The sequence below is a fragment of the Rhinolophus ferrumequinum genome, chromosome 16 (genome assembly GCF_004115265.2).
Source record: "Rhinolophus ferrumequinum isolate MPI-CBG mRhiFer1 chromosome 16, mRhiFer1_v1.p, whole genome shotgun sequence".
NCBI lineage: Eukaryota > Metazoa > Chordata > Mammalia > Chiroptera > Rhinolophidae > Rhinolophus > Rhinolophus ferrumequinum.
Genome location: NC_046299.1, coordinates 124,992 through 193,140, shown reverse-complemented (window position 1 = coordinate 193,140; position 68,149 = coordinate 124,992). Strand labels below are relative to the sequence as shown.

General features: G+C 55.1%; 5 protein-coding genes across 11 annotated transcripts in view; 2 read left to right on the top strand and 3 right to left on the bottom strand.

The window, feature by feature from the left end:
- CALY (calcyon neuron specific vesicular protein) overlaps positions 1-3,207 on the bottom strand; it is a 10,179-nt gene extending 6,972 nt beyond the window's left edge. Inside the window, exon 1 of one of the 5 annotated variants that reach the window (XM_033130870.1) lies at positions 3,066-3,207. The gene's annotated coding sequence lies outside the window, so the exon portion shown is untranslated. Of the gene's footprint in view, positions 1-2,796; positions 3,008-3,065 lie in introns of those variants that run through there. The other 4 variants (XM_033130869.1, XM_033130865.1, XM_033130866.1 and 1 more) reach the window with 4 other exon arrangements.
- A 9,309-nt stretch (positions 3,208-12,516) lies between these two features.
- Positions 12,517-18,481, bottom strand: ECHS1 (enoyl-CoA hydratase, short chain 1). The gene is made up of 8 exons (XM_033131112.1): positions 18,289-18,481; positions 16,913-17,110; positions 16,217-16,344; positions 15,414-15,513; positions 14,241-14,345; positions 13,686-13,805; positions 13,491-13,558; positions 12,517-12,672 (listed from the first exon to the last, which is right to left on the bottom strand). The coding sequence occupies exons 1-8, from the start codon at positions 18,374-18,376 to the stop codon at positions 12,607-12,609; spliced, it is 873 nt and encodes a 290-aa protein (XP_032987003.1). The 5' UTR covers positions 18,377-18,481; the 3' UTR covers positions 12,517-12,606.
- Positions 18,482-23,117: 4,636 nt separating this feature from the next.
- Positions 23,118-32,946, top strand: PAOX (polyamine oxidase). Of its 3 annotated transcripts, XM_033131401.1 has the most exons (7): positions 23,118-23,399; positions 23,926-24,412; positions 25,190-25,389; positions 26,915-27,167; positions 29,307-29,419; positions 29,940-30,097; positions 32,551-32,943. In XM_033131401.1, the coding sequence occupies exons 1-7, from the start codon at positions 23,216-23,218 to the stop codon at positions 32,677-32,679; spliced, it is 1,524 nt and encodes a 507-aa protein (XP_032987292.1). In that variant the 5' UTR covers positions 23,118-23,215; the 3' UTR covers positions 32,680-32,943. The 3 variants fall into 3 exon arrangements, with proteins under 3 accessions (XP_032987292.1, XP_032987293.1, XP_032987294.1); XM_033131402.1 differs by lacking the exon at positions 29,940-30,097 and having other exon boundaries at positions 32,551-32,946; XM_033131403.1 differs by lacking the exons at positions 26,915-27,167; positions 29,940-30,097; positions 32,551-32,943 and having other exon boundaries at positions 29,307-29,414.
- Positions 32,947-34,506: 1,560 nt separating this feature from the next.
- Positions 34,507-46,569, top strand: MTG1 (mitochondrial ribosome associated GTPase 1). Its single transcript, XM_033130211.1, has 11 exons — positions 34,507-34,740; positions 35,863-35,927; positions 38,201-38,305; positions 39,235-39,315; positions 39,790-39,846; positions 40,044-40,134; positions 41,375-41,436; positions 41,892-41,988; positions 42,174-42,255; positions 45,682-45,794; positions 46,109-46,569. Exons 1-11 carry the CDS (start codon positions 34,629-34,631, stop codon positions 46,234-46,236), a joined length of 993 nt encoding a protein of 330 aa, XP_032986102.1. The 5' UTR covers positions 34,507-34,628; the 3' UTR covers positions 46,237-46,569.
- Positions 46,570-46,651: 82 nt separating this feature from the next.
- On the bottom strand, positions 46,652-50,340 carry SPRN (shadow of prion protein). The gene is made up of 2 exons (XM_033130212.1): positions 50,098-50,340; positions 46,652-49,372 (listed from the first exon to the last, which is right to left on the bottom strand). Exon 2 carries the CDS (start codon positions 49,354-49,356, stop codon positions 48,910-48,912), a length of 447 nt encoding a protein of 148 aa, XP_032986103.1. The 5' UTR covers positions 49,357-49,372; positions 50,098-50,340; the 3' UTR covers positions 46,652-48,909.
- Between the last annotated feature and the right edge of the window lie 17,809 nt (positions 50,341-68,149).

Sequence of the window (68,149 nt, the reverse complement as noted above, 5' to 3'; positions counted from 1 at the left end):
ATTGTGGCCTTGGGGGAGGGGCGGCTTTGGGGCAGGATTTCTAGTCTTCAGCCTGGGATCCACATCTGACAAATCGTTAGTCTGCATGTTTATGTCCCGTTCTGAATATTCATTATATTTCACAACAAAGAAAGGTTAAAACCAAGTGAAAGCAACAAAGGATAGCAGGCTGGTGGCAAAGACACGGCCAGCCCATGCCTTCACCCAGGACTGGACCTGGATGTTCACGTTGGGCTGAACAGAGGGGTCAGTCACTTGGCATCTGTGAGGACCGTTGGGGGTGGGAGGGTGAAGGGTAGACCCCAGGAGCTGTGCTTCCTGCCCTGGCATCTGAACATGGCCTCTCCCTGCCACTGCCTGCACCCCACTGCAGACTGCCATGCCTCTAAACCCCCAAGCTGTTGTTCTAAGCTGACTTCACCTCAAACACTTCTCCCTGTACCAGCCCCACCAGGGGCGGTGCCCACAGGACCCTCATGTGACTGGCTCTCTCAGGTCCCAGGGGGTTCCAGGTGTGGGCAGGCCGGATGGGAACAGAGGAGCTCTTAACCAGGCAGAGAGGCAGATCTATGTACTGCGAAGAGTGCAGAAGGCACTGGGCAGAAGGGCCAGGGCTGTGCAGGGTGTGTGTGGGGTGTGTGTGTGTGTGTGGGGGGGGGATGTGTACGGGGGTGGGGGGGCAGGAAGCAGCAGGCTGGGCGGAGAGAAGGGCCACCCCTATCGTGGACGCCCGGGGCCCCAGTCCCGGGTCCTTTTAGGGCCCTCCTTGGATGTGGGCTTCTGGCCCCCAGCCTTTATAGACCTGCAAAGCGCCACCACTCCCCGCCCCAGGCTGGGAGCGGGGCCTAGCAGGGCACAGCCTCGGGAGGACTCGCGGGCACCTCGGCACCTGGCCCAGCCGTGCAGACCGCTCCGTGAGCCGGAGGTGGTCAAGGAGCCACCAGAATATAAATATAAAGAGGTCAGCTGACCCAGTGAGAGGAAGAAAACAGAGCTCAAAGCGCCAAGAAGGGGCCGCGGAGTAAGGTCGGCGGGAGGTGGGGGCAGCAAATGCCCAAGGCTTGAGGAGAGGTTGGGGGGTGGATGGAGGGGTGCGCCACCCAGGAGAAAGCTTCAAAACCCGGGCTCAAACACAGAACCGTGCGCGGAGGGAAAGAGGGGGCGCAGCCCCCACCCCCGCAGACCGGTCAATCTCAGGTGGAAGGCCGTGCCCGCTGGAAGGCGGAGGGCAGGCATCTCCCCACGCCCCCTCCCTAAAGGAGCGCCGCCTCTGGGGTCCGTCCCCTTTGAGCCAAACGTAAGCTCCAACTCCTCTGACACAGCGTGACGTCCATGTTACATCATCGTGGGTTTCCACGGCAACGGCGATAGGCCCGGGATGACACATCTTCACGAAGAGACGTTTTTTGGGGCCCTCTGGATCCCCCACATCTGGTTCCAGGCCCAGTGCCCGGGGCAGAATGCTGGCGGAGGGGCTGGGCTGCATGTGGGCCCCCGCCATCGCCCAACATGCCTTTTCTTCGCTGAATCATGGGGACCCGCTGGGCTCGTTCACATGACAGACACAGAGCGCAGTGGGATGGGGAAAAGGGGCGTTCGAACTCCTCAGACCCGACCCTCCCACCACCCTGCGCTGTAATAGTGTTTTCCTCAGCGGGTCACCTGCTCCCCACCCGCTGTGGGCTCCTGTGGCTGAGCGGGTGGGGGGAGTCGTGGTGCAGACCTCCTCTCCGAGGCCTGGGGAGGGGGCACAGGGTGACTGACAAGGCTGTGATGATGGATGGATAGATGGGGGGGGCACGGAACCTTTGCTGAAAGCCCACGAAGCTCCAATGCAGGTCACGTCACTCGCTTTCGCACACACCCCACCCTGGGTGCTGCGTCAGGAGGAGAGGTGCGCGCCAGTGCTAACGGGCACGAGCGTCCAGCGCGCGTCGGGCGTGCGTGTGACTGCGGAGCACAGGGTTCTGCGCGATTTGCTAAAACCCAGCAGAGCGCCCACCCGCCCCTGCCGCAGACCCCACCTAGTTGCCCTCCCGCCCCTTACCCTGCAGGTCCTGCGTGGGTTTGGCTCCTGGTTCAAGGGCAAGTGGACCGGCTGGCACCCCTGCCCTGAGAGGCCCAGGAGAGGGGAACAAGTGGGGGAGGCCCAGGGCTGCACCCAGCTTCGGCTTCCCACGTACCAGCCACCTGTGGCCCGGCATCCAGAGGCTGCGCGCGGCAGGTGGTTCTGCGAAAATGCCCCTCTCCCTGCCTCCTGGCCGCCTCCAGCCTGCCACGCAGCCGCCCCCACCCCACTCCAGTTGCCGGCATCGTGTCTCCGTGCTCTGGTGCGTCCGACGCCCCTTCTGCCAACCCCTTTTCCCATCACCCTACGCCCCCCTCACAGAGTGGGGGTCCTAGAACTGGCTCCCTCTCCCCATCTCGGGACGCCCACCTCCCGTGGCTCTCTCAGATCTGCAGGGGTGGAGCTGGCTCATGGGAGGGGGCTGGTCACCGTGGCGGGGGCTATGTCCAGCAGTCCTACCCCACCCGAGCTGCCCCGCTCTGCTGAGGACGGGGCATCGGGGCAGCACGTCAGGTCTGCGTAAGACTGCACTCCGCGGCCGGTCTGGAGGGTCCAGATAGCGGCTCGCCCTTCGGAGGCCCCCAATCGTCTGGGAGGCCTGGGGACAATACCCCGGCTCCAAGGGAGGGTTCGGCCTGGCCGCCATCGGGTCAGCCGCAGCGCCCCTCTCCCGTACACTCTCCCACCCCTACACTCACACCCGCACCCCCTGCACACACTCGACTCCCCTCACCCACTCCACAGGGAGAAATGTGGAGACGGCTCACGCGCGGCTCCAACCGGCAGCTGCGGCAGGATGCGGTCTCCCGACCAGGATGCGGAGGAAGGATGCGGTTCCAGACGCTTCGCAGCCGCAGCCGGGGCGGGGCGGGGGAGGGGCTGAGCCCCAGACCGAGGCTGCTGTTGCCGGGGAGACTCAGGCTGGGGGAAGGGAGCCCGGGACCTGTCACCTGCCAGCACCCCTCCCACTCGCTGCGCCGGGGTCCCACAGCCTCACCCCCACTCTCTCCCGGACGCTCACACCACCTCACTGCAGGCGGCGGACACCCGGGCCGGCAGAACCCGGGGGCACCTCGGCCGGAGGATATCCAAGCTCTCAGGCAGGACCTCCGTCACACTGGGACTGTCCCTCGTGCCTTGTTTGGGCAACCGAGTTGAGGCACCGCTGGGTTTGGCCCCCACCCACCCAGAGGAGGGCCTCCTTCTTGAGTTTCAGTGTCTAAAGCACCTGGGCTGTCAGTTTTCCTTGGGCAAACCTGTCATTCTTAGTCACCACAGTGCCTGGCATAGATAAGGCGCTCATGACATCTCACCTGTCACCTCCCAGATTCCCCAGACCAGGCCCTGCCCCCTGTCCTCCTGCCTTTGGTGCTGAAGGAATGGCCCTAGTCCCCTCTTCCAGGGCTACCTCAGTGTCTGCAGGGGGGAGGGACTAGTGCAGAAGCCCCCGCCCCACTCAGGAGCTCCTAGGCAGCTGCTGCACTCACCTCTAGGCCTCCTGCAATTTGCAGGGTCACCACAGCCCCCCACCCCAGCCCAGGCCCTCTGTGGGGTCTCCCCACGAGAGGGTCCCTACCTGTGTGAGCTCTTGTCCCAGACCCAGGCACTTGCTGAGTCAGGAGGCCCAAACCTACTGGGAGGTGGAGGCCTCACTTCCCACCTGAGGACTCACCCAGGTCAGGTGGGGGCTGCCCTCTGGGGAGCCAGCAGCCTCCTTGGGGCACAAGCCTTTGTGAGAATGGAGCTATTGTTTAAAGCCTCGGACTGTTGACAAGTCACCATTCTTCACCATTTTCACAGATGGGGGTTGCCAGCCCCAGTTAGTAGGCCCCCGCCAGGTTTCTTCAGCCCCCCCCCGAGCCCTCCCCCCGAGTCCTGTGTGCTTCTGGGCGCGGGGCAGGGCCTGTTGGCATTGTGGGGCTCAGGGTCCTGATTCTTTACCTAGAACTGGGCTTTGGGGGCCACCACCCCCTTCTTGAGGATGAAGTTTCTATAGAGGGCCGTCTCCTGGCATAAGGAGCTGAACTGAGCACCGAGTGGGACCACCACCCTGTCCACCTTCGTCCCACTGATGGGCAGGTCCAGGGACCAGCCCTCAGGCAAATCCCTCTGCTCTCCCATTCCCTGTGGCACATCAAGTCTCAGTGGGGCAGGGGCTGAGTGGAGGGGAGCTCTGGAGTGGGGAGGGAGGAGGGCCCCACACTCAGCCCACACCGGGACCCATCAACCTACCAGGACCCAGTGGGCCCAGCCAGGACTCACCCCATTGCTACAACAGCAAAAGCTTCCTGGCCCACTCATAAAACTCAAACTCTCTATCTTCCTCAGGAGGCCCTGGAGGGACCTTGCCCAGAAACTTTGATGGGCCCAGCAAAGTGGCAGGGGCATCAGGAAGTGTGGCTTCTCTGAGCTTCATTTCTCTGGTTCTCCGGGTCTCAAGGATGCTTGGCCTCCTGCCTGCAAGGATGGCCAGGCCAGGCCCTGCGGGGCTGCAGTGGTGAAGTACCTGCTGTGCTTGGTGGCTGTCTGTCTGAGGCTCCTGTGTCTGTCTCTCTGAGCTGCTCCACTGGGTTGGGTACGGGAGCCGCTGTCCAAGGTGGGAGGCCCAGGTATCCTTTCCTCATGTGGGTCCTGCCCAAGACCTGCTAGTGTGAGTGGTCCCAGGACGGGCTCCTTGCAGGGTGAGGGTGGAGTGGGATGCGGGGGTGACATACAGAATTGGGCCAGGCCTCTGACCACAAGATGAGGGCCTGGGTTACCCTGTTTCTCCCTGGCTCCACTTGGACAGGCTGGGATGGGTGAGGGCCCCCAGGCAGAAAGGTCAGGATCCTGGGAGGAGGTGGGAGGCTGGGCCGGGGTGGCCACACCCCAAGGTCACTCTTCCACTGAGGGTGAGTATGCACTCACACAACTGTGCAGTGGAGTTTGGGGCCCATCTTTCCTCAACCCAGGCCTCCAAGCAGATGCAGAGGTCCCAACACCGTTTCGGTGGGGGCTGTAGGCTCACCGAGCAGCCAGCCTTGAAGACACCGGGGTCTGAAGTCCCCTCTCCCTGTCGCTGGGCACCAGCTGCATGACAGCAACCTGGGTACTGAGGGGTCAGCTCTGCAGCCCACCCACCCAAGCAGCTCTGGGCACCTCCAGGCCCCCTTTGTTGGGTGACAGTTTAGGGCTCCTCTGATCAGGTTCACCGCCCTTTGGGGACACATGTCCTCTTCCGCAAAGCAGGTGGAACCTCTGAGGTCTCGAAAAAGGGAAATGTAGGGCCAGAAGAGCAAGGGGCAGTGTGGCAACATGGCCCTCACCAGGCTCTCCCATAGGTGTCCAGTGGCAGCAGCTTCAGTATGGCCTCCAGCAGCTGTGGGATGCCCAGGCCTTGGGGACACAGTACTGACCTCAGACTCCCGCCCTCTCCTACCCAGCCACCGACAGCACCACCTGGTGGCATGGCCTGGCCACACCTTTCACACTGGGCCTCACTAAATCTGCCAGAAAGGACAGACTTGGGCCCAGGACAGATGAGGGGCTGCAGGCATCTGCTGCCCACCTGGTGACACTTACTGAGGTCACACTGGCGACTCCTCCACCTGGCCGAGGCACCTGTCACTGTGCCGGCACTGGGTCAGTCCTGCCCAACCCCTTCACTCTGCACCATGCAGGTTGTTGTTGGTGATCCCAAGCACCTACCCACCAGGAGGGCCACATCCTTGACCCCAGAAGGCCCCAAGATAACCCCCAGGGTTGCCACCTTGAAACTGGTCCCACTTGGCTCCCAGGACCCTGCAGGCTCATTGAACAAACTTGGAAACACAGAAGCCTATGGAGAGAAAGGACTGGCTGTAATCTTACTACGTAAAGGAGACCCTAAACCATCTGAGTTCATTTCCTTCTGCCCTTTTCCTGCGAGTCTACGTTAGAGCTTTCACATGTGCGACCTGAGTCCTAATTGCTCATTTTCCACTAATGAGCAGGGTGGATGTGTCACTGCATGTCCCTTGGTGGCTCCACTGTGATTTACTTAAACACTCCTATCTCCCAGTGCTCTGGCCTTTCCCACAGCCCACCTTGTCCCACCCCTCCTTGGGGAGGAGAGCACCTGGGGTCCCCTGGCTCAGGGTATAAACCAAGGCACGGCTCCCTGGGCGGGCCTGTGACCACTGGCCCGCTCTGTGCAGAGGGGCTGGTTTACTCATGTAAACCAGCTTTAGCTCTTTACAGAGTCCTGTTCCTGAGTCATAGCATCTCAAGGCGGGGGAGGGGTGGGTGGGGGGGTGGGGGGGGGAGTCGGGGGCAGCCAGGCATGGCCAGAGCCCAGCGCCAGCCCAGGCACAGAGCAGGATGCTGGTGCCCTACCCCACGGCCCAGTTACCCTCGGGACTGCAAACTCCGCCCCTCCAAGCCTCACTTCCTGTCTACCACTGAGGATCAAAGGGTCTTTCAGCGTGTGCACACCTGACGCCTGTGAGACCAGGTATGCACTAGTACTGGGATTTTTACCGCAGAGTAAAGGCTGTACACCTGGCCTGACCTGATCTGGCGCTAGGCCTCAGCTGCCCCATTGGCAAGAAGCCACCAAGTGGTGTCTGAAATGGAGCAGGAGGCCCAGGCTCACCTCTGGGAACTGGGAGCTGCAGGGGGCATCTTAAGGATCCTGACACCAGGATTTCCTGGGTCACTGGTGGATACTTGGGGAAAGGTGGGAGTGGTGGCAGAGCTGCAGCCCCTGAGGAGCTCAGAGCCAGGACCACGGCCCGCCCTCCCCAACTCCCATTCCAGAATCTCCTCCCGCCACACCTGCAGATGGAGGAGGTAGGGAAGTTCACTTCTGCAAGAACTGAATAGCCAGCTGGGTTAGACATCCCCGGTGGGTCCTCATGGGTGGACGCAGACCATGGGTCACGGATCCACGTGTTAGACCACGCCCACTGCTCTCCCCACCTCCTCACAACAGGGAGAGGGGGAAGGGTGGGAAATCCACTGCATGGGAGGAATGGGAATTACCAGGTGCAGGAGTTATCAGAAATTGTGCAGGTGTTAGCAGGCTCGGGGGTGGGGCTCTGGACCCACCTCTTCCACCTGAGTCCCACCCAGCGTCTGGCCACGCAGTCCCGCCTAAGACCCACGGCTCCAGGAAAAGAGAAACCATGGAAAACGTTAGAGACCAGCTCCAGACGCCTCCGGGACCATCTGGGGAGAGGTCTGGAGTTTGAGCAGCTCACAAGGCCTGAGGCCAGAGGGGGGACCTTGACTGTCCGGACTCCCCAACACTAGATCTGGGGAGGGGGGGCCTGACCTGCCCGGACATAGCCCCGCCCAGGCCAAGAGCCAACGTCCTCGTGACTACTTGGGGCTGACCAAGGCCTGGGCAGGTGCCTGGGTCGACCGCCCAGGCCTCAGTTTCCTAAAGAATGCGGTGGCAGGAGGAGTCCTATTCCGAGGCGGGATGGGGCGGCCAAAGCAATGTCGCCACCTCAAGACCCGGCTCTTCCTGGGCATGGGGAGTCGCCACGCGGCGGAGCGGGGATGGGGGTTGGGAGGGTTGGGGTGCGCATGTCTTGCCAGACTTCTGCCCAGGAGGTGGGGGTCCCCGAGGCTCTGTCCCCTACCGGCTCACCGATCTCGATTCGTTCCCCATCCGCGCCAGGGCATAGACCAGCTTCGGGGACAGCAGCGCAGGGACACCATGCTCGCGGGGATTTGAGGGACAGGCGGGGGTGATGCGGGGCTTTGAAGGGAGGGTGGGACCCCGGGAGAGGGAGGAGAGGGACGCGGGGTGGGCAGGGCCTATGGGTGCCGTAAGGAGGGTCCCGGAGACGCGCACCCAGGACTAACCACCGCGCAAGCTGAGTTGTGGGGTGGGGGGCACGCGACACCCAGCCTAGTCCCGCAAGCATCTTTCCGGGCCTCGCGTCCCTGTCCAGGTTCAAGACCAGAACGCCTATTTGTGGTCAGGGCTCCTCAGCGCCCCTCACCACTGCCCTTCCATGGCTGCCTCACCCCCCAGCCCACCGGGTGTGGTGGGGTGGATAGGGACAGGTGGCCAGACAACACGGACTTACTCGGAGGACCCGGAGGGCAGGCTGGCGCGATATCCGGGCTGTGTGCTGGGAGCCCCCACCCACTCCGGCCGGGCTCTCCCAGGCGTCAGGCTGCTGAGACCTCTTGGGATCCTGGCTGAGGTACAGTGCCCTGCCCAGGAGAGCAGTGCCCTGACCTCTGACCCAGAGGCCCCAGGTGCCTGCATCTGCAGGACTGGGGTGGGGGTGTGGGAAATGAATCACAGCTTCTTCCCTTATAGAGAGCGAGTCCCCTCCCCCTTGACTGGTAGCCCCTCCGGATGCCTGGATTCTGGGCTCCCTGTTAAACCTGTCAGAGCTAAGACCACCATCCAGTTTTCCCCCTTCAGGATGCCACCACCTCCCAGGCACTGCCCACCTGGAGGCGATGCCCCCACTGCATTTAGGGCTGTGTCAGGATGGAGGTTCTCAGCCCTGATCCTGGTTGGGGTGTGTAGCCAATTGTCTTGTCAAAAAATGGCAACCCCATTCCATCTGCCATCCCACAGTTCTGTGGACACACCTCGGCTGAGAGGTGGGGTCTATCCCCTTCCCATGAACTAGGTGGACCTTTGTCACTGCCACCAGCAACAGAATATGCTGGAAATGGTGCTGCTGGCTTCTGGGGTGAGGTTAGGTCATGAAAGACGTATGGCTCCCTGATTCGCCTCAGGACACAACATGCCTCTGGGACACCAGGCAGTACTGGCAGGAAGCCCAGGGCATATGGAGCCTGTCATGGGCATTTCAGCCCACAGACCCAGCTAGGCCTAGCTGACACAGCACCAACCACCAGACCAGTGACTGACCGGTCAGGCGCTTCCAGCTGAGACCTAGCGTGTGGCCTGTCTGGATTCCTGATCCACACAGACTGAGAAAGAATAACTGATAATGGCTGTGGTAAGCCACTAGGTTTAGGTGTCATCTGTTACACAGCAATAGCTGACTAATTCAGGTGGCTCCTGTGCCCTACAGCAGTGTCCCTGGCCTCCAGCCCAGTGTCTGCTCCTTCCCAACCCCCTCCCTGCAGGCTGGAGGCAGACACCAGCAGAGGTGATTGTGAGTGCACTGGCCGAGTCATATTGTCACCTAAGAACGCACCACCAAAACTTACCAAGCCTGCAGGTAGCCTTAGCCCTCCACGCTGGTTCCTCATGCCTCACTTTGCAGGGCTGCCTGGCTGGAGATGGCCCAGCCAGGCCAGGCCATCTCCCTTTGGAGCCTTCCATCGTCCACTTTATTCCCAAATGGACACCGGGCTGTGTGGCCATAGCCCTCGGCCTGGTGGTGACATGAAATGCTCAGAGGCCTGCAGGGGATGTTCTGTACGTGAAGACAACAGGGGTGTGTTGCGTTTTACAGCCTGCCGTCCAGCAGCGCCCAGCACACTGGACAGAATTGCAGGTCAGTCAGCAGGACCAGCACTGGGCCACCGCTGGCAGCTGTGCCTGAGTAGCTGCTACTTGAGAAATGCCCAGATTCACAGCTGACACCCCCAAAGCTTTATCTTTAGTACACATTTGAGGGGAAAGCCGATTTTATATAGATGAGAGGGGTTCAGCTTCAAAAACATATCAAAACCCCAAAACAGTATTGGGTGAGAGGTCAAGAGGGAATGGCAGCTCGCTCTGGGGTCTGTGGTCCTGGGCCAGCCCAACTTGGGGTTTGTCAGCAACTCCAGCTGGCAGTCCCAGCGAAGCACACGGTCACACACTAGTCTCCTGACAGCTAGAGGTCTCCGAATCCCCCAAGCCCTGGAGCCAGCATAAAGCCTGAGAGAAGGTCCCTTTCCACAAGGCCCAGGGGTGGGCTGCTGTTCCTGCAGTTCTGGAATGCCGTGACCCTGAGGGTACAGACAATAGTGCCAGGTTCAGTGCTGAACCATTCTTGGCTTCCGGCTGAGCCAAGACAGATGGCTGTTTCAGCCATAAGGCTTGCTCCCTGGGTGCTCTCCTGATCTGTTTGAATCTAGCAGACCCTGGCCACGCGGTCATGCGTTCAGCTTCTGTATTTTCCACATGCATCATATGGCAGAATGCTCGGCCTTCCGGGCCCCTACCCCACAAGGTGGGCTGGATCTGAGCAGTCAGGCCTGATATGGTCCCCTTGTATCTATGCCTATAATAAGCACGTGGCAAAATGTCAAGATCCACAGGCTTATCTGAAGACAGTCACCCGGGGCTGCACTGTCACACGGGGGTCCAGCTGATGGCTTAGCCAACACCGCCGTCACCTCCTCTAACTCCTCCCTTCTGAATCCTGCTCTGAACTTGACACAGAGCAGACCGGGCCTGCTGGAGACTACAGACCTAGTTCCTGCGAGGGGGGAAGTGGGACAGTCCACACAGCATGTCAAACTCATCAAAGTGCTGGCCGCCCAGTGGCTCAGGCGGCTGGAGCTCCGTGCTCCTAACTCCGAAGGCTGCCGGTTCGATTGCCACATGGGCCAGTGGGCTCTCAACCACAAGGTTGCGGGTTCAATTCCTTGAGTCCCGCAAGGGATGGTGCAACTAAGATTGAACAGGCACCTTGAGCTGAGCTGCCGCTGAGCTCCCAGATGGCTCAGTTGGTTGGAGCGCGTCCTCTCAACCACAAGGTTGTCCGTTTGACTCCCGCAAGGGATGGTGGGCTGCGCCCCCTGCAACTAGCAAGGGCAACTGGACCTGGAGCTGAGCTGCACCTTCCACAACTAAGATTGAAAGCACAACAACTTGACTTGGAAGAAAGTCCTGGAAGTACACACTGTTCCTCAATAAAGTCCTGTTCCTCTTCCCCAATAAAAATAAATTAAAAAACCAAAAAACAAAACAAAAACTCATCAAATGTGTTTTGGTTATGCCCCCTCCCTGTCAATGTAACCAAAACACAAGGGCTCGTGATCTAAGGTGTTCATAGCCAAAGTTTTGAGCAAGGTCGTTTCAATTCTTTGGCAAAGGCATGTGCGTTTCTCCTGGGTGTTCAGCTCAGGTCCTGGGTGGGGTGAGTACATACTTCCAGCTCCAGCCCAGCCCAAGGTCACGACCAGAACCCACACATGCAGAAATAACCTCAACCATGTTTTAATCAATGGCCTGGCTGCCCTCCCAGAGTCTGAGGCCATCAGAGGACCTTGGTTCGAGAGGCCTGTCTCCCACAGCAGGTGGCACTAAGTGTGACAGCCGCTGACCGCACTTCTGCTTGGGCAACTCCTATACCACTGGATGCCGCCAAGACTGTGGACAGCAGGGTCCCATGCAGTTCTGACCCAGGCCCAGAATGTGCACTTTATGCAAACACCCCAGGGACCCAGAAGCAAGCGGTCCTTACGTCAACCTTGGAGACTTGGCCAGCCCAGCACTAGGAGGCCCTCAGACATGTGGACGGGGCACCGGCTGGGCCCCAGCTCAAGCAGGCACACATGTACAGCATCACAGACATGTACAGAAGCAGTGTTATCCATCAGTCTGACAAACCATCAACTGGATGGCAGTCCCGCAATGCCACAGGAATACTAAGTTACAACATACCAAGATCATGAAATACTTCCCGACTGCTAAAAAGAGTGCAGGTGGAAACATTATTCAACAAAGAGAAGGAACTATTGCGGGCTATGACCTTGGTGGACCTTGAACATGTCATACTAAATTCACAGGGACAGGAAAAGTAGCACAGAGGACACCAGAGCTGGGGAGGGAGAAACAGGAGCTACAGTTTAATGGGGACAGAGCTTCTGCCTGGGACGAAGCAGTTGCAGAACTCTGTGACTAGACTTAATGCCACTGAACTGCATCTTTAAAAATGCTCAAAATGCTAAATTCTATGTGACATATATTTTACTACAATAGAGTGCTACTCAAACGAGAAGAGGGTGCCCTGGTGTGACAGATGTAGAAAGGTAACTGCACTTCAGAGAAGGGTACTGAATGCAGATTCTGTACATAGCAGTGTACGGGCAGGGACAGAGAAATCCTCACAAAGCTGCATACCTGGGAGAGTGACACGGTGACTTACTTTAATACTTCTGTTGTTTGAATGTTGTCACTTAATAATGGCAAAACAAAGTTTAAAAAGGTAGACAGAACATTCAACTCTAGGGACGATTAAGAGAGGCACAGTGTGATTCCAAGTCTGTCATTTAGACAATGGAACGTCTCCTCGGAGCACTCAGCAGCAAAGCTGGCAGTCACCGGCTCTAGCCACACAGCAGGCAACGGGGGTGCGCTTCCGTCTGAGTCCGATGTGCTGGACAGAGTGACAGCTCGGCATGGAAACCTCTGCTCCTGAAACCAGGTGGAAACGGAAACGCACCGAAGGCGGAACTTCTGTAAGCAGCTGGGTGGCCGAGCTCTCCCCGCCCCCGAGCCAAGCCCCGCCCCGCCCGCCCCGCCCACAGAAACCCCACGTCACTTCCGGGGCCTTTAAAAGACAAGGCTTTATTTGCTCCTAGAACTAGATGACCGCATTTTTCCTTTAAGTAGCGGCTTGGTGCAAAGGCAACAGCTCTCACTGGCCTTTGAAGTTGGCCTTTCTCTTCTCCACAAAAGCGGCCATGCCTTCTTTCTGGTCTTCCTGGTGAGAAAGGAAAAGCAGAGGACATTCAGACATTCCATCTCCTGCCAGCTCACTGCGTTTGTCTCCAGGCTCCCCCTGCCCCCGGCTGTCCATGTCCCCTGGGGGGCAGGAGGGGGTTCTGCTGGGGACCTGGGACTGGTCCGGATTCCCCCCGAGCGAGCAGGGCTGGCCTGGGGTGGGTATTTTTGTCCTCCAGGTGAAGGTCACTCAGGAACCATGACCTTGTGTGAAGAATAAATTCTCAGCTACAGAAAACCTCAGACACACGGAGGTGGGTCACCCGAGTTCAGTAGGACCTGGAATGACCAGGGTGACAACCAGGCAGGAACTCAGAGCTGTGTCCTGTCCTGTGAGCACATGCACACATGCGCACACACACGCCAAACCATTTTTTCCTTCTGTTATAAAACACCTCGGTATGACTTTCTGATGATAAAAGAAATGGATTTCAATGGCTATTAGAGGAATAACTTCCGTTAAGTTACTGGCAGAAAGCCTAGCAAATATTGCTGCAAGGGTTCAGGTCAGTATCAGAATGCATCTGAACCCCAGCCTGAGTAACTGGACAGTACAGGAAAAGTCTGCAGAGGCATTTACGGTGCAATCAGAAGACATTTCGTACCAGGAGTCACCCTGCTGCCGTCATTTTGAACTCCCACATACTGGACTTACTGGCAAACTCAATGCTCACTGAGAGAACACGGCTGAGCAGACAGCGGGGAAGTGGACAGCTCTGACAGAGAGCAATGGCGTGTGACAATACAACATGTACAGCCAGAACATGTGTGACTCCTTGCTGAATGCTGTTTACTCACAGTAGCAAAAGTTGAATAGAAGAGTTTCTTCTCCAGCTTACATCCCTCTGTTAACGTCATTTCAAAAGCTAAAAAGAAAACCCTGAAGTTATGCACTGAGATGCTGGCTGCGGGAATTCGGAACTTTTCTACGGTGATAGAAGCACCCCCAGTGGCCCCTCCACTCTCCACTCTCCACTCTCGGCAGAGCCCCACCTGCATTCACAGACTCTTTAGCCATTGCCGTTACAAGTTTAGAATTGCTGGCAATTTTTTCTGCGCACTGGATGGCTTCTTCGACCAATGTGTCAACAGGAAAAATTTTGCTTACAAGCCCTGAAACACAAAAAGGTGAACATGTGGAAAGAGCACTTTGAGTGACAGCGACGCTTCGACAGCAGAGGCCTTTCAGGGTGTGAACAGGGGCTGCAGCAACATGGGAAAGGTTCTACACCATCTGCCGTGGTCATGGGGCTCACGCAGACACAGGTCATTGAGGGTGGGGAGAAGGGGTGCATGTGGACGGTCTCGGAGAGCCCCCATTGTGTACTCTGAGCTTTGGGAAGCAGATGGTTTAATACTCTTCTTTAACCTGTACATATGTTTCAGCTACTCTTTTGTACATAAAGCATATCAAATAAAACAGGCAGAGGTCCCCTGGGTTCCCAGAATACCCGACAGCACTGTGCTGACCAGCCAGGAAACACCTAGACGTAGCTCTCCCCTCCCCACTACCCACAAGGGGCTTCATGGGGCGACCCTGGCTCTCACCGGCTTGCTTGGCATCCTGGGCTGAGATCCGGTCACCAGTGAGGACCATCTCCATGGCCAGTGACTTTCCGACAGCGCGTGTCAGCCTCTGGGTGCCCCCGGCACCTGCAGGGGTAGAAGGCTGCTGGTCACAGCTGGCCCTGCGGCCGGTTCAAGCCAAGATGCCACAGACATGCTGCCAGCAAGTTCTAGGGCTGACGGTGGACCTCTGGGGGAGAGGGGGACCCCACGCCTGGCACCTGGTCTCCTGCATCAGGACCTCACGTGTGGAGTCAGACTCTGGACAGCTGCACACGGCTCGCAGGTCCTGGCCTCAGACCCCGCCTGACCCCTCAGGGTCGGGATGTTTTCAATGTGTCCTTCTTCCTAACACCCTGCGGGTGGCCAGCCCCACGACACTCCCTCCCACCAGCTGGAGAGTCATCCACACCACAGTGAACTCTGGGTGCCAGGGTGAGCCAAGGAGGCCGCCTGAGGGATACAGCACAGTCCAGCAGACTCAGGCACTGCCTCACTGAAGGGGACACCTCGGTGTTGGGACAGGAAGAGCCCAGTGCTTAGCGGGGCTCACCTCGCTCTCAGCCCATCGGACATACCCTCCTTCCCAGCCTGGCTGTAGGACATGCCCCGGGCAGCAGGGCAGACATACGCCTGGAGCCCTCATCAGGTGGGCCCCAAGGGGCAGAGGTGCCACTGTTTGCCCACTGCTCCTGTTGACCTCCATTTGAGGGTCTGATTTCCTGCTCTGAACTTGAATGAGGCCATGGGACTTGCTCTGGTCACTAAAACTGGATCAGATGTGACCTGTGTCACCTCCGGGCACAAGCTCTCAGCACTGGCCATTGGTCACCATGTTCCCTGTTCCGAGCTTCTGACCCACAAGGATCCTAAGCCACTGTGTAGTCAGCCCTTGCTAACAGTATCTGACACAGGATCTGGTCATCCCCCAAGAAGCTGGCACAGCTCCGTGGCCCCATGGCCACTCTGGAGTGCTGTTGTGTCCACTCACACTTAGTGTGCTGGTCGGCAGAGGGAGCAATGGGCACAGACAGGCGCCCCACACCCCCTCAGGTGTAAGCAAGCTTTTTTCTATTCCTGGATAAGCATCTAAGGCATGACAGGCTCTGCAGAGCGACCTGCAGAGTTTATGCTAGAGATGGTGCCTCTCTTTACCTGGGATGGTTCCCAGTAGGATTTCCGGCTGTGCAAACTGCGCTTTCTCACCAGCATAAATGATGTCACACATCATAGCAAGTTCACAGCCACCACCAAGCTGCAAAACAACATGAGGCGTCACGGAGGGAACTCAGTCAGAAACTCACTCTGTTTGCTTATTTGAATTGTCTATTAAAATGAAACACAGTCCAGGGTACAGTATGTTAGCAAAGTGTTCCCAAAAATCACAAACAGTTGATGCTGCCCAACTCTTTCGGTAAAGGGCCAGACAGCAAGCACTGCCAGTCTGCTGAGGGCAGTAAGCGAACCAACAGATCCAACAAACTTTACTCGCTGGCCCCGGCTTAGCCCAAAGGAACTTGACTAAACGACCACAGACTGAAATGCTCGTCACTCTCTACAGGCTACCAGCCCAGCACCTCTGAGCAATCCACATGTCCACAGGAGACCCCGTGGTCCCAAGCCAAGGACAGAGCTCTCAATGGCAGCGACAGGTAGTTTCTGGGTGCAGCACAGATCGAAAAGTCATTACAATGGCACAGAAATCCAACACGTGTGCTCTTGACATAAGAGAGGGGAGAAATACTCCAGAGAGCCCCAGGGCCATGGTGAGGACTGGCCTCATGGACAAAAGCAGACCCCTCTTCTTACAGCCTTGGCTCTTTGGCATCACTGGGGGAAAGACCTACTGGCCTGGGAACTAGACTTGGGTTTTCCAAATAAAAGCCGGTTATGTGTCACATGCAGAAGCACGATTCTGTAAAGACTTCTGAGAGAGGGAGAGGAAGGAGGACGCTCACAGCATAACCGTTGACAGCAGCTATGACTGGCTTCTTGACCCTGGTGAGCTGGTCCCAGTGGCTCAAGAACCCGCCGGAGTAGCAGTCCTGGAACGTCTGGTTCTGCATCTCCTTGATATCGGCTCCAGCTGGTGGAAATGAGGTCCCAGTTACCTGCATGCATGGCCCTGCTACTGCTTGGTCCCCCGAACCAACGGGCAGCTACTGGGTGTCCTCCATGTGCAGGCACGATGGCTGCTGGGGTGCCAGCACAGGGCCTGGCCTGTGCAGTGATGACCATGTGGACACATAACTGGGCAGTGGGGACAGGGGCCGTACCCTGGGGTACTTGTTCACGGAGGTAATGCAGAGGGACCATGGGACAGGAAACAGACGCGAGGTGGGCTCAGAAGGCCGGGCTCGTTCCTTAGTCACTTGAGCCCTCAACACATACCATATGTGACAGCCGAGGACGTGAATCACTCTGAATAAACTTACTCTGCCGGCGGGATACGCCCGAGTGTCACACACACAGAATGCCTCATCCAAGCAGTTCCCCAGCCCATCTCCACCTTACAGGTAAGGAACCCCGAGCTGTACTGGCTCTTCTGACGCTACCTTGGAGGTGTAGTCTGTCTGCAACGCCACAGCCCATAGGCGTGACCACGGTCAGCCCGCCCCTTGCACACCTGGGTGACCTGCCACCGTGCTACCCACCTGCGAACGCCTTCTCCCCGCCCGTGACAACGATGGCTCGCACAGCAGGGTCCGCCTCGAAGGCCGCCAGCGCCTGGTTGAGCTCTGCCATCAGGCCTTCGCAGAGCGCGTTGAGCGCCTTGGGCCGGTTTAGTCGGATCAGCCCCACGTTGCGGCCCTTCCCCTTCTTCTCTGTGAGGATGTACTTAAAGTCGGCTTCTGGATGGAGAAAATAAAGGGCCATTTTCACTAATGTGGGCATCACACTGGGTGGATGTGCCCCTGTCAGTACACGGAGTGACCCCGACAGACCGCTGCCCAGCGCGGGCCTGCTGTGGGCTGCAGCACACAGCTCTCAGCCGCATGGGTGATCTCTGCAACACCGTCTGCTTTCACGGATGTTTGAACATTTGCTTAAGTAAAAAAAAAAACAAAAACAACAAACAAAAAAACAGCAATAAACAGCAGCTCTCAGTTGCCTTCCTTCTCCAGAATGTGTCGGTCAGCACTCCCCGGAAGGTGCACAGAATGGCCTGTGATTCTGCATAAATAAGCAGGGATGGGGAAATTCGCTCTTTCAACAAACGCCAGGTAGGTGAGTGGAATTAAGCTGTGAACAGAACCAGTTCTGGCCTTACCGGGTGGACAGATTAGGCTGCTGGAGGCACACACAGGCCAAGGGGGCTTCCATCCCCAGAGGGGCAGCCAGCTCAGAAGTGGGGGTCTGCAATGACCTGGAGAGGAAGGTGAGCCCGAGAAGACTAAGGTGTGAGTCCGCCTGTGGGAGTGGCTGCTCTCTCCAGTGGGATCTCAGTGGGAGTAACTGAAGTGACACATGCCAAGTGCTTAGCAGCAGCACGCCTGTCACACACAAGGCCAGGAAATGACTGCTGATTACAGGCCAGGCTGCAGACGCGGAGGGTCCAGGAGAACTTAGGGCAAAATCAACAGGTAGTTAACTGGACACACGGTGAGCGAGGACCCCAACTCAGGGACACTGGAGCCGTGATGCTGCAGGTGGGTGCAAGAGGCGCGCCGGGCTGTCCGGGGCAGAAGCAGTGGACACGGATGGGCCTGGACAGGAGGTACCGCAGGACAAAAGAGCGCCATTTCCAATTCCAGAGGCCCTAACTGCACAGCCTCTTAAAGTCATGTAAACCCAGCAGAACTTCCCAACCAACACCAAACGCTCCCATGGCAGAGGCCTCAGCTCTCAGTCCGTAGTCCCTGGAGCTGAAGGGGTCGCAGGGACCCCAGGGCTCAGCGAGCTCACAGCAGGCGCTGGGAGGGTGCCACTCGTTCAGCTCCCCTGCAGCGGCGGGTCAGGCCGGGAGTCCGGGGTGCGGCCGCCGTAGGGGCCCCCACCCTGAGCCCGCTCCCCTCAGCCCTGCACTCACCCGAGGCGAAGGGGCGCAACGCCGCGCAGCCGGGCCAGGATCGCAGCGGGCGGCGGACGACGGGCAGCAGGGCACGCAGGGCGGCCATGGCGCTCAGGGGACGACTCGCTCCGCCCGCAGCTCGCCCTCCCGGCCCGCGGAGCCGCCCCCGGCCGCACCAGTCAGGGCCCGCCCCACCCACAGGCCGGCACCGCGAGACCGCGCAGATATCGCGGAAGCATCTCGGCGGCTGGAAGGGGCGTGATGAGACTGGGGCGGGGCGACGAGCCTGGGGGAGGGAAAGCGGGTCAGGGGTGGGAACGGGGGTTAGCCGCGCGTGGCGTGTGGGCGCGTGCTCGTGCTATCCCTTCTTCCCGTCCCTGTCTCCCTGCCCCCGACGTCCGGCTGTTGGCTGACCCCGAACGGCAGCAGTAGCCCTAAGACCCCTGAGCGCAGAGCCCGGCGGGGTCTCACCGCCCACGGGGAACCCTCGCCCGGACGCCCGGCGAGGCCAGCGGCACCCGCAGGCGGAGCCCCGCTGCTGCGCGCGTTCCCGGGGCTTCCGGCCGCGCCTTGCTCTCCACCTGGCCTGTGTCGCCTCCTTTCTTCTCTTGGCGAGTGGTGGGGGTTAGCTCTGCCTTGGCCTTCGGCCCTTGTCCACCCATTTTTCCGGGTGGCTGTGCGGGGCAGGCATGTTCCCCCTACTTCCCAGGTGACTTGACCTGCAGCCACACCGGGCTTCCCTGGAGGCCTGGGCTCTGAGCTGGATACAGGCTGTGGGGCTCACAAACACAACACTAGGGAACGGATAGGCTGTGGAGCCACTCAGTGCTGGCCGGACAGCTGTGACCATGCTGTCTGCATTCAGGGTTGGTTCAGCCCCAGGGAAACACTGCCCTTGTCTCACCCCAGGGCATCCAAGCAGTTGTCCGTTACAGCACCAAGGAATCAGGTGTTCTGTTTTGCAGCGGGAAGGAGTGGAGGGGCAAAAGTGCTTAGAAAAGGAGACAAATTAGCAAAATCCTTCCTTCCAGAGGCATCATGTGGCGACTTTTTCATTCCTGAACATTGTTTCCTAGGAGTGGCCAATGTCATTTTCTCACTTCTCTCCCTGTCCCAGCTCATGCTCCAGAGTTAAAGGTTAAACACAGAGTCACCATGTCACCCAGCAATCCCCCACCTAGGTACACATGCCCAAGAAAAGGGAAGCATACATGCACAAAACTTGGCACATGAATGTTCACAGCAGCATTATTCATAACAGCCCAAAAGTGGGGAAAAAAACAAATGTCCATCAACTCATGAATAGATAACAAAATATGATCTATCCATACAATGACACATTAGAATATGCAATGGGATATTACTGGGCAAGAAAAAAGAAATGAAGTGTACTGATACATGCCACAGTGGGATGAACCCTGAAAACAAACGGAGTGAAAGAAGCCACATAGTGTATGACTCCATTTGTAGGAAATGTCCAGAACAGACAAAGCCATAGAGACAAAAGGTGGGTGAGAGGTCGCCAGTGGCTGCAGAGGGGCTGTGGAGTACTGCTGCAGCACCAGCGGCTTCCTTGTGGGGTGATGGCAATATTCTAAGCTTGACTGTGGAGATGGCTGCACAACTCTAAATACACTGTTAGCCAGTGAATTGTACACTTTAAATGGGTGAAGTGTATGGTGTGTGAATTCTTTTTTTTTTTTAATTGGGGAACTGTGTTTTTCCGGGATGTCAATTCATTGTTTTTCTCAATCTAGTTGTGGAGGGCGCAGCTCACTGGCCCATGTGGGAATTGAACCGGCAACCTTGTTGTTAAGAGCTCGCACTCTAACCAACTGAGCCATCAGGCCGCCCCTGGTATGTGAATTCTAATCAATAAAGCTCTTCACAAAAAATGAACAGCCTGATTGGTTTAAGCCATGGACAGTGTCACCAAGTAGTTTCTCACCGAGTAGTTTCAGCCTCAGTCACCATCGGTGGCCCTCGGGCATCAGGAAAAGCCCATGACTTTGTACCAGTCAAAATGAAACAAGGCATGCCCTCTGTGTGTTGCAGCTGCTGCTGGTGACCTCAGACATAGCAGAACAGTGCAGCACTGACATGGCCACCAGTGTCCCTGAGCACGTGGGGCAGGGATGACAGACCCAGCCACAGGTCGGAGTGTCGGTGGTAGCTGCCATTTGATTCAGGCAGTGATGCTACATGGAGTGGACAAGAAGAGCATAAAGGGCCCTCTCGCACCTCCTGGGGTCCAAGGTACTCCCTCCCCAGGTGTCAGAGATGTCGCACTCTCTCCCCGGCCATAGATCAAGCATGTCAATTTTACTTGTGTAACTTTGCTTTATCTCCAATCACCCCCTGCTTGCACCCAGGCCTCCCATCCAGGTGTGGTCAGGTGTCAGTGGGACCAGGGCATTTTACCCCCTTGCCCTGTGCGGGGCCACCATGGGGGACTGGTGGAGCAGGTACTCAGCCAAGCGGGCCCTGCCTTCAGGCACTAGGATCATGTCAATCAACAAGAAGACCCAGGGGGCTGAACCCAAAGGAAGTTCGGGTCCCCCAAACCCTGTTTCAGCTGAGTTCCCACCCAGGAACAGTCAGAGCGGAATCTCACACTTCCTAAATAGGCCTATGCAATCCCTTACTATCCTGATCTTTACCAAGAAAAGGAGAGATGATGGACCTGGAGGGGGTGAGAAAGGCAGAGCCGGAAATCTTCAAGGTTTTCCCCACTCAAGGAGAAACCAGATGCTTAGGGTGGAGTGTCATCAAATACCTTGAGTGGGACCCGTTGCTGCGTGGCCATTGGCAGACTGACTGTAAAGGGACAGGAAAGCTGAAAACATAACAGGCGAGGGAGCCAGCAGATGGGTTGAGGACTGCACCACTGCCATCTAAAGGTGTGGCAACAGCTGCCAGCCGCATGGAGAGGTCTGATGCAGCCAGTCTGCCAGAGCAGCCACAGCCCTTGTACCAGGCCTCCGTCACTGCAGGACCAGCACGCAGAGGTGTCCCTCACAGACCCACAGGCCTGTGCAAGGCGACATTGTGCTGCCAGGTCAGGGACAGTGTGCTGGGTTGTCCAGGCTCCACCAGGAGGCTGACTTCAGGGGTCACCTCAGGGCACCCACCCTGGGCATACCTGTGAGAGACCCAGAGACCAGAGACCAGTTTGTAGAGTTCAGGCCCCCAAAGAGTCCTTCATCTGCCAGCGGAAGTGTCCCCAGTAGTAGGCCAGCCACCTGGGATGTGGCCAGCAGCCCAGTGACCCCCCCTGGTCTTCAGCTCAGTTAAACTTTAAGAAACCCGAGCCAGGCCTGTAGGGGAACCTTTGAGGAGGGAGACCTCCCTGAACCTGAGACTGCTTCCTGCTACACTGGGGGTGGAGGGGAGGTAAAGTTTCCCCCAAGGGAGGGCTGCCCTCCTCTGCTAATAAGTGACACTAGGGCTGCACTCCAGACGCACTGTTTCACTGGACTGCCAGTTAGTTGGCCCTTCCCAACTTAGTGGCTGGATGTTGGGCTGAGTCTGGACTGCCAGTTAGTTGGCCCTTCCCAACTTAGTGGCTGGATGTTGGGCTGAGTGAGAAGGGCAGGCGCCAGGCGGTCAGGTCAGCTCTTTGGAGAGCTGGTCCTAGGCCCCACGCCTTAGCTGGGAGGTGGCACAGCTGACCCCGGGCTGCGTCTGGAGCCCCGCGCCCACAGCGGCCAAGACTCTCGGGTTACTTCCCTGGGCTTTGCGCTGCTTTGGCCCCGTCCGGGGGAAGTCAGGTGGGCACCTCCCGACGCGAGGTGTGCCTGGGGGGACCAGCACGCGCCGACCTGGAAGCTCGGCTGCTCCTCTGCCGCAGTAAATGGAGCCCTGCGAGGGACGCTCGGGAGTCATCAGTGAGCTCCCGCAGCCCCCTGTGGAGCAGGGGGGCAGGAGGCGTGGAGGGAGGATTGCGGGGGTGGGGAGGGTGCGGGGGTGGGGGGGTGGGGGGTGGGAGGGGGATGTAATGGGAGGACGAGACATGGAAAGGGTGGGGAAGGGGCTCGGGGAGTGGTGTGAGGAGCCCAGGGCCACCGGCCCAGCGGGCAGCAAACACAACAGCACGGAAACCACCCCTCTCCCCTGCTGTCAAGGCAGCGGGCCGCTGCGCGCCACGCCGTGGGCGTCTTGACCTGAAGGCTGCCGATATGACCAGCTACAGAAACTGCTCAGTGTCAGGGGACGGGCCAGCCTGAAGTCTGGGCACATGGCAACACCTCTCCCGACATCCTTGCATGTACGCTGCACTGGAGAAAACTATCATATGTTTATATGTGTATTTTCTGCCGCCCCGTCACTGACCTCCATGAAGGCTGGCTCGCCCGACTACGTGAGGCAAGAGGGGGGCGCCTCCCCTTCCTTCTAGTTGGTCACCGTTCCCATGTCTCCTTTGGAAGGAGACACTATCCGCCTGCCCCGCAGGCCCGACTTTTCCTCTGTGGAGACCCTTGCCCACACTTCCCAGCAGCCAGAGCTGCGGCGCCTGCATCCCGCCCGCCCGCGTCCTGCGCGTAGGCCGACAACGGTGATACACTGATACACACCCCTCTACGCTCGCCCTCGCTCTCCCATACGGCCCGCAAAACCTGCAGTCCCAGCCACCATCATGGGCAGTGGGCCGGACCTCCAGGGGAAGCCCCGGGCTCAGCCCAGAGGGGCCTGCGGAACCTGGCAGGGCTGACGCTGGGACTCCCCACGCGCCGCCTTCCACACCCACCCCCGCCTCCCCCGCCCCGCGCTCGTGCCCCGCCTCCGGCCCCGCCCCGCGCCCTCATCCACTTCCAGCCACACCCCCTGTCCCGCCTCCGACCCCGCCCTCCTCCCCGCCTAGCTTCTCAGGCCTGCCTCCGGTCTCCTCCGTACGCTTTGCGCTTGGAAGCAGCGGGGACACGCGGGGACGGACGGGGACGGCGTGATGGAGTCGAGTGGCGGCATCACGGAACCCCCGGGCCGGGGCCCGCGGGTGCTGGTGGTGGGCGGTGGCATCGCGGGGCTGGCGGTGGCGCAGAGGCTCTGCGGCCACCCGACCTTCCGGCACCTACGGGTCCTGGAGGCCACCGCCCGCGCTGGAGGTCGCATCCGCTCGGAGCGCAGCTTCGGTAACGGCCTGTCCCGGAACTCCTCACCGGAACCCTTTCCCAGAGCTAGTTCCTGGAGCCTAACGGGTGCTGCTTGAGCCCTGCCGTCTCCCGCCCGGCCTGCGACCAGGCTTAACCAACCCGGAAGCCTCACCTGACCCGAATGAATACCCGCTCCCACCCTCTCAATCAGCCAAAGTTCACTGGTCCCCGAAACTCAGATTCCCTGCCGGGGAAAGGTAGCCTATGGCTGTACGCAGGTGCCCCTGGGTATTGCCCCCAGCAGCCTGCGGTTAGCAACCAGGCACTCCTGCCCACCCTCCAGTGCCCTCCCCAGCAGGTGCAGGCCAACACCCCACCCCTGTCAGGTGTTCCCCTTAAATTAGGTCTGACCAGGCCTTTACATGAGGGACTGTGGTCTGCAGGGACCCTGTGGTTTTCAGAACATATTTGGGAAGGGCACAGCTGGCTGTGGTCCAGGAGAAGAGCTCAAGGACCACCTTTGTGAGGAGAGAACCTCAAGGTGGCATCTTATGTCCCCTCCCAGGTGGTATCGTGGAGATAGGTGCTCACTGGATCCACGGGCCCTCCCGGGGCAACCCTGTCTTCCAGCTGGCTGCCAAGTGTGGGCTGCTGGGGGACAAGGAGTTGTCAGAAGAGAACCAGCTGATTGAGACTGGGGGTCACTTGGGCCTGCCCTCCGTGTCCTATGCCAGCTCTGGGGGAGGTGTGAGCCTTGAGCTGGTGGCGGAGATGGGCACTCTGTTCTACAGTCTCATAGACCAGACCCGGGAGTTCCTGCACGCAGCCCAGACCCCAGTGCCCAGTGTGGGCGAGTACCTCAAGAAGGAGATCAGTCAGCACATGGCCAGTTGGACAGAGGACGAGGACACCAAGAAGCTGAAGCTGGCCATTCTAAACAACTTCTTCAACGTTGAGTGCTGTGTGAGTGGCACCCACAGCCTGGACCTGGTGGCCCTCGCACCCTTTGGGGAGTACACTGTACTGCCAGGGCTGGACTGCACTTTTCCTGGGTATGTGCATACTGGATCCACCCAGCCAACCCTCCCAGCACCCCGGGCCCCGTCCATGTACTCCAGGCCCCCTGGGACCCCTCCACGCACCCCGGACCCTCTCCATTTACCTCAGGTCAAGGTTTGGGAGGCAGAGGAGGTGTGGGAGAGACAACGGGACCTTTTGTCTTCCTTGTTTGAGAGAGATTGGTTGTTTATTTCCCTAGTTTTGCTCATTTAAGAAAAAGGAAATAATTAGTTTTCAAGACAAAGTGATTAATGAAGGAAACGCATCTTGTATGTTTTCTCCTCCGATGTGTACAAGGCCCTTTGTGTGCTAAGTGCTATGTGAGGGCTTCAGCCTCAGGTGGGCAGACAGGCTCTTCCTTGTGCGGTGGCTGCCCCTCCACTGGCATTGGGGAGACACTTGCAGGACTGCCCTGCTGGGCTCTCCCAGGTGCCACATCTGGCATTGCCACCCCAGGGCTCCTGCACAGGGGAGGGCTTTTGTGTCTATAAGGACAGAACAGCGCTGGTGGGAGGGGGGCCTTGTCATTACCTTGGGAGCTTGGAGCCCTTTGCTCTTTGACCCTCCCATTAGCTGTGGAGGCAGGATTAACATTCCTGTGGTGGATCAGAAACCGCAGGGGCAGCCCTGGGTGAGGCCGCCCCGCCCTCCCTGCCTCCCTGGGCTCTGGAGTGGACTCCTCGGCACTGGGCTGGTGGAGCTCGGAGGCTACTTCAGTGTCTCGCCTGCAGGCTGTGCCTCTAAGCAACGCCAACTCCTGTCTCTCCTAGGGGCTACCAAGGACTCACGAACCACATAGCGGCCTCTTTGCCCCAGGACGTGATGGTTTTTAACAAGCCTGTGAAGACCCTTCACTGGAACGGGTCCTTCCAGGAAGCAGGGTCTCCGGGGGAGACGTTTCCCGTGTTGGTGGAGTGTGAGGACGGAAGCTGCTTCCCGGCCCATCACGTGGTCCTCACCGTGCCCTTAGGTAGAGCCCCGCCTCTCCACCCCAGGTGTCCCTGGCCTCGGGCTTTCTCCCACCCAGCTCACCTTGTCAGTCTAAGTTTTGGGTAGATTTACTCGATGGTGTTTTGTAGTAATCGCTGGCTTTGGAATTAGGAATTTCACTCAGAGAAAAGGCAGTCAGCTGTCCTGCTTCTTTGGAGGTAATTTAAGGCAAGTTTGGGAGACTTCCAGAGGGAGGATCCCCTGGGAGAGAGAGCGTGATTGCCTCTGGAGGTTAGGTCCCTGAAGTAAAAGTAATCGAGGAAGCAGTCATGTAGCTAATTCTGTTTAGTTCTAGACCTGATGTCTTAGACAGAAGGTTTGAGTAGGAGGTGGCAATTTGATAAAAGGTGGAGATGGTTGAAGTTGTGCCAGCATTCTTTACTCCTCAGGCAGCGTGGGGACTTACCCGTCCCATCCCGTTTGACAAATGTCAACAGAGAGAAGTCCATCGCCCAGATTCACCAAACTCGCAGGTGTCAGCGCCCATGTGAGATGAAGTGTCTCTCGTGTCCTCCTCACCCCAGCCTGGTGGTGGTGTTGCCATGTGGTGTGTCCTTTCAGAAAGCTTGGGTGTGGCAAGCTCACTGAGCCCCCAGCTCCTTTGTCCACAAATGGAGCTATCTAGATGTAGCAACATATTGTTCGCTGCTCCGTCGGTCTTTCCTATTTTCTGGCTTAGAACTTTCTGTCATTGTTTCCATAACACACACACAGCTGCACAACTTTAGTCATAGTTGCCGCTGCCGACCCCTGTTGTGATCAGTGGATGTATTATTGCAACTGTCGGTATTGTTCCCAGGGAGCTGGGACCTGTCACACCTGCACTTTACACATAGAATTTTCTTGTATGTAGGTATCATTGCTTAATATTACTTGATGTTGATGGCAATTTAGGTTGTCTTTACTTTTTCTGTCTCACACAGTGTTTAACATGCACATTTAAAAACACTTATGTTGCTATGTCTGTGGGATCGGTTTCAGTAGCAGACCTGCTGGGCTGGAGACGTGATAGGCAGGGATGGCTGTAGGGCATGGACCCCTCTGTGGGTCCTCATGGCAGGTGCCTCGCTTCCTGTGAGCTGTCCATCTTCTCTTACTGACTTGCGAGCTATTGTGTCTTAAAGAGATTGGGGGGGTGCTGTCACGTTTTGCCAGGCAAACTGGTTCTCATGTGGCTTCTGGCGAGGCCTGTGCACCTCCCTGCTACTCCACTCCGCCCTGAGCCGCGTGCTGTGCAGGGGTTGAGAGGCAGAAGGCTCAGGCGTTCACACAATGTGCCCTACAGAGCATTTGGGAACGTTGTGTGAACTGTCCCTGCCCTAGCAGGTGGCCAAAGGGCCTTCCGTGTCCCTCCACTGCAGTCTGGCCACCGAGGCTGTGGGTCCCAAGCAGGCATGGTGTGTCTGGGGGCCTCTTCCTCTGATGGGGCCAGTGGAGTTCCCGTGGCCATTGATTCTACTTTAGAGACTTAAGCGGTGTAAGTCGTGTCCAATTATGAATTCCAGGTTTCCTTAAAGAACATCTGGACACGTTCTTTGAGCCGCCACTGCCTGCTGAAAAGGCAGAAGCCATCAGGAAGATTGGCTTTGGGACCAACAATAAAATCTTCCTGGAGTTCAAGGAGCCCTTCTGGGAGCCGGACTGCCAGCTCATCCAACTGGTGTGGGAGGACGCGTCGCCCCTGGAGGATGCTGCCCCCACGCTGCGGGACGCCTGGCTCAGGAAGCTGATTGGCTTTCTAGTCCTGCCTTCCTTCCAGTATGTACGCTCCCTCTCACTCTGACGGGCTGGTCCCACGGCCTTTTGGGTTGGGATCCAGCATTTCGTCCATTCCTTGTGTGGCATTTCTGGGGGGCTTAATGCTGGGAAATCCCAAGGGCACCCCAAAACACTGATGACAGGCAGACACCCTGGGCCTGACCCCTGCGGGACAGACGGAAGCCCACGGAGTGCAGCTTGTCAGCCTCTCAGCGCCTGGGCTGTGCTGCTGGAACAGGAGTCATGTTCACGGGGGAAAGGATTTACCAAGATGCTGGGGAAGCCGGGGCTTGTCGGTTACAGAGGGAGTTTGAAAGACCACTGTGTCCGTAACTGGGAGCCAGTGCTTAAACTGCTGCGATGATGGGCTGAAACATCCTTACGAGTTATGGGATCTTAGACACGTGACTGCGGGGTAAGTGGTGTGGCCGGGGGTGTAGCGTAAACAGCAGACACAATTCCAGGTCTCCATGCAGAGACGTGGTGGGGTTGGGGACCAGGATAAGGGAAGGGTAGGCTCCTCCAGCTTGTGAAGGGACCCTGTGCATGTCCTTTGCCCTGAAGATAAAGCTGATATCCAGGGGTTTGGACACGTGCCCAGGTTGTGGCTGGGCTGTGGCTTGGTCAGCCGGTGCGCTCAGCCACCTGCTGCAGGCCTGGTTCTGCAGCTCGTGCTCTGTGTTCAGGACGTCATGTGGATGACGGTCCCGGGTGATCCTGGGACACTGTGGCCCAGGACAGTGGCTGTCACACTTTGTGGTTTCAGGGCCTTATATACTCTTAAAAATTATTGGGGATTCCAGAGAGCTTTTGTTTATGTGGGTTGTATCTATACATTCACCACATTAGAAACTAAATCTGAGAAATTTAAAAATATTTAGTCTTTGAAATGACAGTAAACCTATTCCATGTTAATAAATAACATTTTTAATGAAAAATAACCATTTCTAAAAACGAAACTTAGGGAGAACAGTGGCACTGCCATGTCTTTTGCAGACGATTTTAGTGTCTGGCATTGGTGGGCAGCTGCCCGGTTGCAGGTTCTTTCTGGTTGAAACGCGAGATGATTGGGGCTCACACACACACACACACACACACACACACACACACACACACGTAGGGGTGTTTAAATGGGCCTCAGGTAATCGGGGGTTCTTTGGCCCTACACCAAAACTGAAGAAGCAGTAGTTCCTTAAAGGTTATCTGCACTGTGTGCTCTGAAGCCACATGATAGATTTTCACTCTGTTCCACTAAAATCCGTGTGTGTCTCATACTCTGAGTAGATCTCTTACCTCTCCATGTTTTTGGTCATTCTGAAAATGGTAGTTCGTACAGTCTTCCAAATGTTGATGCATTTCATGCACAATATCAAAATATTAAAATCATTACTGTCACCGCTGATCAGAAAAGTCTCTTGGTATTGGGAGCCCATTAAGCTGTTGGTGGCAGATACAAGTTTTCTAAAATTCTAATTCTTGCGCGATAGCTTAAATTTTATCATCCCCACTAAATGCGTGCAGTTGTTTTCCTAGTGACAAACACACTTGCTCTTTTTCAAGATAATGTGTGCCATGCACCTAAGCCTGTGGTCTGTCAGTCACTCTGAAACGGTGTTCATGAAAGAAGTGGCTTGTTCAGTGGGCACCTCAAACCACCGCACATGGGCTGTTGGCAAGACGCTGCTGCCGCTGTCCACAGAAGTGCTTGGTGCAACGCCTTCTGCGACCCATCACACATTAGAAAGATGAACGTTCCAGAGTCCAGGCCTAACATACCCAGTAACTTCCATAGCTTCATCGAGCACACCTTCACGTGAACTTGGCTTTTCTTACCGCACGTGTGTGGTGGGAACACACTGTGTTGCCGCCTCCCTCCTGCTAAGGGCCAGCAGTGGGTCCCGTTTTCCCTGCAGGGCAGTGCAGATGTTGGCAGAAGGGCACAGGAGGCCCCGTGCAGTATTCTGAGGAGTTCTCACCCGGCAGGGCCCCTGGCTCTTTGTGGCCCACGCTGACCCGAGGACAGCTCCCTGGTGGACCCTATGTGGGTGTTGGCTCCCTGCACAGTTGCTGGGTACTTGCTGAGGGACCCAGGTGATGGGTGCAGGGCTGGGCCCGACGTAGGTTGTCTTTCCCACACAGGCCTGCCCACGTCCTCTGCGGGTTCATTGCTGGGCTCGAGTCTGAGTTCATGGAGACGCTGTCGGACGAGGAAGTACTCCAGTCTCTGACCCACATGTTTCGCAGGGTGACAGGTACAGACCATGTGGCCACAGCATGCCTTGTGCCTCCTGCTGGCTGATCTCTAAGCAGGGACCAGAAGCCCTAACAGAGGGCTGAGTTGGCCTCTGAACGTCCAGGGACAGTCCTTCCTTGTATTGGTGGGAGCAGTTACCTGAGGAACTGAAATGGCTTTGCAGACACTTTCCACTCCTTTCTTCTGGAATGTGCCACCAAAATAAATGTAGCTGTCCTTAATCAGAGCTTCCAAGATGAGGACGCTGAGGCTCAGACAGCACAGTGACACCGTCACATGGTGGTGCATTGGGCGCAGCCCGCCGTGGGTGGTGGTGCCAGTTGGCGGGTCCTGCTTTTTGGGTGTTCCAAGTGGAGCAAAGCGGCAAGAGGCTGTCTTACCTGTCTTCGAGAGGCTGTCTTCATAACTCCTTCCTGCTTAGCTTCTTTTATTTTAAACTGCTCAGTCTTTCAAATGGAAGACACACTGCAGACACGCAGCAGGCATGCCAGCTAACATGTGACATCTCTGTGGTTCAGGAAACCCACAGCTCCCTGCACCCCAGAGAGTGCTGAGGTCTCGCTGGCACAGTGCCCCGTACACCAGGGGTTCCTACAGCTACGTGGCGGTGGGCAGCACCGGGGACGACATTGACCTGCTGGCTCAGCCCCTCCCTGTGGACAGAGAGAAGGCCCAGGTATGATGTGGCCACTGGCTGAGGAGGCACCGGGTCCCCCTGCAGGGTCTGTGTCCCCAGGACAGACCTGCAGCTGCTGGAACACGAGGGAGTCGTGGGTGGGGCTGGGACCCCTGACACTCAGAACCCATTTTGGTTTTGAAATTAAGAATTTTAAAATGTATTATTTTTATCAGAATTATACACGCACATAACTTAAAGCAACAGTTCTGGCTCAGAAACTAACAACACACGATAGGACGCTGGTGGAAAGCACCTCATTGCCCCCTTCCCAGAATGCTTTAGCTGACCCTCCAAGTAACATGTTTATGCCACCACTTTTTATAAAGCATTGAATTGTGGAAAACTTCACATGGATACGAAAGTAGTAGAACCTTTGGGTCCCCGCCCCAGCTTCCTGCCACTGCCTCACCCCTTGCCTAGGCCGCCCCGCCCCCGTGAGGGCAGTGTGCACCACTATTGACATCACTGTTTGGCAGATATTTGCATCTCTAAAGGACAAGGACACCCTCCTAATGTGTGATTAAAACATTGCCATCACACTTCAAAATCAATTGTCCAACACTCAGCGTGGAGTTTTCCAAGTGCCATGGTATCGCTTCAGTGTGTGTGCTTGATACTTGATTCTTGAATTTTCAGTTTTAGGCATTAGTGACTGACTTCTCACTGTGGCACGTTAGGTTTTAGCTTCTTCTGCTTCTCTGCTCACCCAGCGCTCTGCGGGGTGATTTTGGACAGCGTGCCATTCAGTGTTTACGTCATCTTCTTTGCTCCAGGTGCTGTCCACACCTGAGCTGCAGTGGTGGGCTTCTCTTCCTGCCCGTTTGTAGGTGTCAGTGTGTGAGCCCATGTGTGGATGTACAAGTGAGACGAGTGCGTGTGAGTGTGAATGTGTCTCTGTGAGTGAGCAAGTGTGCACGTGTGTGTGAGGGTATACATGTGAGTGTGTGTGTGCATGAGCGAGTATGTGCGGGGCTCAGCTTTCTGTGCACTTCTTTGCCTGGGTTCTGCTAGCTGCCCACGTCATCTCCTTTCCTTCCCAGGCAAAGGTGTCTGTCGGCTTTGGCCCTTTGAGGCGCAGCTGGAGCCTGGCCCCGCCCACCGCGGTCCCGCCCCACCCCCACCTGGCGCCTCTTCCTCCACCTTTGCTTTCGTGCTCCTGGTGCCTCACTCCTGCTCTGGACCCTGACTTCTGTGTTGTGCACCATCTTTTAGTTTGCTGCCTTGCTTTGTTAGCTCTTTTATTCCATTAGCTTCTTGAGAAAGGGATGGATGGGAGGTAAATTTTTAGAGAAAGTTTGCCCTTACACTTTTTTTCTACCCTTACACTTCAGGTGCTCCAGTCCTGAACACTATGTAACAAACCCCCATACCCAGTACTGGAAACAACTACTTCATTATGCTGACAGGCTCTGTAGGTGGGCACTTGGCATGGCTTGTTTCTGCCCCAAGGTGTCTGGGGTCTTGGCCAGGAAGACTTGAGCCACTGCCTCCAGGACTCTGCCAGGGCTGGGGTCATCTGAGGCTCCTGTCATGTGCTGGCCCTGGGTTGCGATGACTTGAAGGGGAGCTTGTTTGGGACGTCGACTGGCGCGCCTGGCTGTGGCCTCTCTTTGTGGCTTGGGCTTCCTTACAGCATGGTGGCCTCAGTGCCATGGCTACTCAGGGCTCCATCGCAGGCGGTCCAGAGAGCCAGAAGCTGTATCGCTTCCTGCGACCAAGCTTGGAAGTCAGAAAGCCCCACTCTGCAGCACTCCACAAGCCTGCCAGACTCCAAGGGCGGCACACAGACCCCACCTTCTTGTGGGAACAGTCCAAGAACTTACAGCCCAGTGAAAGCCCTGCATTGCACAGAAAACCCTAGTTTGAGAATCATGCCTTCAGGGTTTTGAAGACTTTCTCCAGTGTTGCTATTGGGAAGTCTAAAGCCATTTGGAGTCCTTCCTTGTGTCTGATTTTCAAATCTTAGGAAGCTTGGAAGAGCATTTGGCTCCCCATGCATCGGGCTCATCCATCTCATGCCTGGCCTGGCACCCGGGGCTTCCATCCGAGCCCAGCACTTGTCAGCTGGGAAGTTCTTTTGCATTATTGTATCTTTGCTCTTTTTCTTTTCTCTTTTTCTGAGACTTCTGTTGTTTGGATGGTGGACTTCTGGACTGGTCCTCACATGTTCTTGTCTTTTTCCCTCTTCATCACCATCTCTGGTTTTTTGGTGTTCTCCATTTTGTCTCCGAAACCCGTTGAGTTCTTGTTTGCGGTCATGGTTAATTTCCAGGTGCTTGCTGTCCAAGGCGTCCTTCACGGCTGCGCTTTCCGTGACGGCAGCACCTGCTCTCGTGGCCACATCAGAGTGTGGGGTTAGGTGAAGAACAAGGCCACACACTCACCAGCTGCAGTGAAAGGCTTGCAGCTCAACCCTGGGTGCCCGTGCTAACTCCAGCCCTTCTTTGCAGCTCCAGATACTGTTTGCGGGGGAAGCCACGCATCGGACATTTTACTCCACCACGCACGGGGCCCTGCTGTCCGGCTGGAGGGAGGCCGACCGGCTCATCCAGGCACAGCCACCCGGGCCCAGGCTCTGAGCCCGGCCTGCTCCTCCCATGCTGGGGGGAGGCTGGCACCATCCTTCCCTCTGACAGATGATGTTCGGCCTGGCTTGAGATTTGGGGTGCGTTGTAATTGAGGTCAGCTCCCTCACTTTTCACACCTGTTGCCAAGTCTGACCAGGTCTGACTAGGGCTGGGGGCGAAGTCTTCCTGGAGAAGCGAGACACAGGTGCCGCTGTGGACGCTGTTGGCGCTGGCTCACATATAAAGTGTGTTAAAGCCTCCGGTGTCCAGACTCGTCCTTAGGCCTCAGAGCGGCAGCATCTGTGGCTTCTGTCTTTGACTCGCCTCAGGCCCAGGTCACTGCAGGGCCCTGTGCCTCCGGTAGGTGGCCCACCTCCCCTGGATCCCTGGCCTCTGGGTGCTGTGGTTGCTCCTCATCCTAGGCATTTCAGGTGTCCCTGAGTTCTCATTGCTGGTGGCTAGGGCCACAGTGTAGCCAGGGGTCCTCCCCACTTTGTAGTGGGCCGGATGAAAGCCAGCAAATGGAGAGATGAGTGTGCAGGGCCACCGTGTCCTGAATGGGGGCCTGAGGGTTTCTGGAGGAAGCGAACAACAGTGAGGCCGCCATAGTGCAGACGGACAGGGCAGCCGGTGTGTCAGGGTGAGCGTGGGGAGCGAGCGTGTTGGGGTGCCACAGGTCGTGTGCGGGTGGGTGTGGGGTGAACATGGGGAGCATGTCAGGGTGTCCTGGCCGGTGTTGGGGTTGAAGTGTGTGGGGTGGAGTGTGTGGGGTGGGCGTGTTGGTGCGGCTCCTTATCCTCTTGTCTGGGGTCAAACCACCCCTTTAACTGTCTTCCCTGCCCCCTGCTCTGAGCTCTGTATGTGTGCCCACTGCTTTGTGTCACCGGAGTGGTTTTGCTTGCACACCTGCCAGCTAGATAGCTGTGAGAGCTATCCAAAATTCAACAGGGTTTTGTTTTGGTTTTATGGTCCTGGGGCTAAGAAAGAACGCAGCTTCTATCAGATGCCAAAGGTCGGTACTGTTTACATCCAAGGTTTCATCAAGCCATGCATCTCTGGGAGACATTTCTGCATCCAAAGAGACAAAGGCAGGACCCAGCTGCTATGTGGGTGGGAGGGTGCCTCAGTGAGGAGGGGCTGGGGGTTGGGTCCTCACCTGGCATCTGATTCATCAGGAGGCGCATGTCACTCAGCTGGGAAGCCACCTAGCAGGGCTTGTCTCCTATGGTGGGCACTCATCTCTCAACCCTGGGAGTATTTAGCGCTGTGTGTCAGGAGGTTTAAGACCATCAAGACCAGAGTACTGATATTTTTGTACTGAGAATCTGAGCATGTTGGAATTTTAGAAGCTTGTTTCAAAAATTCCATTAGTCATACTCTTGTAACCCATCGTGCAGTTGAATAGTTACATAGACTCCTGACTACGATTACGTGGAGTATCGGGACCGTCAGGGGAATTTCAGGCTCGTTATATTTATAGGTTTAATTGAGCAAAATTGCAGTCAGCATTTGCAAAGGGTTTGTTTGTTACATTAAAATTGGGAGTACTTGCAAAAGAAAAGGAGGGTATTACATTTGTAAGGTAAATTTTTGAGTTTTTTACAGACTTGCAAACGGGACTGCTAAATTTTGTTACACTTATACTCAGGATACGCTTAAGGAAGAACTAGGATTTTTTCATTTAATTAATGTTAATATACCTACGAATTTCTTTAAAACCCTGTAAAAGCCCGAGAACCTCGAGGCTGACGGGGCCCCAGATCGGCTCGTAGCCCAGTCCGGGCCCAGCCCGGGCCCCGCCCCCTGGGCTCCGACTGCTGTGTGAAGCCGCGTTGTGCGCACGCGCGGCCCGCCGCGGACTGCCTGAGCGCCGGAACCTTGGAGCCGGGTCGCGGGCTGGGCGGAAGGGTCCGTCGAGGGAGCGGTCCCCCGCGTCGCACGGAGCTCGAGGACTAGGCGCCATGAGGCTGAGCCCGCGCGCGCTGTGTAGAGCCGCCCGGCCCGCCTGGCGGGAGAGCTTTTCTCTGGATGGTCGCGACGTGGCGCGTTGGTTCCCGGGCCACATGGCCAAAGGTGAGGTCCGGCGCCGGGGTGCCCGGAGTCCCCGGGGCCGGCTCTGCTCTGGTCGCCCTCCAGCGGTTGGGGACGCCCGGGGCTGACCTTATGCCTGATTCCCAGCCAGGCCCTTCTGCCACTTTATTCCCTGAAGCCTGACTTTCCACGTCTGTCTTTTTTAAAAAATAACTTCCTGGATTTTATTTTGAGGACTACAGGAAAAAGGGGTAGGAAAGCACTTTACAAGTTGTGCTCAGCTGTTATTGCAGCACCTTTAAAACAGAAGCGTTTTTGTTTTCTGCTTAAATCTCTCTGGGAGTTTTTACTGTTTATTCGTCAAAATTTGGCCGATGGAAGACACCCAGGACCCGCCCCGCCCTTCTCAGTGTTGCGGGTCGCCACCGCCCAGCTCCTGCCCCTCTCGCCGCGCTCTGCGCCCCGGTCACCAGTACACGGTGACCCAGTGCCCGCTGTGCCAGGCTCCGCGCCCAGTGCCGTGCACGTCGGTGTGCTAGGCCGGGGCGCCCGTGGGTCGTGGCAGTGTGGACGGGAAGCAGTGGGGAGACGTCAGATGTGTGAGGATGTGTGTAAATGGGCTGGGGGGTGCTGTCACCGTGGGGGGGGACGCTGCAGGAAAAGCAGCCTTGTTACTTTTGTTGTGTGGGTTGTTCCTGGTTCAGGGTGAGTTGGGTGCTGTGTTCTTAGAGCAATGAGGGACACCTGTTGAATGCTGTGTGAGTATGACGTCAGGTCGGTTCTTACAGCAGCAGCAGCACCTCCACACAGTATCCAGGCCCAGTGAGTTGCTTAGATGACATTATCAATTTTATAGCCCAGACCAAGACCCCTAGAGTTTAAATACTGCACCCAGAGTGGCCCAAGTGTCAGGTGGTAGAGACAGGATCTGGCCTCCGACCGGGGCCAGAAGTTTCTCCTGAGCCACCAGTGTTGAACTTGAAGGGGGCTCCCAGCAAGTGGTTATCAGTTAACCTTACAGCACTTCACTCCAGTGGATACTTCACTCCGGTGTATCCTCTTTAGGTTGTTTGTGCGTGCAACATTCTTGACAGTTCAGCTTCCATCTTGTCCTACTCTTGAAAGGCCATGGACGCCTTGCCTCAGCTGTCTTCTGTTTTCCAGGGCTGAAGAAGATGCAGAGCAGCCTAAAGCTGGTGGACTGTATCGTGGAGGTCCATGATGCCCGGATATCCTTTGGTGTTTAGGATACTGGAATTTATAATAAGAAATGTATATTTGGTCTTCGTCCTGTTCCTGGTTCCTGGCACAGAACTCCTAAAACCCTTGAATTTCCTAAGTGATGAGAGTGACAAAGCAGTCTGTTGTTATGTTAATGAGGTGACTTCTGGAAAGCCCCTCTGGATGGGGCAGGTGCCAGGGGAACCAATCTGATATGGGAGGGTTGGAACTTTCAGTACCACCCCTGCCATCCATGAGGGGAGAGGGGCTGGAGGTTGGGTTCAGTCACCAACGGCCACTGATTTAGTCAGTCACACCACACACTGAAGCCTCCCTAAATCCCAGAGGGACGGTTCGGTCTGGACAGCTTCCGATTGGTACACACGTGCAGAAGTCGGGCGAGGTGCCTACCTGGAGAGGGCACGGCAGCCCCTGTTCCCCTCCCCCAGACCTTGCTCTGTAAGTCTCTTCTGTCTGGCTGCTCCTGAGTTAGACCCTTTTGTAATAAACCTGACATCTAGTGAGTGAAACGTCTCTCTGAGTTCTGGGAGCTGCTCTGGCAAATGACTCCAACCCGAGGAGGGGGTGATGGGAACCTCCGACCTGTAGCCGGTGGCTGAGAAGCATGGGTGACACCTGGACTTGCGATTGGAATCTCAAGTGGGGAGGGACAGTCTTGTGGGCCTGAGGGGTCTGATGCCATCTCCCAGGAGACGGTGTCAGATGGAATTGAATAGAAGGAGCCCGGCTGCTATCGCTGAACTGCTGGTGGTGTGGGGGGTCCCCCCACCCACCCCCCATTGGAATGGTGCTGAGGAGACCCTTCCTGAATCAGTGCCGAAGGCAGCAGGAAGCATTCCTGGCATGCTGCCTTGTCCTGTCCGTGTCCTCTGTCTGGCCCCTGCTCTGGTCCAGTCAGCCACCACCGTGGCCAACAGCCCCACTTGTAGTTATTGGCATTTAGAGCAGTGCTTCTTATCTGTCGTCACACATTAGAATTTAAAATTAGAATGACCGGTCTGGGTCCCTTTCCAGACCAGAAGGTTAATCAGAATTTGGTGGAGCCCCTTCCCCCCCCCCCCCCCGGGACTTCACTGGTCTCAGACCCCTGCCTGTGCCCCAGCTTTGCAACCATGCCCAGCAGCGGGCTTCTTTGGTGAGATGTGACCTGACCCGGGCTTCCCACCAGTGCCTGAATCAGCATCGTGTGCTGATCTTGGTCACCAGTGACTACTTTCTAGACCCTGTTTTTGTTGTATTTGAGCTATGTTTAGAGTCTCCGTTTATGAGGAGGGTTTGAGAGTTACCACCTCTAGATTGGGGGATGAGGGACCATTTCACGATTTCAAAGGCTTATGGGAACTTCTGTAATTAAGTACCGAGTGTCTTCACTGCAGGTAAATATGTCAGTTCATACAGTGTCCCATGTTGGTCAGAAGTGTTTACTGGCGAGAGTACATCTGATGATTAAAAAAATAATAATAGGCTTTGGTTATTATTCAGTGTATGGTGAGGAGAAGATATCTCTCTCCTTTCCTATCCAGGATGTGGCAAGATGCCCTAACACTGGACAGTGGGCCTGTGACAGGATCTGGAGGCTTCGGTGTTCTGAATTCGCACAGGACTGGTTAACATGGGGGGAAGGGTGTCCCTTTGTTGTGTGGGTGAGGACACGGTGGCTAACTGGGGACCTAGACCCTGACGGGCTGAGCTCAGTAAGAGATGAAGCACCAGGCATGTCCCGAACACTTGGAGATGAAGATAAGGAACTCCCCTGCTCTCTGTGTCAGTGTCACTCGAGGTGGGTCCCTGGCTGAGGTGTACAGGGGCCTGGCAATGGTAGCAAGGAGGGGGAACCTTCAGGGACTGTCTTCCTTGATGGGCAGTGGTAGTTTGAAACACACTAGTTAGGTGGCAATTTTTGAGTGATCATTCATTTTGAACTTATATACGTTGGCAACTAATCAAAGGTTTAGTTATGAAACCTTCCACTGAGCTTTGTTGTTTTCGTCACTGTCATTCCTGTTTGGAAAGCCTCGTGAGAGCCACTGCCCTGCCTGGCTACCTGTCATCTGAGAAGCAGCCTGCGGCGGCCGGGGGCCATGAGGAGGAGGCATCCCCTCCCCTGCTTGGTGGGCAGCTCAGGCCTCCCAGCTCTGGAACCATGAGGCTGCGCTCTCAGCTGCGTCAGTTCCTCCCAAAGGTGGTGCCAATCGGGTGACAAGATAATAAGTCAGTTGGCTGGCAAAGCACTGAAGGAATTTTGCCTTAATTTTGCTACATCCCGCTTTCAGGCCGCAACCCTCTGTTCCAGGAAACCCTGGGGATTAAGCCACACTTGCTCGTGCTCAACAAGATGGACCTGGCAGACCTGAGCCAGCGGCAGGTAAAGGCCGCCTGGCGCACACCTGCTGCCCTGGGCGCCCTTGTCCAGGGACGAGCTGCTGCAGACGCGCATGGACGTGCCCGGCCAGACTTGCTCCAGCACACCCTGTGTGTTCAGTGTGCTCTCCTTGGACATCTGGTTTACGGTCCAGGTCCTCAGAGTATGCGTCTCCCATGGGACGTGGCCGCTGGGCCCGTGCGGCTGCCGCTGAGGAATGCACGGCCACGTTTAATTTCATTTTAATTACGTTTCAGTGGTTGCGTGAGGCTGTTGGCCGCTGGCCTGGGTTCCCCTCTGACAAATAACAAACACACAACTAAAACGAACTGAATTAATATGATTTTCTTGTTCATTTAAGCGTCAGTCATACTTTTAGGTCAGTAGCTGATCAAATAGTACAATACTGGTTTTAAAAAATACGATTCATACGCTGATTTCGCTGAATGTTAAGACCAGTAAACTCACATTAACCTAGTTTACGTTTGAGCTTTTAAAGTATTAGAAATACTTTGTGATGAGATTGGGTTCGGACCTCAAAGTGGACTTGATTTTGTCAAAGCTCGTCAGGATACAGAGGGGTAGTGAGAATCCTCAGTGAAGACTGTATGGTCTCAGTGCTGGGTGTGGCTTCGGAATAACCTCGTTTAGCCTCATTTTACAAGACGGTAGTGGAGTGGAGGCCGGGTGGGCAGGCCGTGCACTGAGCACTCACCACGATGGGCCCTTCCCTCCTCACGCTGTCACGCTGCGTCTCCCCTGTGCCCGCGGCTACCCTCGTGCCAGCTCCTCCCTGAGTGCCCGGCCGCAGTGGCTCTGAGCCCAGAGAGTCCTGGGGAACGGGGCCTGCAGGGCCAGACCCTCGGATTGTGGTGTGTCGCACGCCTGTGTTCTTACTAGCATTTATAATGGGGATGTCTTGTCTCTTTCAGAAAATTATACAGCACTTAGAAAGAGAAGGCCTAAAAAATGTCATTTTTACCAACTGTATAAAGGATGAAAATATCAAGCAGGTAGGCTTTTGTTTGTTTTATACTTTAATGCTTCTGCTTAAATATATTCAGGAAACACTATGAAATATTGTACGCTTTCATAAGAAGTGGAGTTTTGGAGATGGATTTGCTGGGGGTCCTGGGACGTACTGCTGTCCTGGACCGTCTGTGAGGAGTTTGAAAGAGCAGAGTCGGGCTGCGTGTTATATCCCGGGGTTAAAAGTAGGAAAGGCATTGGCAAAATATGGAACGTTCTTCTTCCCAGTTGTTTTTGGAGGTTTCACTGGCTGACATGCATCTGTTAGAAGGTGGTTGTAGTCATAGGTGTTACCTGCCTGGGACGACTGTCCAGCTCCTTCACGGGGGAGGGACAGGCCAGGGCACCGGTGACCCCCACCATGGTGTGATGTGGACAGAACCCTGGACACTAGAGCCCACCACATCTGGAAACAGGAAGGGGAGGGTGCCCACATGCAGCCCGTGTGGTTTCTCCAGGTCATCCCGGCGGTCACAGACTTGGTCGGAAGCAGCTGCCGCTATCACCGAGGAGAGGTTGGTTGGTGGGGCCCAGTGCCTACTGCCAGGGAGCCCGGGCTCACCTGCTAAGCACAGGTGCGCCTGGCCCAGGGTGGGCTGTGGCAGCTCTGGGAATGGTCACGAGCCTCGCTGTAGGGCGGGTGCAGGGCCGCATGGCAGGTGCAGGGCGGCAGGGCGGAGGGGCTGCCAGACTTCCGCTTTCCTGCCTGCAGCACGTGGAGCTCTGCCTCATGGTCATCGGGGTCCCCAATGTGGGCAAGTCCTCCCTCATCAACGCGCTCAGGAGACAGCACCTCAGGAAAGGTACTGCCAGCCACCCTTATCCTCGGGCTTGCGTCTCCCCAAGCTTGGGACCCTGGTGGGACACGGCGGGTGACAGCCTGCTGTGCGGTTAACGGCGAGGCAGCCTTCGTGGTACGTTCTGCACTTAACTGGTTCTTTCACGTGTTAAATGTGTAAAAAAGGATGACTTTGCCAAACATTGGTGATTTTGTCTCTTCCTTAAGTCCTTTGGTCAATTGTACCCAAAGTGCTGTGCAGCCAGTGGGATCTGGTGTTGGGCCCTGGGCCACCGCCTGCTGTGGTCACAGAGCCGTCTCCTGGCATCACGGTTCTCCGATTTCGAGGCACACGGGAGCGTCCACAGCGCTCTCACTGTGCCTGTCCCTTTTTCCTTAAGTGTTTTAAAGTTCAAAGCCAAGGCTGTGTTGGCTCCACTTCCCGTGTGAGCTGGTGTCCTCTGTGGACACGCCGTGCGGCGCTGGGCCGCACTCAGCCATTATTGCGGCCGGCGTTTTTGGCTCACAGGCATGGTTCCTCCTCTGCTCTCTTGAAAGTTTTTTTTTCTTTAATCGTGGCTTAAAATCAGTGGCATCAAGGTGTGCAACCCGCATACTATTTCCAGACATCTCCAACTGAGAGTCTCCTCCAAATGCTGCCTCCCCACCAGCCCGGGGAACCTTGAAGCTGCCCTGTGGATCTGTGAAGATGTGAGACCTCACACACGTGGAGTCACAGGACTGATGGCACTCACACACGTCCCCCAGACCCACCCACACTGCTGCAGGCGTCAGAACGCCTGTCCCTTTGCAGGCTGGACAGTGCTGCACTGTGTGCGTGGCCCACGTCCGCCCCCCGCAGTGCACACATGTGTCCCTTTCCGCTGCAGCTGATTCGGCAGAGGGTGCACAGTCAGCTGGGGACACCCCCTGAATTAGGTCCCAGGGCAGCCAGTGTTCAGTTCAGCCCTACAGACAGGCCTGTGTACTTGTTGGGTCCAGGAGGGAGGGAGACGATGCGGGAGGAAAAGCTGTGCTCTGGCCTTTGCCGGCAGGCACCTCCTGTGGGTCCCTCAGCAGCTCTCAGAGCACCTGTCCAGGCACTGGGGACGCACGTTCAGGAACCTGGTTTGAACAGTCATTGCTGTGAGCTGGTGTTGGCTGAACTCTGAACGCCAGCTCATTTGGGCTCACGCGTCTCCCTGTGCCTTGTCTGCCAGGACTGTGTATTTCACGTGTACCTGACAGCCCCTTTTATCCTGCAGGAAAAGCCACAAGGGTGGGTGGCGAGCCTGGGATCACCAGAGCTGTGATGTCCAGAATTCAGGTAGGAACCCCGCTGGGCTGCTGGGCCCAGAGCTCCACACACACAGGCGCCAGCTGGCCCTTCCTGCGGGCTGGCCGGCTGGCATGGCTGTCTCTGTCCGTGCGTCCTTCCCTTCACTCCACGTTCGCAGAGCACTCGCCAGGTGCCAGGCACTGCACCAGTCCTTACGCCAACCTGTGGCAGGACACGCTGACCCCTGTGTGCAGACGAGGAAACAGGCATGGTGGTCTGGGCTGAGCAGGCCGATCCCATTCCCTCAAGCACAGCGGGGCTTCTCCACACTCTCACTCCTCCTGGCAGAAGATGGGGCTGTGTGGCTGTTGCTTTTATTTTTTCTCCAAGTGAAGTGGAGCCGAGTCCCCTGGGGCAGCCGAGAGCTGGGTGCCAAGGACACCGATCGGGGAGGCTCTGCGTGAGGCTTCCTGAGCGGCCGCCCGACTGCCCTCTGCCCACAGGTGTGTGAGCGGCCGCTGATGTTCCTTCTGGACACCCCCGGGGTGCTGGCTCCTCGGATCGAGAGTGTGGAGACGGGCCTGAAGCTGGCCCTGTGTGGTGAGCAGAGCTGCCCTTCGAGCCCTGCCGCCTGGTGCGGCACAGAGCCGGGTGCTGAGTGTCTCGAGCGGCCCCGTGCAGCCCTCGTGCACAGCTGCAGTGCATCTGCACGCTCTGGCCACATGTCTTGGGGCAGGCCTGGGGCTGAGGCTGAGGCGCCCTCACCCTCGGCTGCCTGCCCCCAGGGACCGTGCTGGACCACCTGGTGGGGGCGGAGACCCTGGCCGACTACCTTCTCTACACCCTCAACAGGCAGCGGCTCTTTGGGTGAGTTGGGGTGCAGGTCACGGGCCCTCCTCCCACTAAATGAGGTGCAGGGCGTCGCAGACGACAGACAGTGCACGTCACTTAGTGTGTAGGTGGACACTCTGTGATGCGGGCACATCTGTGAAGCCCTTAAAGTCACGCAAACCCCAGATCGCGTGCTGCTTGCTAGCCCTCCTACTACCCCTTCCTGCCCACCCCACACCCTGGTGGCTACCGCTTTCTGCCCTCGGCTAGAATCCCCTAGGAATAGGGTCACACCGTATGTCCGCTCAGCACTGCTGCTTCAGGCTCCCTGTGTTGGCACGTGTCAGTCGGTCGCACCTGGTCACAGCCAGGCGGTAGTTGGTGGTTTACTGTCAGCATGGGGTGTCTCACAGATGTTCTCTGTCAGGTCAGGCCATCGGCCTCGCCAGAGGCTTGTCAGGTGTTTCGATTTCTCTCAAAGAACCAGCTCTTGGCTTCACCGACTCCACTGTTATCCTGTTTTTGTTTTCATGGGTCACTGTTCGTTGTGGGCTGCCTTCTCCTTCGCTGGCATTCTGTTTTCATTGTCATTGTTGAGAGAAAGGGCTGAAATCTCTATAGCTGTTGGTCTGTTTTCCTCCAGTTTTGTCAGGTTGCACTTTGTGTGTTTCGAAGCTCCCTTGTTAGGACAGACACAGCCACGCGGTGACGTCCTCGAGACAATGGGACACCCGTGTCCCTGGGTGTGACCTTCCGCCCTTCAGGACGTTTTCTGCTCATCTGACACCGACGTGCAGCTCCAGCTTTGCTCAGTTAACATGCAAATCTCTGTCCCTGTCCGTCTTGATGTTCAATCCCGCGTGTGTCTCCCTCTCTCACCTTGTGTCTCCGTCTGTCTGTCTGTCTCTCTCTCTTTGGCCGGTTTTTAGGTTGATTAGACACTTTTTGTGATTCCACCTTTTCCCCTTTATTAGTTTATTTTCTATAACTTTGGGAGGAGGGGCCTTGTGGTTTTCAGACCCCCTTTAAGTGACATTATAACACATCGCATCTCATAAGTGCTCACAAGAGTGTATATTCACTGTTTTCAGCCTGACCTTTGGGCCGTTGTTGTCATGTGTCTTTTGCATATTTTTATAAACCCCAGATACAGTGTTACTCTTTCTGTCTATACAGAGATTTAAAGTATAAGACATAAGTTAACTATTTGCCCATCCCATTGTTTTCCCAGTGTTTCCATCTGGTGTTATTTTGCTCTGTCTGAGGATTTCCTCTAACAATTACTGTAATGCAGGTGACGAAATCTTTCTGATTTTGGTGGTCGGAAGTTGTCTTTATGTCACTTTTTTTGTTTTTGCCGTGTGTGTGGTTCTAGAGGGACAGATTTCTCAGTATTGGACAGGTGCTGCCTGTCTGTTCTTCAGTGTAGACTGTTCCTCCAGTGGCTGCTAAGATTTCCTCTTGATCACGCTTCTGAGTGGTTATGACGCAGGTCCTGCTGCGTTTTTGTCATGTTTCTTGTCCTTACATTTCGTTGAGTTTTTGGATCTGTGTGTGGCTTTGTAGTTTTCATCAGGTATGCATAATTCCCAACCATTATTTTTTCCTGAGTTTTTCTGCCTCCTCTCTCATTGCCTTGGGACTGCAGTACCCGCATGCTGGCAGCGGACACTGTCCCCAGCTCAGCAGTGCTGGGTCTTCTGCGGGGCAGCCCACATGCTGTTAGTCCCTTCCAGTGTGTTCTGTGTTCACCTCTGCAAGTGCAATTTGGGTCATTTTACATCTTCATGTCTCCACTGTGTAGCCATGTGGAATGTGGTCAAAATAACCACTCTAATGCCTTTGTCTGCTGGTCCTGCCGTCTGGGCAGTCTGATGGGTCTGTCTTCCTGCCGTGTGTGCTAATAACTTCTGCTCGGATGGTAGCCGTTTTGAATTTTACCTTTTTGGGTGACAAGTGTCTATATTCTTTTAAACATCCCTGGACTTTGTTCTGGGACACTTGTTTAGAAACAGTGTGGTCCTTTCAGACCCATGGGTCTGGAGCGGTGCCCCCACTGAGGCAGGCCTGTCCCCTCCACAGCGCCCGCGGGTCATGAGGTCCCCATCTGTCCTCGGCTCTGAGCCAGTGCCGGCCACTGTCCCTCTGCCCTCTAGCGTGGGGAGTGGCCAGTTCCTCTGCTGAATATTTTGGGCAGCTTTCTGCAGACTTCTGGAATTCTCTCTCTGGCTCTGTGCCTAGGTCTCCCAGCGTGTCTTGTCTTCAGGCTCTGCAGGGTCTCACAGTGCCGAGCTGGACTGTTGTGGGTCTGCTTACGTTCTTTGTGGGCTGATGTCTGGTGGCTTGAAAACCATTATTTTGTGTGTTTATGGTGGTTTTAGATAGGGTCATTCCAGTCACTGTGACTTAATTTGCGTGGAAGTAGATTTCAGATGTAATTTTTTCTCTTTTTTTCCATGGAAGTCAGTTCTGCTATCGTTCTGCCGTGTTTCTGGAAAATGTATCAGCCAAGCTCCTGCAGGTGGCAGGTCTTAGGTGTGTGTGGGGTCCTCCCCAGGCCTGTTGTCTCCTGGGCAGGTCCTCACCATTGCTGGGGCAGAGAGGTCGTGGGGCTGCTGCTCTCGGAAGTTTGATTTAGGAGCTGCATTTCATAGGATCTAGTTGGCGGGGTCTGGGCCCGTGTCCTCGTCGACTGGACATGTGGCCTGAAGCCAGTCTGAGTAGCCGGCTTCCTCACTGCTGAGCCCTGCCCTCTGTGGCCACCAGGCAGGTGCCACCACTCCCTCTGCCTGTTGGGGTTCTGGAAAAAGTAACCAACTTCCTGTGTCAGCCAGTGGAGTGCTGTCGGCTCCTGGGGTTCTGTCTGTGGGGGGTATTTGTCTCCTTCAGCCGCTCAGTGTCAGCTGTGCCTGGCCTGCCCCTGTGCTGCCTTCCTGTCAGGCCCTGGTCCATGTCCTGTGGGGTGGGGCATCTGTGAGAGTCACCAGGCACTTCTTGCAGTGGTGGGCACCGAGTCAGCTGTGTACCGTGGGCTACAGGAAACGCTGGTCAGACAGACCAGTCCATTCTCCAGCCAGCTGGAGAGACGCAGGTGATCCCGGCTATGCTGAGCTGCGTGTCTGCCCATAGGCACCAGGGCAGCAGCTCTGAGCGTGTCTGCAGTGGCCTGTGTGCTGACCTCGGGCCCCAGGCCCCAGCTGCCCAGTGGTGGGGTGGGTGACGCCCATGAACAGCAGTTGTTTTGTAGCCAAGGGCACCAGTGGGGAGCTGTCCCTTAGGGTGGTGGCCGTGGCCATGGCCACGCAGCGGGACAGGTGTCAGTGATTCTGGTGGGCCCTCAGGAGGCCTAGCTCCCACGCACACGCGGCCACTCACACCCACGAGCGGTCACATCATCTGTGGAGGCGGGAGTGACCTCGCAGGTGGGCCTTGGCTCCCTCGGGCTGATGGTGGCTTGTGCAGGTACGTGCAGCACTATGGCCTGGACGCGGCCTGTGATGACGTGGTGAGCGTGCTGAAGCGTGTGGCCGTGAGGCTGGGCAAGACGCAGAAGGTCAAGGTCCTCACGGGTACAGGTGAGATGTGGGGCCTCAGCCCGGCCGGATTTAGGGGACCAGCCCATTGAGCGGGCCTGGCTGTCTGGGGGGAGCATTGTGGGGACACCCGAGTGAAGGTTCTGGAGAGGGAGGGCCTCTTGCCCCGCCTCCCTGCCGCAGGCCTGGGCGCAGCCTGTACCATCTGCCCAGGTGACCCACCCGCCCAGGTGACCCGCCTCCTGTGTTCTTTCCTAGTAGGCCCTGCTGCCCGAGCTCCAGGGACCCACTGCAGGGCTGCTAAGGGCGGTGGGGGGTCCTGGGCCCCCGCCCACGTGGAGGCTTCCTCCTCATAGGTGACGTGACCGTGGTCCAGCCTGACTACCCCGCAGCGGCCCACGACTTCCTTCGCACCTTCCGCCGAGGGCTGCTGGGCGCCGTGATGCTGGACCGGGACGTGCTGCAGGGCCCTCCGGACCCCTGAGCTGGTCCGGCTGGCGAGGCCCCCCACAGCTGGGCAGCATCCTCGGCCTTCACGTCTGGTGCTGACGCGTGGGGCTCCTTTGCCAGGGGCTCTCTGCCGGTCACAGCACACTCAGGTCTCTGCTCTGGTTAGGAGGCTGTGCCCTCTGGCTCCTGCTTACAGGGCACGGGCCTGGGGTGTGGACATAATGGCCGCCGGATCCCTGAGCGGCCCCAGCGCCCGGCCCGCGAGGACGCTCAGTGGTGCTCACTGTCCTTGCCCTAGGAGGGAAGCTATGACCTGTAACTTATTTGTAAATTAAAAGGCCCGTCTGCCGTTGGCCTGCTCACTGTGTACCTGTAGCAGTTTGAGCCCATGTGTCAGGGCCCCTGTCACCCAGGCAAACACAGGTACGAACTGGTCAGTAACCCAGGGCTCTGGAGTTAGATCGTGACAGTGCCCTGGGCCCACAGTGAGGAAGAGCCGTTGTCAGCAGAGGGTTTATTTCATGATGCTGCTAAACATGCACACAGACGTGAACAGGAGGTTCCAGAACCCGTGGCAGAACCCAGGACTGGCCTGTCCCCTGGAACCCTAGGGGCCACCCAGCTCACAGGCCAGCTGCGTGCCTGCCGGGAGGGTCTTGGGTGTGGTCAGCGGAGACCCAGGCTCCCACCACCCTGAGCACCTAGCCAGTGGGACAGTGGGACTGTTCCCAGAGGCACCTCCTGGCACTGTTGTGATGGCACCTGAGGGGTCTGGGCAAGCTTGCCCTGCAGCCTGTGTCTGGAGAAGGGGGACCAGCTTCCCCTGGCAGTAGCTCTGCTGTTCTTTCGGGTGCATGGCATGGCCTTTCTGCAGCTGCCCCAGTCTCCGATGGGACCTCTCCTTCCTGTAGGGACCTCTTTAGATCCCCCAATCGTGCAGCTTCCCACAGCCTGCACACAGTGCCCTCTCCTGAGGACCCACCCTGAGCACCTCTGTCTCTGGCTGGAACCCCAAGCACAGGGGTGGGAAGGACTTAGTCGGGCTGCACCCCACGCCAGGCGCTCCTGGAGTCGGGGTGCAGTGAGCTCTGAGAGATGTCCCATCGTCTCCACAATGGCCGACGGCTCCCTGTCGTGCAGCCTATGAGGGTCTGGCGGGCCGTAGTCTGGCGCCCGGGGGGCCCACGCTCTCCGGCCTTGGGGAGAGCCGCTTGCCCGGGGAGGTGCCCGGAGGGTCTCCCTGTGCAAGACTTTCAGAGTTCCCTGTCTGCTGCAGCAGGACAGTCACCCTGCCACCCAGACCTCAGGCAGGGCTGGGCCATGGCGTACTGGTCAGGTAGCATCCAGCTTGGTCTGGAATGGACGGAGGAGCTGGACTCACTGTGCCCCGAGAATGCTGGCATTGTGGACATGGGAGGCCGCCGGGAGCTCCATCATACAGCTCAGTGCGCCGGCCGGTCTTTGGAGAAAAATGCTTGGTCCATGGTTCTGCCGACGGCCTGGAGACCCCTAACCAGCTCCACACAGGGACGCAGAGGCGGCAGGGCTCCCAGGCAGGGCTGGTCTCAGTGCTGCTGTCTGGCAGCTGAGTCCCAAGGCTCCGTGGTCCAGGAGGCAGGGGCCCATTCTGGGAGACAGTCCCACAGGCTCTGGGAGGCTCCCGCCGAGCACCAAGGAGGTGAGGTCCCAAGAAGCCAAGCCCAAAAGCTGTCCTGCCCAGGATAAGGGGTTGTTGGAGCTGGAGGACCGGGAAGAACCCGGGCTCCCTGGGGCTGAGCTCACAGACGGGTGGGCGGCTTGAGGGAGATGGGCCGGCCTCCTGCGTAGGGGTGTTGGGTGCCAGGGTCCACCCCAGCTTTCCTCCAGGCCCTGCTTATGGCCCAGTGGGTCCGGGGTCTGACTTTGGCTCCCAGCCTCCTCCATTTGCACACACCCCCACCTCCCGAGGGGGTGCTGCCTGCTGAGTCAGGGAGGGCTCAGCAGTGGCAGCGGCATTTGCCACCCAAGTACAGGCGAGGGCTCTGGTTCCAGAGTGTGAACCTGAGTTCAGAGGAAATGGAAAGTCTAAACAGAATGGTATTTCAAAATAGGTCCCAAGGAGAGTTAAGTGACTTGTTTCAAGTCAGAGCCCCTGGCAGTGGGTCACAGAGGGGACATGGCCATGGGCCCGAGGGCAGGGTGCTCTCCTGGGGACCATCCAGAGAACCATGGTGGGCGTGCTGGGCTCTGAAACCCACAGCGCCCGCTTCTGGACTAGGGCTCAGCACCCGGCATTCTCGTGCTTCACCCTGGGAGTAAGACCTTGCCTTCCCCCCAAGTCCTCAACTCCTTTGGTCCCTTCTGGCAGCTTCTGTGCCTGCTGGTCAGCACTCTACACCCTTCGGGTGTCCCAGGTGGGTCAGGGGAGATGGAGTGGCCTGAGCAACCTGGTCTTGGCACCTGTCTTTGGCAGCTCTGGCGAGAGATGGTGGGCAGAGGGTGAGGACCCTGACCTCTGTGGTGGGTGGGGCATCCTGGAGCTGATGGGTGCTGCCCCCCCACCCAGGGTCGGCGTGGGGGGGGCTCGGAAGGGTTTGAGCAGGACGGTGGACAGGAGGTGCCTGGGCCATGGGGAAGAGAGGCCGCAGCTCTTGCGCAGATGGCCCAGGCAGCCCCTCCACAGTGGGGACGTGGGCACTGGCCTGCCCGGAGCGCGCAGGTTGGAGACCTAGTGCTGCAGCAGCCCCAGGGCGCCCAGGGCGCCGCCCAGCAGCAGGCAGAGGCACGGGCCACACGTGGGCCCTGCATCCGAAGTCCATGCCCAGTAGCTGTAGACCCCTGGGCCCGTCCCGTTGCCACCTGGTGCCATGTCCTCGTCCTCCAGGCCGCGCTCCCAGGGCCCCAGGACCCTCCTCCAGCCCGAGCCTGTCGCCAGGCCCGCAGCGGCCCCTGCCACTGCCCCAGCTGCCGCCCCCGCAGCTGCCACGCGCAGGGAGGAGCCGGTGTAGTGGGACGCTGGCCTCACACGCACCCTGGAGGCCCCGCGCAAGCCCCCACGCGTCCCTCCCCTGGCGCTGCCCCGAGACCCTCCACGACCACCCTTGGCCTCGCCGCTGTCGCAGAGGAAGGCGGCAGCCAGTAGCAGAGCCCAGCATGTCGCTGCCATCCAGTTCATCTTTGTGGGGCCAAACCTGTGGGAAGACAGAGGAAAGGGCATCAGCTTCTGAGGACCGGGGGCCCTGGGCCTGGGGTCAGAGGCTGGGGACAGTGGACTGCGCCTGGGCGTAGGGGCCCCTGCATTTTGGAGGAGTTTGCGGGCCTGAGCAATAGGCTCAGGCCTGGGGAGGGGGTGGGAGGGCTCAGCACCTGGGGATTATTTTGTGCCTGGAAGTGGAGTGGGGACAAAGATGGGGGGTGGGGGTTGTGAGGCCTGGGGCAGGGGGCTCCGTATCCTGGGTTGCTCTGGAAGGACCAACCCAGGTCTCCAGGGCTCGGTGGGGGGGGGGTTGGGGGGGCGGGACCAGAGGCCACACTGGGGTGGAGGTTGTGTTTGGAGGACGCAGTCTCGGCGACCAAGGGCCCCCAGGGACCCACATCGGGGTCTGGAGAAAGGACTTTGGGGCGGCACACGACCGGAGCGCAACCAGAACCGTGGTTCGGGCCTTGCAGGCCTCGCGGGTGGTGCGGAGAACGCAAGGCTGGTGACACTGTAGACCCTGCCCCCACGGGTGGGGACCCATGGCACAGTCCCTTCCCGCCCCACCCCCGCCCTGTGCTCTACCCCTTTCCCCATTGCCTGGCCCAGGGACAGACGCAGGGCCTGCCCTGACACCGCGATCTGGGTGATGATGGCTCCACCCTCCTCCCAGCAACCCCCGCCCCTCCGGTCCATTCCGGATCCTGCCACCGGCCTTACCCTCCGCGGGCCTCGGTGGGAACCGTGGGACGGAGTGGCCGCTACAGGGGCTGACGCCGAACCGCGGGCTGTGGGGGAGACGAGACCCTCCACTGAACGCGCACCGAGTGCGGAGCCTGGGTCCTATGCGAGGCCTCCGCCCTAGGATTGGGGGCGGGCAGACGCTGAGGCTCTTCCCTCGGGAGATGGGGAGAGGGGAGGAGATAAAGGCGGTCTCCGAGGAGCCCGCAGTCCCTCTCCCTTCCCAGCACGGCTTCTTCCCTCACCAGCCCCCATCCTGTCGCCTCCCCAGTGGGCACTGTGGCCGCTGCCTCCGGTCTCACTCCACCCCATTCCCAGCCACACCTGCCGCATTCCTCATCTTTGTCCTTGCCCCAGGTGGGTGTCCCAGACACAGGAACCACAGAATGCCCTGTGACACCCTGAGCTCCAGGCCCTGGTATCCAGAGCTCTGCACTCTGAGGCCCAGGGAGTCCCCAGTGGTAGGCCAGCAGCCCTTTCCTTGGCACCCAGCCCTGGCAGGCCCCCTTCCAGACCCCCGGAAGGGTATGGGTCCCTCCTCCTGCCTGCAGTGCCCTCCAGGTGGCCACTCCATGGCAAGATCACCTGTGACCCCACTGCCCAAGCCAACAGGCCTTCCCAGTCCCTGCCGGGGGGACCCTTGCCTCCCACCCGGTTTGTGTCGTTTCTGGGCCCTCGTCCCCTCCCACCATGGACACTAGGCCTTCACCCCAGCCACTCCACCTGGAGACACCAGGCCCTCTGATGGTCTTGGGAGCGGGCGTGGGGATCTTGTCACTGCACAGGTCGTGTGTGTGTGTGTGTGTGTGTGTGTGTGTAGGATTGCCGTTAGCTCCCATCGCATCCTCATCACTCCAAAGGCTCAGAACTGCAGCCCCACATGCTCTCCTGGACAATGTCAGTTCCTCTCGGTTTCATCTGCCACCTGGGCCTACAGCATCTCCCAGCCAGACCCCTGTGCTGGCCCAAGGGTCCCCCCCCAACCCCAGCTCTCAGCTAAGGGCACTTGGCCTCAAGGGCAGGGAGGGGCTACTCAGTGACTCCTTTTCCCAGAACTTAGCAGCCACATGGGAATGCCCAGCAAAGATTTGAAGAATAAGTGAATAAATGTTTGTCTTCTAACTTTCTGGATAATTTAGAAGGAAACAGGAAAAAAAACCAAGCTTCCTCTTTTAAATGATAACTACTGTTAAGGATTGGTGGGGAAGCTCCCTGTATCTTAGTCTTTCTGAGTGAGACGGGACAACAGTGTTTTTCAAACCCTTGGTAAGTAAGGGGCTGCAAAAAGCTGGTATCTGAAAGTGACACGGGTCTGCTGGCTGTAGGTCCACCCAGCTCCCCTCTTTTCTGAGACCCATTGATCTCACAGTAAAGAAATTAGCCAGGGGGACGGGAGGGGCCTCAGGAGATTTCCATGTTTCAGGGTGAAGAGGCAGGAGAGCGCGGGCTCATCATAGGAGGGTGGACCGGCCTCAGGAATCAGGCAGCTGTGATGAGGGGCGGCTGGGAGAAGTGGGGACAGAAACGGGGCCCATCGGGTCTGCTGTGAGTGCCCCGTCCCCTGACCCCACGAGGGGCCATGCCATGCCCTGTGGTTCTTCCCGGCCACAGTGGGCCTGCTTCCCAGTGCAGCCTGAACTGTGGTAGAGAGGCCACTGTCCTGGCTGTGACTCTGGAGCCGTGACACTTGTGGAACTGCCACACGGAAGCTGAGGCAAGCCAGAGGATGGAGCAGGACCAAGAGGAAAACGGGTGTGTCCTGGGCAGGTGGAGCTACTGCACTGGGCAGTGCCAGAGCTGACACCTTGGACATTACTTTGATTTGAGCTTTCGGTCGCCTGCAGTTAGAAGGCTCTGTAGCCCGATGGCTGGTGCCCTGCCAAACCCAGAGAACTCCCAGGCAGCCACTGTCACATTCAAGGAAAGCGGCAGCACAACCAAGAAAGGCCAAGGGAAAAACACAAAAGGACAGATCAACAGGTTTGAGGAATCAGATAAAACCTAAGAAAACAGTAAAAAGACTCCAATTCATAGACTCAGAAAAAAAGGGGCAGGCGTTACACTTCTGTAAGAACAGGTGCTGTCAACAAGGAATAGGGACTAAGAAAGAACTGGAAAAAGCGTGAATGCGAACCCCAGAACAACCGACACTGAACTGAATTGAAGTGTCCCCACTGTGGCTTCACAGGTGTTAGCAGAACGCAAACGAGGGGGGCAATGACGCCTCCAAGAAGCGAGCTGCCGAGCTGCACTGACTTCTCCGCACAGGGCGCTGTCCCCAGGTGTCTGCGACTACTTTCCATCCCCTGAAAGCGGGGCTGCCCTGCTCGTTCTGTCCCCTTTCCCGGTTTGTGCCGGAGTGGCCGCTGCCATCGGGAGACCACAGCTGGGTCACAGGCCCTGTGGCTGTGTGGACAGTGACACACAGGCTGCCCACGGCCCCTGCCTGGCTGACTGCCTGGCCTCCTGTCCCTGTTTGTTCGTGTGATCGCTGCCTGCCTGGCTGTTCTGTGATGTGCATCTTAGACTTGATAGAGGGAAATTTCTCTACCAGAACAAGAAGTAGCTAGAAAATACAAAATAAAATGCCACACAGCGGCAACCAACACTGAACACCACCCACAGGTAAGAGGTCTCTGTGGAAAAGATAGTTTCTTACAGAACGTGAGACCTGGTGACAGAGGGTAAGCAAGGGTAGTTCAGCCCGCACTGCGACAGCGACGGCATGTCCTCTCAGTGAAGTCATAAATCTAGTGAGAATCTCAGCAGAATTTCTAAAGAAACCCGCTGCCCTTTGTAGGCGAACTGTGTCCCCTCCACCCCGTTCACATGTTGGAGTCCTGACTTCAGCACCTCAGAATGTGGGTGTTTGTGGAGACAGGGTCTTCACAGAGGCGATTAAGGTCAAACGAGACCATGGAGGTGGCTCTAATCCAGTCTGACTGGGGTCCTCATGAAAGGAGGAGATGGGGACACAGACCCACAAGGACAGGCACGTGGGACATCTGCAAGGGGGGCAGTGAGACCCAGGAGGAGCCCACGCTGCCCACAGCTTGTCTCAGATTGCAGCCTCCGGGTGTGACAGAACAAGCTTCTGGTGTGCAAGCCGCTCTGTCTGTGATAACTAATACAGAACCCAACGTTTTCTAAAGTCCACATGGAAAATAAAGGTCGAATGGCACTAATTTTGAAAAAGAAGAACAAAGAAGAGGGACTTATCCTGTCCGATGTAAGATGCTAGAGAAAGACAAGATAATAAAACAATACAGTCTAGTCAAAGAACAGAGGCTCGTGGGGATGTGTGCATGTCTACAGGAGTAAAACAAGATTGAGAACTTTGATAGCAAATAGGAAACTATAAGAAGAACCAAATGGGAACTCTAGAACTGAAAAAATACATCTAAAAACACAGATTAGACATGGCCAGAGAGAATTTGTAACCCGGATGATGGGAAGAAAATACCTAGAAGGAAGCAGAGAGCAGAGCGTGCAGACAGGCTGCGAGCAGAGCCCACCCATGTGCTTCTGGAGCCCACACCGGGATTCAGGCAGGTGCAGTGTTTAAGGAAACTGGCGGAAGGTTTCCAAAACCAATGAGAGAAAGCAAGTCATGAACCCCAGAAGCACCGCAGACTGCAAGCATAAGTGCAAAGGAAAGTGGACCCTTGTGGGGACAGAGCCAGGAGTGCAGTTTCCAGGCTCTCGGCCTCACGTGGAAAGGTGCTGGCTCAGGTAGTAAACGGCCATCAACTGTGATTGGATGGCCATCAGCTGTGGCTAGTTGGCCATCAACTATAACCAGTGAGCCATTGGCCACTAATATAACTGCTGTGGCTACGCTAGCAGAAAATGGGGGCTAGCAAGAAGATGGGGGCTGAGCTAGCAAGCAGCGGAGTGTGGATTGCAGATTGCAGAGAGGCAGATTGCAGCTAGCAAATGGGGAGTCGGTCAGTTGGCAGAAAAGCAGACAGCAGGTCGCACATCGTGTGAATCCAGCCTCCAATGAGAATATAGTGGTATGACTCCCCCACCTATGGTTCCGTGGGTGTTCCTTTTTGGCCTCAGCATATCCTGCGTTCTTATGTGGAGAGTGGGACCAGAGACCCCGCGTGATACCCTGCATGACAAATGGCGCAGCGAGCAGCGTACGGTGCCGGCCAAAGCTCTCCGAAGGGTGATGGAGCAGTTTGTGCATATGAACACTCAGTCTCAGGAATACCAGGAGGAGCAGCTGCTGGAGAGCTGGACCCCGTGGAGAGGTGGGAAGACATGGACGGTTCCCCAACCAGCAGAGGCCAGAGGAAGCAAAGGACGTTATGGCCCTGTGGGCTGGGAAATGCTTGCTGAGGCAGCCCAGATGCAGGACTTGTAGTCCCAGGAGGAAACGCTTGCTGAGTCCTCCATGGGAGATGAGGGTGAGGTCAAGGTCATCCCTCACCCCCAGGACAGCCCTGGTGAATGACTATGGACTATGGGGAATTGCCTTCCAACCCTAATTTAATGGACCGCTTGACTGTTTGCTTGGGAACATACCACCTTGTAGTGGAACTGGCAGATGTTTGCTTTTGTGTCTCAACCGGCCGCCATTGAGAATATGTAAGCACCTTGACTGTGAACTGCTGTTGTTCCAGCACGGTACCCTGAGAGGCCCAGAGAGAGTGGCAGTGCCCTGAGAGCCCTGGCTGTGCTTGGGGAGACTGGTGGTACCATAAGAAGTCCAGGAAGTCTGGCTGTGCCCAGAAGCACTGGTGGTGCCCTGAGAAACATTGGCTGTGTCCAGAGAGTGTGGCTGTGTCCAGGATATTGCATTCACCTCCAGGCTCCTCACACAGGGCACCTCGCAGAAGTCACTTGTCACATAACTTGTGAGGCGAGACCCTGTAGAGCCAGGAGAGCAGTTTCCAGGCTCTAGGCTTCATGTGGAAAGGTGCTGGCTCAGGTAGTAAACGGCCATCAACTGTGATTGGATGGCCATCAGCTGTGGCTAATTGGCCGTCAGCTGTAACCAGTGAGCCATTGGCCACTAATATAACTGCTGTGGCTACGCTAGCAGAAAACGGGGGCTAGCAAGAAGATGGGGGCTGAGCTAGCAAGCAGCGGAGTGTGGATTGCGGATTGCAGAGAGGCGATTGCAGCTAGCAAATGGGGAGTCGGTCAGTTGACAGAAAAGCAGACAGCAGGTCGCACATCGTGTGAATCCAGCCTCCAATGAGACTATAGTGATATGACTCCCCCACCTATGGCTCCGTGGGTGTTCCTTTTTGGCCTCAGCATATCCTGCGTTCTTATGTGGAGAGCGGGACCAGAGACCCAGCGTGATACCCTGCACGACAACCCTGGAAACCAAATACAAGGAAATCTTAAAAACTTCCAGAAGTGGGGGAAACCCAATTACCAAAAGAGTGAAAATAAGATCAACAGCTGACTTTTCAACAGAAACAGGTAGCAGCCAGCTAAGGAGAAATATGGTTTGCAGGGTTTCAGCTCCAGCATCACAGAGCTGATGACAGGAGGGTGGTTAGAGGCAACAGGTTAATAACCAGTGCAGATGCAATGTACATGTGATGCAAATAAATACTAGTGAGAAGGACGCTGATGTAGCTGGATTAATGTCAGACAAGAGACGAATATTTACAGATTAAGACAAAAAGCATTCTGGAGACAAAGGGGAACACTTCTTGATGATAAAAGGCTGAATTTACCAAATATCACAAAACAGTTCTCAACTTCATGCACCTAATGACTTAACCAAAATGTATACAGTGAAATACTAAGATGTACAGTGCAGAATCTTTTACGAGAATCTAAAACCCTCACACACAAAGCAACATGACTCACCTGTCGACAACGTATGTGTCTCTCCACAGACACACACTGAACATATCGTGCCGGCAGCTGTGATGATGGGCCTGCGACTACAGTGTGGAAGAACATGAAGCTCATCCTGACCAACAACGGTGGCCCGGGTGAGGGAAAGGGGGTGCCGGGTTAACCCAGCTTCTGCCCTAGGTGCCAGAGGAGAAAGAAACGGCGGAAAACCAGGTACGCACACCATGTAGGCATTAGGCCCATCCAGTTCAAAATGAAACAACATTCTCGTTTCGAGGAGACGTGGGAGCATGTGGCCGGAGGTGCTGCCGGGACTTCCGGGGACCTCAGTCCGCCGTCTGGCTGCTGAGGTTGGTCACAGGGTCTGAAGAGGCCATCCCGCTGGGCTCAGGGACGGGAAAGCAGGGGCTGGCTGCCACAGAAGCAGGCAGTTTCCAAGCAGTCAGGGAGTGATGGTGGAGGGGACCAGCCTGTGACCTGGGGACCCAGCTCCTCTGGGTGAAGGCCTGCTGCTGAGGAGCTGTCCCGGGCTCTGGTGCTGACGCTCCCTGGGTGAGGTAGCTGGAGGCTGTGGCATTTCTGCCGCTCCTTCAGATGCTCTCAGGGCCACTGTGCCCTCGCTGGCCTGGCGCCGTCTGGGGGAGAGGGGGAGGCGGGAGCTGGCCGGCTGCCAGGTGGTGGTGTGACCAGATGGGAGGACAGGGACTTGGAAGCTGTCCCTTCTGCAGTTGGTGCTCAAAGGGTTTGGGGGGGACCGAGGAGTATGGCCAGGGCCTCCCTGGTGTTGCGTTTCCAAGGCAGCAGATGACAGGGTTAAGTGGCAGGGTCACAAGCCAGTACCCCACAGACACCAGCTTGTTGAGGTAGGAGGGGCTGGCCGTGCGAGACAACGGGTACATGAAGATGGTCAGGACCACCAGGTGGGAAGCGCACACAGAGAGGGCCTTCGTGGGACCCGCGGCTCCGTGGCCAGGGTGTGGGCATAGGACACCATGGGTGGCAGCCAGAGGTCGAGAGCACAGCCAGGGCTCCTGAGGTCCAGCATCTCTATGCGGTGGTGGCAGAGCTGCAGGAGAAGTGGCTGAGGACATTGGGACCACAGAACCTGAGGTGGGAGATGAGAGCCGTGGACAGAGGCCAGGGAGCCGCCCAGCCAGGTGCCAAAGGCCAGGTGCAGGAAGAGCCTCAAGTCCATGATGGCTGGTCATGCAGTGGGTGACAGACAGCAGGTCCCACTCCCAGGTCATGGTGCCAGGTGAGAGGAGAAGGGACCGTTGGGTCAGGCATCCTGAGGAGATGGTCCAGCCCATGCCAGGAGGTGAGCCAGCAGTTTGGGGATGGTGACTGAGGGTCTCCAGAGCCTACAGTTTGGCCAGGAAGAAGTACCTGGTTGTGGGTAGTTGACAGGTGCTGGGACAGTCATCATAATGACCAGGTTCTCAGGACAGTCACTGTGTAGATGGTGAGGAACGACCTGAGCAGCACCCCTTATAGGTGCTGGGAAGCCCAGCAAGATGAACTCGGTCAGCAGCATCTCAGGGGAGTTCCTCATGGCCCTTCCTGGCAGGGAGGTCACATCTGAGCACCTTGGAACAGCCTGGAAACACAGGTGTGCTGTGTGGTGGGCCTGAGCAGGGGAGCTGGGTTGTGACAGCTGGGTGGTTACTAGAACCTCTTCTCAAAGGTGCTGCAGTACCTGCCATCCCCACCTCTCAGTCCAATATGTAGTTACCCAGAGCTAACAGTTGGTGAAGGGGCCTGGGAGCATGCCCCCCACCAGGACCTGCAGATGAACCCCTTACTTGTGGAGGGGACTGAGCACGTAGACTCTCAGGTGCACAACTCACAGGTATGAGCCCAGGGTGTGTGCACTCCCCCCAATCCCCCAGGTGCACTCATGCACACACCAGGTGCATGCACACACATCACCTCCCTAAGTGCATGCACACACAAAGCACGAGGGGAGACCCATTTCACTTGGTGTACCTTCTCAGGTTTTGTTCCCCGGCACTTCCCTAGACTCATCCACATAGACGCCCAGGAGTCTGCACCTTCCTGCTGCTCTTAGGCCAGGGCAGGACACCACTGCCACCAGGTGCTGCAAAGCCTGAGGGGGTTTGCAGAGGGGAGGGCTGCTCACAGCACCTGGCCTGGAGCCCGCCTGCCTCTTCATCGGTGTTTTCTGAGCAGCAAATCGAAGTGGCTTTGGGGACGGACAGTGGAAGCAGTGCTCTCAGAGCTTCCAGGGGCTGCGGAATCTGGGACTTCTGTGCTGGGACACCGGGAAGTTGGATGTCTGCGGGGAGGGCAGACCGTGGGGCGGGGCGGGCGGGGTGTGTGTGGGATTTCTCTGCCTTCCCACCTCCCCCACGCGCCGTTGGCGTTGGTGCAGCCCCGCCGGGGGATCGTGCTGAAGTCGGAGGGAGATTCCGGTGGACAAATGGGCGACCCTCAGCCTGTTGGGTCCACCGTTTGCCTTCCTCCCCGGTGCACCGGGGCTGCGCAGGTAGCGGCTCGGGGCTCACCTGGGAGGGGCTGCGCTCTGGGGACCGTGCAGGACTGGAGACCCAGCCAGCAACACGTGCTCATCCTGCGGGGAGGGGCTGCAGGAGGTTGTGCCCCTTATGCTCAGAGCTGGGGAGGCGCACAGCGTGGGAGGAGACTGAGCACTGTTGCCCCCCCCCCCACTCCGCCTTTGAAGGGTCCTCAGCACAGAGGGAGGGACCTCGGGGCGGTGCGGCCAGCTTGCATGGGGCTCAGGGCCACGGGGCCGGGGCTCCAGGAGCCCGTGTCCCACTGTCTGTGCCATCCACCCTGGTGGCAGGGTTCAGGGTACCCAGCAGGTGCTCTTTGCCTCAAGACCGAGGGCACGGCGAGCCTCCCCACCCTCACAGAAGGTGCGGGCCTCACCGGGTCTTTTCGTGTCTCTGAGGGAGGTCTGTGGGGACACCCGCACCTCATTGGGTCCCTGCTGCCTCTGGAACCAGGTGGCTTTTATCATCCTGTGAATGGCCTTGCCCCCACCCCATTTGCTAGTGCTCACAGTGGGTCGGGGGGTGGCTCTCAGCAACTGTGAAGGGCGCAGCAGGCTCGGCAGAGGGAACTGCAGCTGGTCCAGGCTCTGAAGCCTTCACACTTTCTCCTCAGAGACAAAAGGGGTTTGTATAGTTACTTACCCTCCATGGGCCCTGGACTTGGGTGACTGCCATCCTCCAGGCCATCCCCCTGAGGCTCCAGGGGGTGAATGCTACCCTGGAGCTTTCCCAATACCCACTTTGTTTTATTTCTTTTCCATGAGTGGATGTTGACACACACACTGACAGGATGGAACTCAAAAACCCATGCTACACGACAGACACGAAGCCCCGACTGGACTGTATGAGTCAGTGTGGTGATTCTGGGAAAGACTGGTCTAGAGTGACAAGGGTGTGGTACTGGTGGTCACACGATTTTGTGCAGTTATCAATTGCTTCAAGTGGTACACTTGACATGAGCGAATCTATCACAGGCAAATGATACCTGAACAAAAACCTCAGTGGATTAAAATTGCCATTGCAGTTGCATCAAATAGAAGCCCCTACATGTGCCTCATGAGTGTGTGTGCTGTGGCAGCTTTTCTGGTGGGCTGCGTGCTGAAGCATCTGTGGGGAGCTGTGGCTGGCTGTGGGCTTTGCTGCTGTTCTGTGGTCATATTTGACCCAGCCTTTGTGGGACTGATTGTTTTGAGGGTTTTACCCTTCATTTTGTTAATGTGATGTATTACATGGATGGATTTTTGTATGTTGAACCATCCTTGCATTCCAGGAACAAATCTCACTTGGACATGGTGTGAGGACATCTTTAATGTGCTGATTAATTGCTTTTGCTAGTATTTTGTTGAGAACTTTTGCATCTGTGTTCATCAGGGATATTGGACTGTACTTTTCTTATGGTCTTCATCTGGTTTTGGTATCAGGCTAATCCTAAAATTCATATGGATCCACAAAAGACCCTGAATAGCCAAAGTGATCTTAGAAAGAAGAACAAAGCTGGAGGCATCACACTTCCTGATTTCAAAATATATTGCAAAGCCACAGTAATTAAATTAGTCCAAAAGTAACTCATGCATATATGTTCAACTGAACCTATCTTCGACAAGGGTAACAGGAACACACAATGGGGAAAGCACTGTCTCTTCCACAAGTGGTGTTGGGAACACTGGACATCCACCTGCAGATGAATGAAACTGTACCCCCATCTTATACCGTACACAAAAATGCACTCAAAATGGATGACAGATTTAACCCTAATACTAGAAACTGTAAAATTCCTAGAAGAAAACATAGGAAAAACTTCATGACATTGATCTAGGCAATGATTTCTTGGATATTGTACCAAAAGCACAAGCAACAAAAGCAAAAGCAGATAAGTGGGACCACATCAAGCTATAGTGCTTCTGCATAGCAAAGGAAACAATGAAGAAAATGAAAAGGCAACCTATAGAATGGGAGAAAATACCTGCAAACTGCATATCTGATAAGAGTTCACTATCCAAACTATACAAGGAACTAATACAACTCAATAGCAAAAAACCAAGTAACTTGATTATAAAACGAGCAAAGGACTTGAGCAGACATATGACAACAGACAACAGCAGACAAATGCCCAACAGATCCATGAAAAAAATGCTCAACATAATTAATCTCCAGGGAAATGCAAATCAAAACCACAATGAGATACCACCTCCTACCTGTCAGAGTAGCTATTAGGTTGGTGCAAAAGTAATTGTGGTTTAAAAGGTTAAAAAAAATAATAAATTGCAAAAACCGCAATTACTTTCGCACCAACCTAATATTACCAAAATAATAATAATAACAAGTGTTGATGAGGCGGTGGAGAAAAGGGGACCCTCGTGCACTGTTACTGGGAATGTAGATCGGAGCACACTGTGGAGAACAGTATAACAGTCCCCCCAAGGTAAAAAAGAACCGCTACATGACCCAGCAATCCCACTTCTGGGTGTGTCTCCAGAGGCAGTGAAATCAGGATCTTGAAAAGACATCTGCACCCAATGTTCATTGCATGTTCCTCATAGTAAGAAAGATGTGGAAACAACCTAAGTGTCTGTCAACAGATGGATAAGGAAGATCACACACACACACACCTACACACACACACACACACACACACACACAGAGGAACACTATTCAGCTTCAAAAAAGCAGGCGATCCCACCGTGTGCGACAACCTCGATGAACCTGGAGGACGCTGTGCTGAGTGAAGTCAGCAGGACACAGAAGGACAGGTAATGTGTGATCGCACTTGTGTGAAGATCTAAGTCAACCTCATAGAAACAGAGGAGAATGGTGGTTACCAAAAGCTGGGAGAGAGGAAATGGGGTTGGGGTTCAATTGTGGCTCCACACCAGGGACAAAACTTTTCTGTAAAGGGTCAGAGAGCATATATTTTTGGCTTTGCAGGTCTCTGCCATTATTGTGTGAGCCAAGACACAGACAACACACACCCACGCACACACACAAAAAGAGTGTGGCCACAGCAGGACCTGTTGGGCTCATGGCCTTGTTGAGTCTAATTACACTTACCATGTTTCCCCAAAAACAAGACCCAGCCGGACCATCATCTCTAATGTGTCTTTTGGAGCAAACATTAATATAAGGCCAGGTCTTATTTTACTACAATACTGTTTTACTGTTGTGTTATATTATATTATATTATATTATATTATATTATATTAATTATATTATATTACATATTATATTATATCCAGTCTTATATTATAGTAAAATAAGACTGAGTCTTATATTATTTTTTGCTCCAAAAGACTATTAGAGCTGATTGTCTGTCGAGGTCTTATTTTCAGGGAAACACGGTAGTGTGATGTACGGCTCAAAATCCATATTTAGGATTTTGGATAGCCATTTTTTTTCCAGCACTCTTGAAAAACCTCTTCTTTCTCCACTAAATTGCCTTTGCGCCTTGGTCAAAATCAGCTGTCCTCCTCTGTCTGCACCTATTTCTGTCCTCTCTCTAGTCCATTCCACTGATCTATTTGTCCATCTGGATGCCAACGCCACTCTTTCAATGACTGTAACTTTATACTAAGGCTTGAAATCTGGTGCTGTTGGTTTCCTGACTTTGTTGTTCTTTTTCAAAGTTGTTTTGAATATTCTAGGTCTTTTGCTTCCCATATAAACTTTAGATTCAGCCTGGCAATTTCCAAGAGAAGTCTGCTTAGATTTGATTGCTGTTGACAATATTGAGTCTTTCAACCAGGTAACATGGTTTATGTCTCCATTTCTTTGGCTCTTTTAAAAAATTTCCCAGCAATATTTTGTAGTTTTCAGTGCACAGTTAATTCTTGCACATCTTTTGTAAGATTTACACTTAGCTATGTTATGTTTTTTGATACTACTGCCAATGGTATGTAAAAATATTTCCTATTGTTCTTGCTAGTATATAGTAATACCATAGACTTTGAACATTGCTCTGTATCCTGCAAACTTGCTGAGCAAGCTGTTTCTTCTAATAGCTTTACTGTGGATTCCATTAGCATTCTCCTGTGCTGATCACGGCAGCTGCGAATAGACAGTTTTACTCCTTCCTCTCCTATCTAGATGCTTTGTTTCTTTTCCAGCCTTATTGTACTGGCTAGACACCCCAATGCAATGTTGAGTGGAAGCCATGAGACAGATACCACCATCTCGTTCCTGATCCGGGAGCAGTCAACCTCAGCGTTAGCTGTGATACTCGTTAGGCATCTTCCCATTACCAGACGGAGCTTCTCCTGTATTCTGAGTCTGCTGAGAGCTTTTTTCAAGAGTGAAGGTTGGATTTTGTCAAATGCTTTTCTTTATCTACGGGAATAATCACCTGGTTTGTCTTTTAATGTCTGTTGTTTGGTGAATTACACCAATTGGTTTTCACATGTTAAGTCAACTTTGCATTCCTGGGGAAACCACTCCTGTTCACTATGTATGAGGCTTGTGGACATTGCTGGGTTCTGTAGGCTAACAGCTGTTTAGAAAATCTGCACATGTATTCATGAGAAATATGGTCTGTAGGTCTCTTTTTTATAATCTCTTTCTTTGGTTTTTGAATCAAAGTAATGCTGGTTTTATAGAATGAGTTGTGAAGTTTTCCATTCTCTTCGGTTTTGTGGAATTCACAGTGAAGCCATCTCTCCCAAAGTTTCTGTGTGTGGGGGAAAGTTTTGATTTACAAAGTTAATGGATTCAGGGCTGTTTAGGTTATCTGTTTCTTCTGGAGTAATCTTTGGCAGTTTGTTTTTCAAGCAATTTGTCTATTTAGTCTAAGCTGTCAAATGTGTTGGCATAAAGTTGTTCATAGTATTTTTTAAGGTTTTATTTCTTTTATTAAAAAAGATCCCTGGCAGAGATGACACTTGTCGAGTGGATATGTGTTTGACAAAGGCAAGGTACCAGCCGGCACATACACCAGCTGTGCTGGGGCGGGGTTCATGAGGAAACCCACGGAGAAAGGACTACTACTCCCATTGTCTCTGTGTTGCCTGCCACCCACTGTGGCCTGCACAGCAGGAGTACTTAGATTCTTGCTGTGGAAGTTTTAAGTGACCTGATTTCTGAAAATCTGACCCCTCCCTGATGTGATCAAAAACCAGAATAGTATTGTGATATGACATGGCAGAGTACTGGCTCCAGCCCTATCCTACCAACTCAAGGTTCGTCTCAGGGGGTGACGTCAGCCTGGGGCCGGCATGGACAGGAGCCTGGGGTCCCAGCCTTGCAGTTATAACTGTGATGTAGCTAGCTGTCAGCAGGATTTACCATCACATTAGCATTTATTGTTTTTTAAAAAAGATTTTTATTAACATACAAATAATGTATTAACATACAACATTATATTAGTTTCAGGGATACACCATAGTTATTCAATATTTATATACCTTAAGAGGTGATCACCATGATAAATCCTGCCACCATCTGACACCATCCCAGCTATCATAATATTATTACTATATCCCCCGTGCTGTACATTATATCCCCATAACTTATGTGTCTTATACCTGGAAATTTGGACCTCTTATTTCCCTTCATTCCCCCCCCCCAAGTTTTAAATTTTTCAATTACTGTTGACATTCAATATTATTTGATATTAATTTCAGGTGTACAGCATAGTGGTTGGACATGTATATAATTTAAGAAGTGATCCCCCGACTAGTCTAGTACCCACCTGGCACTGTACACAGTTATTACCATATTATTGACTGTATTCCCTGTGCTCGACTTTACAGTGACTGTTTCATAACTACCAATTTGTAATTTTTAATCCCTTCCCTTTCCACCCACCATCCCACCCCACCCCCCCGCCCAACCTGGCAACCATCAAAATATTCTCTGTATCCATGAGTTTGTTTATGTTTTTGTTATTGGTGTTTATTTTGTTCTTTAGATTCCACAAATAAGTGAAATCACACTGCATCTGTCTTTCTCTGTCTGACATACTCCACTCAGCACAATACCCTCCAGGTCCATCCATGCTGCCCAGATGGCAAGAATCCATTCCCTTCCATGGCCGAGCAATATTCCATTGCATATATGTACCACCTCCTCTTTATCGATTCATCCATTGGCGGACACCCAGGCTGCCTCCACATCTTGGCCATTGTAAACAATGCTGCAATGAACATATGGATGCACACGTCCCCTCGAAGTAGCGTTTGGGTTTCTTCAGATAATTACCCAGAAATGGGGTTACTGGGTCCTTCTTTGTCTCTTGTTACAGCCTTTGTTGTAAAGTCTATTTTGTCTGATATGAGTATTGCTACTCCGGATTTTTTCCATTTCCATTTTTATGAAATATCTTTTTCCCATCCCTTTACTTTCAGTCTGTGTGTATCTTTCAATCTGAAGTGAGTCTCCTGTAGGCAGCCTATGTAAGGGTTTGTGTTCTTATCTGTTCCATTCAGCCCTCCTATCTTTTGATTGGAGCATTTAATCCATTTATATGGAAAGTAATTGTTGATAGATATGTATTTATTGCCATTATATATATATTCCTCTCTTAAAGAAGTCCCTCTAAGATTCCTTGTAATACTGGTTTGGTGGTGATGAACTCCTTTAGCTTTTCTCATCTGGGAAGCAGTTAATCTATCCTTCGATTCTTTTTTCAAAAATTTTTATTGGGGAATATTGGGGAACAGTGTGCTTTTCCAGGACCCATCAGCTCCAAGGCAAGTCATTGTTTTTCTCAATCTAGTTGTGGAGGGCACAGCTCACTAGCCCATGTGGGAACTGAACCAGTGACCTGGGTATTATGAGCACCGTGCTCTAACCACTGAGCAAACCGGCCACCTCTGTCCTTTGATTCTAAATGATAGCTTTGCTGGGGAGAGTAGTCTTGGTGGTAGGTCCTGCTTTTCATCACTTTGAATATTTTGTGCCATTCCTTCTGACCTGCTAAGTTTCAGTTGAGAAATCAGCTGACAGTCTTATGGGAGCTTCCTTGTAGGTTAACTACCATGTTTCCCCGAAAATAAGATCTAGCTGGACCATCAGCTCTAATGCGTCTTTTGGAGCAAAAATTAATATAAGACCCAGTATTACATTATATTATATTATATTATATTATATTATATTATATTATATTATATTATATTATATTATAGACTTGGTCTTATATTATAATAAGACCAGGTCTTACATTAATTTTTGCTCCAAAAGATGCATTAGAGCTGATGCTCTGGCTAGGTCTTATTTTCAGGAAAACATGGTAACTGCTTTCCTCTTGCTGCTTTTAGGATTCTTTCTTTGTCTTTAACCTTTGACATTTTAATTATAATGTGTCTTGGTGTGGGCCTGTTGAGGTTCATCTTGTTTGGGCCTCTCTGCGCTTCCTGGACTTGTATGTCTATTTCCTTCACCAGGTTAGGAAAGTTTTCAGTCATTATTTCTTCAAATGGGTTCTCAATCCCTTGCTCTCTCTTCTCCTTCTGGTGCCCTTATGATGTGAATGTTGGTACGCTTGATGTTGTCCCAAAGGCCCCTTAAACTATACTCATTTTTTAAAATTCTTTTTTTCTTGGGTGTTTTCTGCTACCTTGCCTTCTAAATCGCTGCTTTGATCCTCTGCTTCATCTAATCTATTGTTGATTCCCTGTAATGCATTCTTCATTTCAGTTATTGTATTTATATCTAACTGGTTCTTTTTTTTATGTTTTCTACTTACTTTTGATGTTTCTTATCTCTTTGTTGAAGTTCTCACTGAGATCATTGAGCATCCTTATAACCAGCGCTTGGAACTCTGAGTCTGATAGATTGTTTGTCCTCATTTTGTTTAGTTCTTTTTTCTGGAGCTTTGTTCTGTTCCTTTATTTGGGACATGTTTCTTTGTCTCCCCATTTAGGCTGCCTCCCTGTGTTTGTTTCTATGTATTAAGTAGGGCTGCTATGTCTCCCAGTCTTAGTGGAGTGGCCTTAGTTTCTTTTTATTAGCCTTCTTACACAGATTTATCGAATCTGAAGTGATGTCAACCCTCTCACTCTGGATATTGGGAATCTGTCTTATTTTTTCCTGATCACCTTGACTAGAGATCTATCAATTTAATTGATATTCTCAAAATAACAACTTTCGGTTTCATTGATTTTTCTCAATTTTTTTTCTGTGTTCTATTTCATTGATTTCTGCCTTGATCTTTATTATTTTCTTTATTCTGCTTACTTTGTGCTTTGTTATGTTTCTGGTTTCTTAACATGGAAGCTGATGTCATTGATTTAAGCCTTTCTTCTTTTCTGATGTGGGTGTTTGGTGCTATAAATTTCCCTCTAAGTAGCGCTTTTGTAGAATTTCACAGTTTTTAACAAGGTGTGTTTTCATATTCATTTTGAAATATTTTCTTATTTCTCTTTTGATTTCTTATTTAACTAATAGGTTGTTTAGAAGTGTGAAATTTTTCAAATGTTTGGCGATTTTCCAGATATCTGAATCTTTTATTGATTTCTATTTTAATTCTATTATGGTCGGAATACATATTTTGCATTACTTTTAATTCTTTTAAGTGTGAGGCTTACGGCCTAGAGTGTGGAACCATCTTGGTGAGTGTTCCATGTCCCCTGAGGAGCAGGGCATTTTTCTGTGTCAGGCAGAGTGCTTTTCCTGCCAGCTGGCCACGCTGACGCTGTTCTCGAAGTCTGTATCCTTCTGACTTCCTACTTGTTTCATCTCTCTGGGACTTGAAAATGTACTTGTCTTTGACTTTGTTTCTGATAAGTCCCCCAGCTGCTGCCGCTTATGACTTATTTCTTCATGTGCCTGGTGACCTTTGATTGTGTGCTGAATACTGTCTCTGAAGAATTATTTGAAGGAACGACTGGGGCTTACGCTGTTACCTTCCTCTAGAAGGGATTGTTTTGCTTGTTTTTACATCTTCCGGACACATGGTGGTGCTCATAGTGTAGAATTATGTGCCTCCAAGTTCAAAGTCAGCAGGTTAGGTTGTACTACAACTCCAAGCTATCCTGGGCCCACAGGAGCTGGGTCTTCTCCCATTCACCCTCACTCCTAGGATGCAGCCCTTTGGCTTCCCAGCCCCAGGCAGGGTGTGCTTTCTTTGTTCACCGTGTCAGTGGGGTCTGAGGCTCACCGGGCCTTTTGCTCTGTGAAGCCCCAGCTGGCCCAAAGGCTGAATACTGCCTTCACTTCACTGGGCACCAGCCATTTCCTGTCCCTCAAACTGGCAGTTCCTTGCTCACTCTTATCATTTTGCTGTTTTAAAGGAGAAGATTAAAACCTATTTCACTCATCTGGTTGTCCCCCAAGAAGGTGTTGATCTGAGTTGCTCCATTAACTGGATCTGGAGCTCCTGGGTCTGGTGTTTTCTGACTTCTCACACACACACAGGTACCTGGACACACACCCATCAGTTCTCACATGAGCAGAGACTGACGAGGCTGGAGTCCCAGCCCTGCCCCCACGTCTGCTCCCACTGGCCAGCCCTGACCCGTTACCTGTTGTGGACAGGGTTTAACAGTTCTTCTCTGGCTTTCCTGAGGACTCAGTGTCCCTCTGGGGCAGGGACTCAGCAAACGCAGCTCCTGACCTGGTCCTGGAGGCCTCAGAGGGGCTCGCTCAGTGTAGGAGAGGTGGTGATGGTGGCTCTGTAGGGTGGCGGGGGTTGATCACAGCTCTGACGGGCCGTGTCCTGCTCTCAGCTGAAACCAGACCTC

Coding starts and splice junctions, on each gene's coding strand:
- SPRN (XM_033130212.1), bottom strand. CDS start 49,356: ATGAACTGGATGGCAGCGACATGCTGGGCTCTGCTACTGGCTGCCGCC.
- MTG1 (XM_033130211.1), top strand. CDS start 34,629: ATGAGGCTGAGCCCGCGCGCGCTGTGTAGAGCCGCCCGGCCCGCCTGG. Junction 38,306..39,234: donor CAGACCTGAGCCAGCGGCAG/GTAAAGGCCGCC, acceptor TGTCTCTTTCAG/AAAATTATACAGCACTTAGA. Junction 42,256..45,681: donor AACAGGCAGCGGCTCTTTGG/GTGAGTTGGGGT, acceptor TGGCTTGTGCAG/GTACGTGCAGCACTATGGCC.
- PAOX (XM_033131401.1), top strand. CDS start 23,216: ATGGAGTCGAGTGGCGGCATCACGGAACCCCCGGGCCGGGGCCCGCGG. Junction 23,400..23,925: donor CCGCTCGGAGCGCAGCTTCG/GTAACGGCCTGT, acceptor GTCCCCTCCCAG/GTGGTATCGTGGAGATAGGT. Junction 27,168..29,306: donor CTAGTCCTGCCTTCCTTCCA/GTATGTACGCTC, acceptor TTTCCCACACAG/GCCTGCCCACGTCCTCTGCG.
- ECHS1 (XM_033131112.1), bottom strand. CDS start 18,376: ATGGCCGCCCTGCGTGCCCTGCTGCCCGTCGTCCGCCGCCCGCTGCGA. Junction 17,111..18,288: donor GTTGCGCCCCTTCGCCTCGG/GTGAGTGCAGGG, acceptor TTCTCCATCCAG/AAGCCGACTTTAAGTACATC. Junction 14,346..15,413: donor CCTACTGGGAACCATCCCAG/GTAAAGAGAGGC, acceptor CTACCCCTGCAG/GTGCCGGGGGCACCCAGAGG.